We start from the raw sequence: 70726 nt of genomic DNA, 5'->3' as shown, positions 1-70726 counted from the left end.
TTCCTTTGTTTGTTACACCTATATATGCTGATATGATTAGACATATATTTCAGGGTTCACGTGATAGTTCATTGATGTAATTACTCCTGTAGTTTTTTCATGCTAGTATAACTCTCTCCTCTATTACTAATATAATATAACTTTTCATAATGTAAAATGTTTGACTTTTTGGAATTAATGTTTGGCCATTCGTCTTATTAAAAAGTTAGTACAAATAAAAATGAGAAGTCGTGCTTAAAATTCTTTTGATAATAAAGTAAGTCACCAGCAAAATAAATAATATTTTCATATTTTTTTAATAAGACAAATGATGAAACGTTGCAACCAAAAAATTTAAATAGAAACGGAGGGAGTGTTTCATTATGTTGTTTAATTGCTTTTAAAATATGGAATTTAGTATTAATTAATAAGTATATATATATATATATATCCATACTTTTCTTAGTTTCACTTAAGCTTAAAATAGTAATAAAAACACTAAAGGTAAGGGTCAATAGTATTCCCAAGAAGAATCCGTAGTATCAATGAGCCAAAAGAATGCAGTGGTCCAAGGTCCAATTTTTGCTTCTTTTACTAGAGCATGGCCAATTTTTTGTTTTTAAATTAAGAGCATAGCCAGAGTCTCAATTTATATATTTTTAATCTCAAATATAGGTTTTACGTGATATGATATATACGTACGTATGTATTACATATTCGAACGGCTCTTTTAGATAATTGGAGACATTATCAAGCGAATGATAGGCAAATTAATTAGCACATCATATATGGCATATCTGGTAATCTGGGACCAACAGTTCTCTTTTTTCTCTCTGGTCATATCCCATGAGAGTGAAACAAAAGTTGTCCGTTGGCGAATCCAGTAAATTGAGAACAAAATTTGTCATTCTCCATTTCACTTTCGTGGGCCAGATTGCCCTGTGTGGTACACAACCATAATATCTTTGCATGTTTTCTTAGCTTAAGTTATTTAGGGGTCATCTTTTTGTTTTTTGAAGGAATAAAAATACCAACAGCAAATTTGTAAATGAAAAATAATTTAAGAATAAAACTTATACATGTTCTTAGAATAATATATGAATATCCAAAGCTAAAAAATGAACTAAGATGGAAAAAAACAAAATTAACTCTAACTTTAAAGTTAAAAATTCAAATTTTAGCTATAAGAATAAACAATAGCGAAAAGATGGGGTGTTAGTTTGGATTTTTAAACAACGCTCAAGTTTGACAATTTCCATTAATCCTTCTTTAGTTTAGTTTATTTCATATGTGATGTGACGACCGTACGTACAACACCATTTTATTTAAGATTATTTGCTTATTGCGACTTATTTAAGTGAAAAAAAAAATTTTCTCAATAATCTTTCTTCTACTGCGTTTGTTTAGACTTCCTTTTAAGTTATTTAAAAAAAAATTATTTATATATGGGGCAATTTTACCTTGTTTGAGAAAATAACTTTAGGTGTCAAAAAAATATTCTTAAAATTTTTTTGGTAGCTCAAGCTACATAGTATCTATCTAGAGATACCAATTATAAAAAAAAAATATGATACATCCCATTATTTTCCCAAAAATAGTAAAATAACTCTCAACGTGTGGATCTGCGTTCTATGAAACTTTCGTGCACATGTATCGTTAATCATCTCACAAGCTTTCCGACCTTCTCCAGTTCTCCGATCCCTGATCATAATTAATTAAATGTATTAAGTGGTTTTTCTTTTGACATTGGTGCATGCAGCCGAGAACCTTGGATTGGCGACATCGCCACCGTATCTGGCCATATCGTCAAGCAGCAATGCTAACTACGTCAATGGCGTCAACTTTGCTTCAGGTGGCGCCGGAGTTCTCAACTCTACGAACAAGGTGCGTACGTAGTCTCTCGATGATATCGATATCTACTGTTTCCTCCGTTCCATATTATAAATCTTTCTGGTCTTATATAGATTTATATGTGCGCTAATGAATCTAAACACATATACAAAGGGGCCGGTTCCGGTGCATTTTACTGGTAGTAGAAATTAATCCATGCTGTTGATCTATTTTTATCGGACGGTTGTGATTAAATTATACTACGAACAAAAGCATCTCCAATAGAGGGCTAAAAATTAAGTCCTATATTAGAGGCCTTCTAAAAATATTGGGCCTAAAAAATACCCACTACTCCAAAAAAAAAAAGTCATAAAAATAGTTAGTTGATCAAATCAACAAATGAGTTAAACACATGACATACGCAAACGAATAGCAGTATTGTCTAGAAAAGAAGATGGAGCGGTAGCAGTAGTACTCTAGAAAAGTAGTAGTAGTACGACGTAGGCCTGTTTGAGAAGCTTAAGATTCTGAGAAACAGCTCTTTGGTAGCCAGTTTCTGAGAATCTGGAAAAGCTCCTAAGCCCAGCTTCTGCAGCTTCTGGATTCTTAGTTCATTTTCCAGAATCTATAACTACAGATTCTCAGAAGTTATGGACCGGCGGTGTCGTTCTGCGGCGGATGGGGCGACGCTGGTGGCCTTGGGATGTGGCGGAGAGGTGGCGCCGACGGCGGCCTTCGGTACGGTGGAGCGGGCGGTGGAGGGGGCGGTATTCGGCGGAGCGGGCGGCGACAACCGCGGGCAGCGTCGGAGGGGACGGCTCTAGGGACGAACTTCGGCGATAGGGGTGGACCTGGCGGGGACAAACTTCGGCGGAGATGGCGCGAGGTCGGCGAAAAAAGGCGCCACGGAATGTTCACTTCCCGCTAAGTGAGATTGGGAGTGCATACTGCGTTCTCAAATTCACGCTACTTTTATATTTGGATTAGGAGCACGATTATTTTAGAAACGTTTTAGTGGGCTGTTGAACCTTTGTTTTTATACAAAACTAAAAAAGATTATTTTGGGGACACGTTTGGCCCATTATTGTAGTATAAATTGGAATGGATGATATCGTTCTTTTTATCGTGATCTTTATTGTTAAAAAACAAAATTATAAAATACTACTAATCAATTAATTAACAAAGTACCAAAATACATTTTTAAATCAACGAGTGAGATTAGTTCTACTGATAGTATAATACTACCAGTAAAATACATTGGAGAGATCTTAATATACAAAGCATATGAATTGATACATGAATAAATTTAAATAAACCTAAAAAGTCTAAAATATGAAATGGAGGAAGTAGTAATAATAACACAACTCGTAATCGCACAACAATCTTCTATCTGCACAGATTATCACGATCGACATGGTATATATAATTATATGATCGATGTCGATCAATCAGTGCACCAGGTTTAGTTTAATTTTTCTGGTGTTAAAATGCTGCAGGATCAGTGCATCAGCTTCGACAAGCAGATCGAGTACTACTCCAAGGTGTACGCGTCGCTGGTGCAGAGCCTCGGCGAGGCTCAGGCGGCGAACCACCTGGCGAAATCCCTCTTCGCCATCACCGTCGGCAGCAACGACATCATCGGCTACGCCAGGTCCAGCGCCGCCGCCGCCGCCGCCATGGCCAGCAGCGACCCTCAGCAGCAGTTTGTAGACACGCTCATCCAGTCCCTCACCGGCCAGCTACAGGTGATCGATCGATCCATCCATCCATCAGTTCTTGATGAAACCATGATGCTAATAATGTGCGTTCTTGGCGTTGGATTGGACTAATTTGTTTCAGAAGCTGTACGATCTGGGAGCGCGGAAGCTGCTGTTCCTGGGGACGGGGCCGGTGGGGTGCTGCCCGTCGCTGCGTGAGCTGAGCGCCGCCAAGGACTGCAGCGCCGTCGCCAACGACGCGTCGGCGCGGTACAACTCGGCGGCGGCGTCGCTGCTGCGCGGGATGGGCGAGCGCCACGCCGACCTCCGCTACGCGCTGTTCGACTCCTCCGCGGCGCTGCTCCGCTACATCCAGCAGCCGGCGGCGTACGGGTTCGCGGAGGCGAAGGCGGCGTGCTGCGGCCTGGGCGACATGAACGCCAAGATCGGCTGCACCCCGGTCAGCTTCTACTGCGCCAACCGGACGGGCTACGTCTTCTGGGACTTCTACCACCCCACCGAGGCCACCGCGCGGAAGCTCACCGCCGTCGCGTTCGACGGATCGCCGCCGCTCATCTCCCCGGTGAACGTCAGGCAGCTCAGTGCTATGTAGGAGCCGCCGCACCGCCGCATGCAATCCACGGTGTATACTCGAGCGAGGCTTGTTACAACATAGGAAAATGCAAACATACCAGTGTTGTATACCTACGATTGCTAGAGGAAAGAATGATAGGAATTAATGCATTACAATTGATTATTGAAGTAATTTGTCACGAATTTGCATGGAATTACATGTTCTTTCTAAAACTCGGACTACTCCATATATAAAGGCTTTTAAGCGGCCAAAACATATATTTACAAGTGGGAACGATAGAAGACGATCCCAATATATCTTTACATACGGGAACAGCAACAGGTGGCGGTAGATCGGAGCACCCTTCCACCGCCTGCAGAGACCATCTTCATAGGTGGCGTCACCCATCCACCGCCTACGAAAATATAGGCACGATTAAGCTTCACGACTGCTAAAAACTCTTTATAGACAGTGATTGTGGGACGCCGCCCATAAAAATACATATCCTACACTTTTACTATTGATCAAACGTTTGATTTTTTTTCTTCTGTCAAATACGTGTGCAATGCACGAGGGGCTGGGGAAGAGGGCATGTATAAGATTTTTGACTTAAGTGCATACCTTCCTTCAAATTATCATTCAATGGTAATGACTGGATTTGATTGATGGGATTAAAATTTTCAAATATTTGATCACTAGGCAGACCCCATATCCTAATATGCACAATAATACAATTAATTTTGTTTTTATATCAATCGCTGTAGATATAATTATTTTTTATATCAATCAATTGTCCATACGAGTTAGTATATATGTAATGTCAAATGATGTGAAATATTAAGAAGAGTGCGCGCGCAACAAGATACTAATTCAATTAGTTTTGGAAATATATACAAAGTTATTTACATGTATATATACACACACGAATAAAACACCTGCTGGATAAAGGAACGTACGAAGGCAGGACGGACTAGGAGGTGGAACCACATTGACTGGCGTGGCATAGGCATGCAGTGGCTTGTTGGAGGCGACGATGGCATGCCGTCTGCAAACGTCGTGGAGGTGGCGCAACAACTCGGGGCGAGGGCGATGACCTCGCGCCGACGCGGTCGGCGAGGAGACTAGCTAGGGTTTGGGCTCAACGTGCGGACTTGGAAAAATTAATCTTGGCTCAGTCCCACATGCCCGCTTATATAGACCCATGGTGTTTGCAGGTGGGCCATAGGGAAATTAATAAGCCACTTTGGCCACCTATATATTTCTCACTCAGTTCCGTTGCCTGTGACTACGGTTTTTGTAGAAAGAGTTTTACTCCTATTCTTTCTTCTTTTGAACCTCGAGGTCTCAAATTGTTTCTCATCATTGGATCTAGCTAAGTATGATGTATACTGTTGGATCTAACGATCAGAAACGATTTGGTACCGTGAGATACCGGTACCTCGAGATATAAAAGGAAAGAGGAGAGTAAAATTCTCGTAGGAAATAGCTTTTGCAGGCGGCCAGTTCAATTCGGTGCTCGGGTTATCCAAAAACTTTGCAGGCAACTCAAAAGTACGCCGTCTGCAACCTATTTTTCGTGCAGCAACATTATGTACCAAAACATCAGAGAAGCGAAACAGAGGAATCGTGTGCTTAGAACATCAGCAACATGGAAAGGGGGTTTTTAGTGCTAAAGAACGTTGCTAGTATGTCTATTATATATACGCCGGCTTTGCTATAAATAGATTATGTGATTTTCTTTCGCTAAAATCACGTGAATATAACTGTAGTATCATTATTATAATGTAATTACAATGTAACTAGTATATAATTAGAAAAGATTTGCTCCGGTCCAATAAAAAGTACCTTAAGGTACCGATATCTCGAGATACCAAATCATTTCTCATCATTGGATCTAGCTGAGTAGAAGGTGCGCTGTTAGATCTAACGATCAGAAATGATTTGGTACCGCGAGGTACCGGTATCTCGAGGTACTTTTTGTTACTTTTTGTTTGCACTGTAAAATTGCTCTAATTAAAATGCTACTAGCATATATGGATATATTTTTATTTCCGTGAGACTTGCACGCAATATGTGGCCCATCAAAATGCTACTATATACAATATAAGAATAAGACCACTTTAGGTCCACGTTCATGTCTAGTAGTTTGATGGAGATAATCTTCGTTGTTGAATTGGTTACTACTTTCTCGGATCAAATAATGCATCTGAGTCGTGCTATGTTCACGACGGATGAATAGGTCACTGACTTAGTCTGCTGGTTAGTCGTTTCTTCAGTTATTTCTTCGGTTATGTGGTAGTTGCAAATATGGTGCTAGCTCGACTGTGGAATGGCACGGTCAAATAGGATCGGTACATAATTTGCGGAAAGAAGAACCGAGAAAAGCTGCAGTAGTTAATTAACGCAACACAAACTCTGTGTTTCGTCAGGTTACTATAGCTGTGAAAATATTCAGTTTAGTTCAGAACTGCGTTTGTTTCACACAAAATTCAGTACTGAGTCTTGATAGATAGGATAGCTAAATCATAAGAGAAGAGATTTGCTCAGTCCAACGAAAAGTATCTCGAGGTACAGGTATCTCGTGGTACCAAATTATTTCTGATCATTAGATTTAACCGTGCATATCCTACTCAGCTAGATTCAACGGTGAAAAATGATTTAGTACATCGAGGTATCGGTACCTCGAGGTACTTTTTGTTGGACCAAAACAAATGTCAAAATATATGGTACCTTAAGAAATATTATACCTTGATTATATCTTGATATACCAAAAATTTATACTAAAATTTATAATACCTTGAAATACTTTTCGAGAATGATAAAAAAACACACATTTAGAGATAGTCAAATAATGTATAATTTATATATGGGTCTAAATTCATTAGCATCTGTATAAATCTAGTCAATACTAGAAAGTCTTACATTGTGAAATGAATGGAGTATTTAGCAACAAACTAGCTAGCTAGCTTCGACAAATGCATTTGGACAGAGAGAGACGACATAGACAGATTCAGGCTTCTCATGCCTTCCTACGACGACGATGGGCTCGTGTCAGCCATGGAGACGGGACAAGCTGGGAAGCGCCGCCATGGCGGCGACCTTGAAGAACAGGTCGACAAGCACGTATGCGCTGTCGTGGTGCTCATATACGAGCCAATCTTCGCAGGAGCCATGCCATCTTGCGGCAGCGGGCACGCAGCCAGGACGGTAGCGCGTCATTCGGGAACAAGCCAAGGGATCGAGTTGCCGTCTGTGAAGCAGAGACATAGCGACATCGGCGCCGGCGGCTTGAGGTGCTGCTCCCCAGCTTCTCTGCCCTCTCCGTCCTCGATGTGTGGAAGACGGTGCCAATGACAGTGGATAAGGAGAAGGCCCTAGACTGGCGGTGAGGCTCCTCGCCTCCACCGCCTAGTCTTGGGCCGCCACTCCCCCTTTGCCATCGGCGGAGAGACCGAAGAGAAAGAGAAAGAGAAGAGAAGGGAGAGAAGGAGTTTTCTTAAAATTTTTATTCTATTTAACTGACAAGTAGACACATAAATTTTTAAATTATTTTTGCTAACTAGGATGCCACTTAAGAAAATCACTGCTCAACTACTTCTACTAGACCGGATTAATGGGGGCCTGTTTGATAGGTGTCATGATTATGGTATTTGATTCTGATTCTCCATAGATCAGATTCAAGACATAATCAGAATCAATTTGATGAGCCGTTTGGCTAGAAACAATAATCTTTGATTCTGATATAAGTTTTCGAGATAATTTGTTAATACTACCTTGATATAGCAATAGAGTTGAATTTTTTTATAAATTTCTTCATGTAAAAATAAAATATGATGCAATAACCCTAAAATTAACTCTAATTTAAGTTTAAAAATTCAAATTTTGGTTTATAAGCATAAACATAAGCCAAAAGATGAGGGTCATGGTATCTATTCTTTTCCTAAGGAATCAAGAAGCTGTTGTAAACCCACTGTGATGATTAGTTCAATTAAGAAGATCTCTTCCTGGAAATATTTTTTAACAGTTGCAAGCCCATTTATCAAGTGACGATTTCACTTTTAATATGCTGCCAAAAAGATAATACATTGTTATTGTACACAGCCAAACAGAAAAATATTATTTCCAAGTAATGCTATATCCATTGTTCATAGGTTCAATACGCAATCAAACATAAAAATCTGTACAGAGCCGGTAACAAATCACGGGCAGGAGACACGTCGGTGGCCGGGAGAGACGGCGGTGGCTGCACCGCGCCGTTGATGTCAAAAATTGATCTACACACGTTAGTTTTGGAGCCTTCTAAATCGCTCCAGAGCAATACCTAAATTCTTAGAAAGTATGGACTGACAAGATAAAAAATAAAACATGTCGATCGGCTATTGAGCTGATAGGTTACTGAGAACCCGGCCGATAGGATATTAATGTGGTGGCATTTAGCCGATAGGGTCAATAATCAGCTAGTAAAAGTTTAGATCAGCTAGAAATCCACTATGGATATACTTGAATAATAATTAAATAAACAATGAGTCATGCGTTACGATCAGCCACAACCAATTTACACGAAATCCTCATAATTAAGCCAATGCAATATAAATAACTATTGATCTAAATAAATAAAACTGATTGGTGTGTAAGCAATGAAGTAAAGCAATCGGCTATTCTGTTGATATAAATATAACAAGTATGCAGGTTGGCAAAGATCACTGACCATAACCAAATGATAGTCAACTAAGATCTATAGAATATCTAGCCTAATTTACTAGGAATAATATTAGCTGAACTTGTTGTACCTCATCCCAGAGCAACAAGTACTCTGCCAGAGCTTCATTAGAAGGGGCTCCTATGATGTCCCTTACCCAGGCCTGATCATGCAAACCTTCTGCCACTGTTTTCCCAGGCTTCTCTACATAGCTGTAGAGTAGTGGTTTAGTGACCTCAATTCTGCCACTTGGCAACCAGTCGGAGCGCCAGAAATTTGTCTGCTTGCCACTACGAACTATGTGCCTGGTTCCTGAATATAATAGGTCGACCAGCTCCGTCTCGGGTTTGGCCGGGTGCAAGGCCCATGGCTGCTCCTGCTGCTCCGGCCAGAGAGCTAACCATTTCAGTCGCATTGCTTTACCAAGTAGTGCTAGATCCTTTATCCCAAGACCCCCGTTCATGACAGGCGTGCAAACTGTGTTCCAGGCGACAAGACAATGGCCCCCATTTACTTCTTCCTGCCCCTTCCATAAGAAACCCCGACATCTGCTCTCGATGCTTTTGCGCGCCCACAGCGGCAGCTCTAGGACCGCGAGAAAGTGCACGGGAAGAGCCATTAGAACTGATTTAATCAGCACTAACCGATCCCCAGTGGATAGGAACTTGGGTTTCCACCCAGCAAGCTTCTTGCTGAATCTATCCAACAAAGGTTGGATTTCTAGCTTTGTTGGCTTGTAGAGGGAGAGAGGTAACCCCAGGTAGGTTATCGGGAACGGCTGCAGTTTGCAACCTAGAATGGATTGAGCCAGCTCTGCTTCTTCTACGGAAGACCTGATCATTGTCACTGTGCTTTTGGATAGATTTACGGCCAGACCCGATGCAGCCCCAAAAACATCAAGGATTGCTTTCACGGCATACGCGTCGCTAGCTGTCGGCTTGAGGAAGATGACAGCATCGTCGGCGTACAGAGAGATGGAAGGTGATCGCCAGTTCCTCTGAACCCCCCCGAGCACTCCATCCGCCATGGCTTTCTCGATCAGCGACTGCAGAACGTCCATTACCAAGACAAAGAACAATGGCGAAAGAGGGTCCCCCTGGCGTAGGCCTCTGGAGGGACTTATTGTCTCGCACCGATCCCCATTCATCGTGACTGTTGTTGAAGATGTGAGGAGGAGAGAGCAAATCCATGAACACCACCTCGGCCCAAACCCCTTGTGCTGCAGGAGAGAAAGGAGGAAGGGCCAGGAAACTGAGTCAAAAGCTCGCGAGATGTCAAGCTTCATGAGGGCCATCGGCTTGCGTTTGACATGGCACCGCCTGGACAACCGTTGCACAAACAGGAAATTTTCATGCAGGGATCGGCCTTTGATGAATGCCGACTGGGTGAAGGGGATTAACTCCGGCATTCTGCGCGACAGTCTTGTTGCCATCATCCGGGCTACTAGCTTGGCAAAGCTATGTATCAAACTTATTGGCCGAAAGTCCTTTAACAACGTCGGGGATTCCTTTTTTGGCAAAAGCACAATTGTAGCACTATTCAGCCTTTCCAAGTTCTGTGAGTTTCCCGCCCCAAATTTCTGCACAGCCACCATTACCTCCGGCTTGATGGTCTCCCAGCAAGTCTGGTAGAATAGGCCGGTGTAGCCATCCGGCCCCGGTGCCTTGTCACCCGGCATTTCCTTCACCGCCGACCGGACCTCTTCCGCTGTGAACGGCACATCCAGTTCCCCAAGATATGCCGTCTGCACACCCAACTCCCCCAGGTTCAGGTTGACCCCCTCCCCATTAATCGGAGCCATCATCTCCTGGAAGTACACTCTAGCCATTTCTAGCATATCTTGTTGTGTGGACGCCCTCCTGCCCTCATGCTCTAGATAGTGAATCATCAGTTTCCTCTGCCTTGCTCTTGCTTTAAGTCTAAAAAAGGCAGCGCTTGCATCTCCATCCCTCAAGGCTGTGATTCTCGCTCGCTGCCGAGCCCTGATGCGCTCCAATGCCGCGAGAGCCAGGCATCTCCCCTTGAGGGCTGATCGCAGCCCTCGCTCAGACGCTGTCAGGTTCCTGCTCTCCTCTGCAACATCCAACCTGAGGATAACCTCGTGAGCCGTTTGAATTTGCAACCGGATTTGGCTAATTTTCCTTTGTCCCCACTTACTAAGCATCCTAGCCAGCCGAGCCATTTTGACATAAAGAATTACGTAGTCATCCTCGCTGTTAACCCGCCTTGCCCAGGTTTCTTGTACCACTTGTTGGAATCCATCTAGCTTCACCCAAAAATTCTCGAATTTGAATCGCCTTGGCTTGTTGGGCAGACCCCCACATGAAAGGAGGATAGGGCAATGATCCGAGGCCGAAGAGCTCAGAGCCTGGAGGTGTACCTCGGGGAAGGTTTCCTCCCATTCAGCCGAAACAAAAACTCTGTCGAGTTTCACCATCGTCGGTCTTTCCTGGCAATTGCTCCAGGTGAATCTCCTGCCAAATAGGTACACCTCCTTCAGTTCTAGCCGATTTAGCGTGTTCCTGAAAGCTGACATTAGCCTTCTATTCACTCTTGAGTTGCTTTTGTCAGTCACCGAGGTGATCATATTGAAATCACCCGCTATCGCTCAGTTCCCTGAACAGACCTGCTCGCCGATGATACCAAGTCTTTTCATGACCACAGCCTGCGCCTTTGAGATGGAGTGGCGCCTGAAGCCATTGCCTTGCTAGCTAATACGCGGGCTGCGGCGGGGCTTGAAATCTTGCAGCAGGGCTGGTTTCTTGAGGTTATAATTAGTTCACTTGCAGTGTAACTGCAGCTAATATACCTCTACACATTACTCCTATATTATATGCATTTCAGGCTTGTGACCAACCTGATTAAATTCAAAGGCATGATTTAGATTTCTTTTTATTGGAATACATAGAAGCACTTGCATGCCATTTAAATATAGTGATGATAGGAAAAGAACCCGGCTGCTACCAATATCCATCCGAGTAGCAATTACACTATTTTGTCACACTCAGGAACCAATCATGGAATTTCATTTTAGCAATCTTGATTGGACCAACCTAATTAGACCGATTTCTTTATTGGACCAAAATAATTAGATTGTGGTCTTGATTGGACTTGTACTCTTTGGATAGTTTCTGGTGTTCATGAATTATTAGCACGCTTCTTCGCCCTTGGTAGTACCATTTGTAGATTAAACCAAACTGCATGACTTATTTTCCTCTTATAATAACTGGACTGCAGTTCAGACCAAGAGCTAAGCAATCTCATAAATTCCTAGAAACAATAAGAGCACATAAGCATAACATATAGTTGTTTTTTCCACTGTAAAAAGGAAGTTGTTTAATTCACAGCACATGACCTTTGACAGGCAGCAAAAGTATCTAGCTACTATGGTTTGAGCTCATGTGTCTGAAGGACCTTAATTAGATGATTAATTATAGTTTTTTTGTATTTTTTATTATCAAACTAAGCTATTTAATAATCTACTCATCTTCACTACTGTCATTATTGCCATAGTGAGTTTCCTGATCTTCTGACTGCTCATGGTCTTGCTCATCATCCTCCTCCCCATTCTCATCTTCAGATAAAAGTCCAAACTCCTCTCTCTGCTCATCCTCACTTGCATCATTCAATTCATACAAAGCCTGTTGCTCTTCGTACCAAGCATCTTTAGATCCATCTAACTGAAATAAGGAACAATGGACAATAACAATGATCATAATACTTCAAGTGTATTAATAAAATTTAAGCATAAGTATTTCCATGTAGAGAGAGATATCTATACCTGACATTGCAGTCGTGAATTTTGGATTTCCAACCAGTGTGCTAGCAATGGGCACTTTGTGATGGTAAGTCGCTGAAGATGTGGTGACAGTGGCTTATCAGACGGGAGCTGCAGATATGGGCATCTATTTATGTTCAGGAATTTCAGAGAGCCAAGGTTGCTAAGGCCCATTATAGAGTGAAGACATGGGCAAACACTGATAACCAACACTTCGAGCAATGGATGATTCCGGCTGTCAAGTAAAATGTGCTCGATGCTCCGTGAGAGCAACACTTTCAATGATCTAAGGCACGGAAAGTGCAAATCATTCAGGAGTTGTTCATTTATCTTCCCCTTCAAGACCAAAGCAGTGAGGTTTGGAATAGCTGGTAGACTAGCAAGTTTGCTGCAATCCTTGATAACCAACTTTGTGAGGGAGGAAGAGAGTGTGTGTGGGAGGTACCTCAACTCATGGTTCTCCTTGATCTTTAGCAAGCGGAGTGAAGGAAAGTCATCCTGACCAATCTGAGACCACTCAACCCATTTCAATATTTCTTTAAACTCTAGCTCCTCAAGAGCTGGGAATGCCCTTGTGGTGATGCTTCCACGGAACTCCTGGCCCACATGCTCCACACCTGTCATGTACTCCATGGAGAGTATGCGTAGGCGTGGCAATTCACCAAGTGGAGGAAGGAACTTGCAGCTGTGCTGACATAGGATTATCTTTGCTAGGTCCATGAAGGTAGAAGCCCCGAACCAGCTAGGGTATCTGTATCCACTATAATTGATTACCTCCAATTCTTCGATGTTCTTGTGTGGCCGTAGGCTCTCAAAGATCTCTTCCTCTTGCTCCGGGGTAGCCACATCATTTGAGCTGCTAGGATGACTGCAATTGTTGGGGCAAACACCATCAGACCAGTCTAATCTCAGGATTTGCAAGTGATTCTTACTGACTAAATTAGCTGTCTGGGCATCATTAACATTGGTAACCCTTCGTAGTCCTGTAATACATAGCTCTCCATGGATATTCACCAGATGGTGTAGCTCAGTAACATTGCAATGCCAGCCTTCACTTCCAATGCTAAACCTTGGCAATGTTTGTAGCCCTTTTAGTGCACCAATCCCACGTGGCATGCAAAGTGGGGACCAAAGATCCAAGTTGAGATGCCGGAGGTTGACTAGCTTTTGTATGCCACGTGGAATCTCTCTTAGGCTGTCTGTTCTTGCATCCAAGACCCTGAGATTGTAGAGATCACTAATAGATTCTGGGATAGTGTTAATTCGTGTTTGGAAAAGGCTTAGATATCTGAGCAGTTTCAGTTCTCTGATTGAATCAGGTACTTGTGTAAGTGCACTGTGACTGAAATCCAACGCACGAAGCTGTTTAAGATTTTGCCATGTTTCAGTAGGAATTTTGATATTGATGCTGTGAGAAAACAATTTGCTGGAACAACTTCGATTATCTCGTGCATTGACAAACTTAAGGATTCTTATACCTCTACTTGGCATCCTCACTGAATTTAGTGCTACATCTGTATGATCAGAAGAACTGATAACCACTGACAAGTAGCGGAAGTTCCCATTGGTTTCATGCAAATATTGAGTATTTAATCTCAAGAAATCTCCTCCAGAAACAAAATTTGCCAAATCATGGATAAGGTCATGTGTCACAAAACATTCCGGTTTTTCACCAGATTCTGCTCGTTGAACCATTGTCCTCTGAATTAAATCATCAAAGTACATCGTGCCAATATTTTCATGGCGTCTAGTAGAGTATTGCTTGAGGAGTCCCAAACACATCCAGAGATTTATCAAATCCTCTTTCCAGAAATAGTACCCCTTAGGGAGCAATGAAAGGAAAACAAAGCAGCGCTTCAATTGTGTTGGCATTCGATCATAGCTCAGTTTCAGTGCTGGCAGCACTCTATCCTCACCCACAGGCAACTTCCATTGATCATCCTCTGAGACATCTTTCCATGTTTCTTCATTGGTCTCACCATGAAGAGAAGACCCTATTACCTTGATTGCCAATGGTAGGCCTCCACATTTTTCCACAATTTTCCTACCAAATCCTTCGAACTGTTGGCCCATATGTTGATCTGTACATCCGAAGGCCATCCGCTTGAACAACTGCCATGATTCTTCAGAAGATAGGAAGCTAAGATCATAGGAAGGCATTGTTCCTACCATAGTTGAAATAGTTTCATCGCGTGTTGTTACTAAGATCATTCCCGACTGTGCACCCACCATGAGGGCAAGCAAATCATCCCAGAGCTCCTTCTTCACATTCCACACGTTGTCAAGAACTAGAAAGAATTCCGTGTGCTGTACTTGCGCCATTATCATATCTTTGAGATTATCCATATCTTCTGTATCACATGGGTTCCTGGTGAATGACATGACAATTTTTCTTGCAATTTCCTTAACATCAAAATGATCCTCAGATACATCCACCCAGCCCTTTAGTTTAAAGTACTTACTGACTCTTTCATCATTGTACACCATTTGAGCTACCGTTGTCTTACCCAATCCCCCCATGCCAACAATAGAAAGAACAGACACATTTGCTTGACCAGCTTCATCAGAAAGTAATTGTTCGATGATGCTTTCCTTGTCTTCTTCTCTACCAACTATGTTAAAATCGCCTACATATGGGGCTGTAAGTATCTTAACGTCATAGTCATCTTCCCTTATTGGTGCATCACTCTCACTGAGTCGGAAATGATCCCATGCCTTTGTGATCTCATTGAATCTTTCTAAGATTTTCCTCACCCGTGCTGCTAAGTCATCTGGCACTGGAACTTTGATAGGGGATGGTTCAGGTTCCTGTATATGCACTAATATTGTTATAATCTACAGGCATGTAACATGAGTTAATCAAAAGTTTAGAACAAATATCTGCATGCTCCTTATGGATCTTTTTTTGTTCCTCTACAGTCCCAATTAATACTTTTATTTGGCTATTTCAATGGTTGCTTCTGCAAGAAGCTGGTGGTATGCAGATTGATCATGTATTATTAAGAGAAACAAATTGCTTGGAAGGTTTGTTTTTCGTTTTTTTTTTTGGCAAATCTACTGCAGATGAGGCCTCTGCAGTTTGAAAGCTTCATTTCAATCAGTCAAAGAAGAAAGAGATTTGTTTCGGTTCAACAAAAAGTACATTGAGGTACCAAATCATTTCCTACTATTGGATCTAGCTGAGTAGGATGTGCACTGTTAGATCCAATGATAAAAAACGATTTGGTACTGTGAGATACCAGTATCTCGAGATACTTTTTATTGGACTAGAGCAAATCTCAAGAAGAAATACTGTCAATTCTTTTTCCGAGGAACGAGATGAAGTACTGATTATAGCTATGATAAGGGGATAGTTACCTTCTTGTCGCCTTTGTGCTTGCGCTTGCGACTTCTGCTGCTCTGCCCTTGATTGGTTTGGTCCTCCATCCTCCGCCGGAGCAACTCGTACCTATATTCGTCGACAGCATCCTGAGCATCATATGCAAATTGCTGCAGCTCCCACAGGCGAAGCCTCTCGGCTTCATCTCTTATATTGTGTTCATCCATGGCATTCAGGGTCCGCTGAACCCTTGCCATCGTCCTCTGCAGCTCTCTTAGATCTCTGAACGAGGTACTCTGCTCGTCAGATGATGCAGAAACGACTGGAGGAGAAAGCAAGGAAGACAGTTTGTTTGCTGTCCACTTTATGATTCCAGATGCTACCAATCCAGCCATCTCTTTGTTCAGCTGCTCTTTCTGGTCGAAAGACACAAAGAGTTAGACCCAAGCTGAGAGATGCATAAGATTAACAAGGCAAGAGGAGCATATAAAAGTTCAGGGTGTTGACCTTGTGAACAAGTTCTATGCAAATTTTTATTGCACAGCGGTGGTTTCCAACCTTCTTACAACAAGAGAGGCATCTAGGGGTCTTCAGCCAAGTGCTGTTACTATAGTATCAAAATCGAGTAACTGCACACACAGTACATTGTCTGCTTTGACACATCATTTCAGAATATGAATGTAATGCTCAGAACTGTTCTTGTATGGTGACATGCATTTTCTGCGTCCCTTGTCTGATCTGATCTGTAAAGGGCCACTGAGTGCTCTCTGTAGAACCATGAACTGCTTTATAGTTTCCAAGCACTATTAACGACACCATAGTTCAATCTAGAGAGTCACTTAATTACAAGACCGCGCAAGGAATCCTACAGCTAGCGAGAAAAATAATTATTAGTCAAACTGTAGTTTGTTTAATCAAGTGAAATTGTTGACCCTTCATCTACCTGGTTACTCTAAGTATATTTTTGCTGTAAGTATCCCCTATTCAATTTTGCAAACATATACTTACCACTGCACAGTTTGCAAATACGAGGACCTGTCAAGTATACCTTGGCCGCGTTCGTTCGTCTATATAAGTTAACTTATCACTCTTGTTTTTCGCGCGCACGCTTCCTGAACTGCTAAACGATGTATTTTTTGTAAAAAAATTTTATAGGAAAGTTGTTTTAAAAATCATATTAATCTATTTTATATGTTTTTAATAATTAATAATTAATTATTCATGTATTAATCTAGTACTACATTTTCCACGCCGAGGTAAGTTAACTTACCTTCACCCAAATGAACACGGCCCTTGTCCTTCCCGGTTACTAGTTCAAAATATATTTTAGACTCGTCAATTTCATGTTAAATGTTGCTTCCAAGTTCCAACTCATACCATTATTGCAGAAAAGAAAAACCAAGTGAAATGTTGGTAACTGAAAAGGGAAAATTTCAGGAAATAGCATGCTTCCAAAAAGGTGATATGAAACATCAAATTTAATCTTAGATTTTATTTCTTTTATCAAGGATACGAGACGGTCTTACAGTGTGTGGATAGGATCAAAGTATTCTTATGCAAAAATAATAGTATCTTTAGTTATACTCTATTTGAAAAAGTAACGGAATATACCATATTCTCTAGTATAAAGTTTCATGTCTTTATATACTTTGTATCATGAGACATTAAAATTTTAAGAGTAAATTTTGATAAATAAAGATGCTTTTTAAGGATATTATTTTTCTTTCCCTGATCAGGACAATCTCCCATAGGGCAGACCGCCACTTCAGCCAAACATTATCCCAAATTACAAATTTATGTATGGAAAGGACAAACTTACTTGATACTATCAGAGGGCGGCAATTAATATATATGTGTATTTTTTTTACATGTAGGATAAAAAAAAATCAACTCATATCCTTCAAATAAGAATTGCCTCCCAACTTCAACTGTGCTCTGTGGTTACCTATGAGTAGTTCTCGTTTTAATTATTGCATCTTGTCTCTCAACAATCTCAAGTTGCAACCACATAAGGACAGGTTTGTAGTACACAAACACTAGATGCATACAAATGGTGCAACATCAATAAAATAAATAAATAAATCATCTTTGTTAGAGAAAGGTAATTACAAAGGCAGAATCTAGGAAAACCTGGGTAAGCTCTAGAAACATGTTGACCCTTATCTTTTTGCTTTTGCTTATGTTTAAATCCAAATTTTATTTTTTTACCTTAAATTTAAAAATAATTTTAAGGTTTTTCTATGATAGTTTATTTTTCAGTCTTGAGTTTTAGATCACTAATAACATGTATATAAAATTTATTCATAAATTACTTTTTATTTATAAATAAAACATTTGACTTTTTAACTGAAAAAACAAAACAACCACTCTCGTTATATGTGATGGTAGTCATGACATATTGTCAGAAGGGTTTCCTCTACTATTTAAGGGAGGGTTACCCCTACCATAAGTATCAGAGTTTCCATGATAACTCCATGGTTACTGCCCTTAACTTGGTGGTTTTGCCCTAAACGAGAACAATCAAATGGTTTGTTTCTTAAGAAGTACTAGTCCTGTTTTACTAGTAGTGGATCTGCATCTTATGATGATGCCAATAGTAGATGTGCAGTAACGAAGAGGAGGTGCAAAAGTACCAAGTTACACGAGAAAGTAGGCTCTTGTCACTGTGCCTACTATTCTTGCAATTGTACTTCAATTCACTCTGTTTTTCTATATTTGATAGACATGGATAATGCAACATAAGATTTATGTAAAATCCTTGTGTCATAAAGGTTGGCTGCTCCAAAATATTTTGATGGATGTTTCATGTAAGATAAATAAAAATACATATCATTTGTTGATGCCGTTATCGCAAACTGTTTGACGCAATTGTGCGTGGTACATTTTGATCTTTATGTATGTATTGCTACAAGCCTACAGCAGATTCAAATATCCGTTCTGCATGATGGTTTTCAACCGTTTGTACAAGAGCCTTGTACGGTAGTGCCAACTGACAAAATGCATGGCAAGCTCCCCCGTTTTTTTTTTTGTGAAATGGATAGTGTACGCTGTAGATTTCATTTTTAACAACTTATAGTTTGGTTATAGAGCATATTAAACTAGAGTAAACAATTTATTTTCTCCTTTAACTAACTTGGTGGGGCACTTAGCCCCTGTAGGTCAAATTTAATCCCTTTGTACGAGTCATATTTTAAATTTGAAATATTACGAGACGACGGGTAACTAAACCGTATGTCTCATGACCAGAGTAGATGGATTCCTCAAGAGGCTTGCAACCAAAATCATATGGCTTTCAAATATTAGCTTCGTTTTTATGCAAGCAGAACACTCAAGGCAGCCTATTGTTTTGAAGCCTTTGCACATGGAGACTCATCCAGCTGTTTACCATACTTGTCTTTTGTTTTATTGCACCATGTTTTCTGTTTAGACTTTAGATGATCGAAAGAGCTGTAGATCCGTGATGTTCATCACAGAATTTATTCGTCCTCTGCGATATTCAGCACAGAATTTTACTCCCTTTTATTTTACTGCCTCATTAGGCCATTCTCAATGCAATTTTTATGGACACGATTACTCAGAATGACATGTCATCTAAAAAATTTAAAACTAGGATAAAACACCCCTCTCAATATGCATAGTTTTATCTATTATTGTTTTCTAGGTTACATGCAAGACATAAACTGCTTAGGTAACAGTGCACAGAAGGTTTTATCTCCATAAAACTTATTTTATCTCTCTTTTCATTAATACTTTACCACATCACCAAAAATATCTACATGGCACCATATTTATTGTTCATGAAATTTCATTAAGATTAACCTTATTATCCTTACATGCCATGGTATGGAGTGTGGCTACATCTAAAAATCGCTACTCTCTCTCTCTCAAAATAGAATAATTTGTACATGTATATTATTTTTTTTAACCAATTACAAGCTTCCACCGCTAAAGGCTCCCTTGCACTACCAGATCGGGAGACTCTCCCTAGTGCCTTGCAAAGTTACGGAGTATTTGCTTTGACACACGGTAACTTACGGAGTGTAAAACAAAAACACTAGGTAACACTAGAAAATTACCGGGTGCCCTGTATTTGCACACTGTAACAGAATATTACCGGGTGTGCTTCATTTAGACTAGAAAACATCAAACGCCATCCATCCCTCTACAGCACATTAACCAGAGAATTAACGGTGAAAGAAATCTTACCTACTGTTATCCCCATAAAAACACCCGGGTACACAGCAAATAGAAAAATGCCCAATCAATGACCCACGTGTAATGACGTTGGAATGCTTTATTTAATTATAATTATAGTAAAGAACCTCTATTTTTTAATTACTAAAAGCATTTTATATTCATGACTTATAATTTTGCATATTTGCATAAAAATTTTAAATAAGATAAACAGTGAAACGTATATCTAAAAAGTTATCAACACCGTTTTTTTATTTAACACCGTTGACTTATAGGTCTACTTGTGACTATTCGTCTTACTAAACAAACTATATAATTATTAATTATTTTATTATAATTTTCTTTATTATTAAAGGAATTTCATGCATGACTTATAATTATATATATTCATCAATTTTTTTTGAATAGGGCAAAAGGTTAAACGTAGTTCCAACAGCGAACGACGTCAAATATAAAAGCCAGAGGAAGTATAATTTACTATTGTCATCCCAATTATTCTCCGTTAGTACAGTATAATTACCCTTCGGACCATGACTTCCAAAAGTTGGCCAAAAATTCTAAAGATTTAGATTGTAACCAAAATTTGGCTGAACATTTATTGTTTGATATTTCAGATTTTAGTCCAAATTGTGGAAGTTTTTAACTAAGGGTATTTTGGTTGTTAGAATATGTACAGTACAAACAACTAACTAGACGACAATGGTAAATCATAAAAGTTAAGCAAAAGTTAATGACATATTATAAAATTGAACAAAGCTATTGGCAAATCATGGAATTTGGCCAAAGTCAGTGGTACAAAACATAATTTTATCTTTTTTTATGTATAAACTAAGGATAGATTATCCACTACTAATACCAATTGTCACACCATGGTGGTATTCTAATGATATTAAACTTGTAAAAGTTTGAAAAATTTCCAATTCATGTACATTCATTCACATACACAACCATCAATATATTTAACACAACCACATTTATATAACATCTATTTTGATCACATATTTCACTAGCAAAACCGAGTTAATTGGATCAAATATATATTTACCAAGTATTGTCATGAGAAGGATGTGAATCAGACTTCTAGGAAAAAATGAATTTTGAATTGAAATTTATGATACTAAATGAACTCATATGAAAAGACTGTCAATCATGTCAGTGTCGGAGCTCTCGGGTGACCAATGCCTAGATGCCTGACTATGGCTGTGGTATTCGCGATCTTGATGGCAGTCGTCCCGACGAGCTCACGTTGGCATTCAATCTTGCGGCGGAGGTAAGAGGAGTCCTCTTGGTGGAGGCGCCTCTTCTCTGCCTTGAGATCTTGGCATTACCGGTCCAGTCGGCGAATCTCGTCGTCGATGCGACGTTACCTGTTGGTGACGTCTCTCCTTTGTGCCGAGGCGGGAGACCCACGACGTGACCTATTTTCGTTAGGTTGCCACGACCTAGTCAGCTGCTTGGAGACGTTCAGCCAAGATCGAGGCGATCTGGATGACTAAGCCTCCGAACGAGCCACCGGTGTTCCCGAAGTGCGTTGAAGAGAATGCTGGATCGCAGCAGTAGTTACCATGGCCTTGATCCTGTTAATGGTGTCAACCACCGGCAGACCTTGCTAGGGAAGTTGCTGGATCATGTCGCCGAGTAGGTCTGCAGCTACTCGGACGCAGGGCTATTAATTTCAGTTTGCAATTTTCTACTGGGGGACCGAAATTGTCGAAAACCGGAAATTTCGGAAATTTTTCGGAAATTTCAAGCGGAAGTTTTCAAATTCAAATTTGAAATTTAGTCAAAATTTCTGAAAAAAATCAAGAAAGTGCAGAGAAGAAGGAGAGGGCGAGGGCAAACCTACACTGGAGCAGTCGCCGTCGCCCCATGGGGATGGGGAGTGGGTTTAGATAGGGTATTAGGGTTTGGTTTAGACAATTTTTCCAAAAACCAAAATATTTAACCGATAGACACTGCCTACCGGACCCACCGGCAAATCCAAAAATTTCTGAAATTTTGGGAATTTCAAACCAAAATTGCAATCCCTGCTTGGACGTTCTGCTGAGATGTCTTAAAGACATCGTGCCCCTCCACTTAAGTTTGGAGTAGATTTCGCTGCATCTTCCGAGATTGGTTCCGCAGCTCGACATGCGATTGTGTCGCACGCCGATCCCTCTCTTCACATTCCTGGCGCTCGCGCTCGTCCTCGAGCCGGCGTTCTTCGCGCCGCCTCTTTCTCTTGGTGCCGGTTCTTGGTGTTATCCGAGGTCGGCTTGACAGTGGCGAAGGTCTCCCTTAGCGGCACAAAAGTTCCCGTGCTGCTGCAAGTGTCAGAGGCGCCAACCGGGGTAGCCGTCACCAACTCGGAGTTGATCTCCACCTCCATTGGGATGACGTCATGATCAGCCTGTAGGTCAGCCGACTTTGGAAGTGGCATCTCAGTATCGTGCGACCCAGATTGAATCTGGGTCTAATCTGGCACCTCCTTGTTGGGCTCGAACCGGCAAACCTCTTCTTCAGATTCGGAGGTGCACGAGTCAGTGTAGGAGAGCGCACCGAACTAGTCAGTTTGGAGTCGAATGCCGCCGAACTTGAAGGTTGAACCCGACGGGAACTTCCTCTTCATGACATCAGAGTTGAAGTCTATTGCGATTCGCTGAAAAGAAACTTAAAGAAAAAAAATAGCGCACCTACTACCTGGTGCTCCAACTGTCGATGATTGATGTCAGCAATAAACTTATAGGGTGGCTATTAGGCTCGGAACTCGATGGTTTGGATGACGAAAGAGACGATTTACCCAGTTTCAGGCTCTTGGCTTGGGGAGATAATACCCTAATCATGTTTGGCGATTATATTGTATATGACCATATTCCCCAAGGGGTGCCCCGTATCCCCTTATATAGTGGGGGTAGGGCCTATAGATATGGTAGAGTCCTAATCTGATTAGATTAAGATCTATCCTAATTCGGTTACAACTCGGAGTGATACGTGCGGCATACAATCTGACAATTACCAAATTCCTGTTGATACCATACAGATATAATCTACTTCCTATTCAGCACCCCTACGACTGTATGTATTCATATAGTCTACGGATATCCCTAGTATAGGTATCCCACAGGTATGTTAGCAAAATTGTTATTTTCATCTACTGCAACTCAATTAATATATAAACTAACCCTACATTTATTTTTAAAAGGCCTACAAAACCCTAGCCCCCTATACCTAGTCGGCTTGGCAATTTTGCAGACGCCCCCTTGCTGCCCAGTTAGTGGGTGTTTTGGAACCTGGCAAGGGGACTGCTTGCAAAATTATAGGCCAGCGTCCCCCAACGGCCGTCTGCTGGGGCCAAATGGATGTTAGACATGTCAGCAATCGCGCCTAACTAGTGCGTGTTTTTTATATCGCGCCCACTGGTTGGGCTTTGCGCGGTTAGTTTTAAAAATTATATTTCTATAAATATTTTTTAAAATAAAATTAGTAATAAAAAATTTCCATGCAGCACACTACAAACTCTAAATTTTTCATAGGATGCATCGCTGGTCTTGTCAATTGCACTTGTCACTGCGTGGTTTCATCAGGAGAGAACACCATTCCGTATTATCCGCGATCGATAGCAGCAACCAACCCACATAAGCAGCAGTAAGATTGACTGATTCTGTGAGGCTTTGAGCTGAGCTCTCGGCCGGCCGTCGTCATGGACACAGCTCGCCGACGAGCGCCGGCCGCACGCGGCACGGGCTCCTGGGCCGCGTCACCGGAATCTTCTCCTCGCCGTCACCCAGCCACCATCAGCATTTCGACGAGGTACAGTACACATCGTATGACACCCCGATCGAGTTCGTACGTCGACCCGATCGATGATCGAAAAGATGATCTCTGTATAGCTTGCGATTGTTTTTGATCGTCGTGTGTTGCAATGGCAAGGCGGTGGTGGCGAATTAAGCTGAAGGAGGAGCTCGAGAAGCAGCACGATCTCAAGGAGACGTACAAGGCTCGGCTCGAGAGCACGCAGGCGTATCTCAGGTTCTGCCTTGAGGTCGCCCACGAGCACGGCTTCTTGCACCTCGCGTCCAGCTCCAACGACGACGACGAGTCGAGCTCCCCTCCCCACGACGCCGGAGACGAGCCAGCAACGGCCGCCGCCGACGACGACAACGGAGACGAAGAAGATGGTGCAGAAGCACCGATCTGCGACCCGCACTTCGCCGCCACCAGAGACCTCGCCGTGCAGCACGTCTGGTCCGTCTCTCCGGACGAGGTGCGTGAAACATTGTTGATTTATTGCCCCTCACCACTGAGGTGCTCCACACACGAGCACAGGTCTTACGCCCGTGGTTCATTGATGACCCAACACAGAGGCATTTACGGGGCTCACATCCGTGGTTCATTGGGCTATGAGCTTACATCAGCTAAGTATGCACAGTATTAGACAGATTGTGGGTTTAGCTCTGATACTAGTTGCTGGCCTAGCTTTGATACCCGTCGTTGGCCCAATACCGGAGACGCGGGCCCAATTGGGAGAAATCTTTTTATACCCCAAGAGGTGAGAGACTCCCCTACTTTTAAGTTGTTTTAACTCCTCCAAAACTTTTAATGAAAGACTATTCCCAACTGAGAGAAGCTGACCTAACCGGGGGAAGCCTTTCTACATCTCAAAAGCTAGTCTAAGAGATGAGGGACTCCCCCACTTTTAAGTTGGCTCAATTTCTTCTAAACTTTTAATGTGAGATTATTCCCAACAACGTGGAGGGGCTCAACGTGGCGGTGAAGTGGATGTGCGCTTGAGTTCTTCCTCGCCGACCCGAGCCACGGCGAGGCGTTCTTCGCGCAGGAGCTCGATGCGCTGTCGCGACAGCGTGACCTACACGAGGAGACACCGATGGTTGTGCACCGCAACCTGAAGCCGAACAACGAGCTCCTGGATGGCGATTTGCGCGTGCGTGTCGCCAACTTCGGCCACGCCAGGTTCTTGCCGGATGGTGGCACGAAGGTGCTCACTTGAGGTCCTAGGTTTGACTCCTTGTTGGAGCGATTTTTTTAGGATTCTAACGGCTTTGTGCTTTCAATGGTAGGCGACGTATTCGTCGACAGCGAGACGCCTATGATGACTTCGTCAATCTCTCCAGGATATGCCGACCAGGCTTCGGAGGAGCTCATAAGGGTAGGGTTTGCGTGTCGACAACGAGACGCCTACGGTGACTTCGTCAATCTCTCTAGGATATGCTGACCAGGCTTTGGAGGAGCTCATAAGGGTAGGGTTTGCGTGTCGACAGCGAGACGCCTACGGTGACTTCGTCAATCTCTCCAGGATATGCTGACCAGGCTTCGGAGGAGCTCATAGAGATAGGGTTTGCGTACGTACGTTCTTAGGGGAGAGCGTGGTTGTGAGCGCATGCGTGGTACTGTGTTTAAAAAAACCAGTCTTATTCCATATATGTTCGTTGTACTTAACATCAACTAGAACAAATTGAGATAATTTGACATCAATATCGTTAACTTATATGGTCCCACGTGTCATTCTCACAAGTATCAATATAAATAATTTAACAACAGAGAAAGTGTCAACTTAATTTATAAAAGAATTGTAGCCAGTGAATTAATCACTTTGATCTAAAATTTGAGTGCTGATCAATCTTAACATTTGTAAGGACTTATGTGTATAATATGGCTCCCGAAATCATACTGAACGAACAAGTATTTCTGTATGGGCTTTTTTGTCATTCTTGAAAAGTACTTCAAAGTATCAAAAATTTTAATACAAATTTTTTAATAATCTATGATTACACTTTTTACATAAAAAATGATACCTTAGAGTATTTTTTTTAAGACAGTAGAAAAGCTCTTTCTATATGGGCCATGGGCCGCAGGGAAGTCCCCTTGGCCTTACATGCCTTCTTCCTCCTCCTCAGCTCCCCCGTCCTGACTCCACCAACCTCACCACGTTCGCCAGCCGCCGCTTCCCCGGAGAAAGCGAGAGAGAGAGCGCGCGCGCACCCGCACCCGCACCGGCGCACGTGATGGCGATGGTCCTGCGGCGCCTCGGGGGCGCGTCCTCCGGTGGCTCTCCGTCGCCGGCGGCGGCCGCGGCCGCGCTGCTGCTCCGCCCGGCGCTGACTCGCCCGATCTCCACGGGCTTCCGCGAGGAGCGCGACACCTTCGGCCCCATCCGGGTCCCCGACGACAAGTGCGTGGTTTCTCTCTCCCCCCCCTCCTCTGGATTCCTGGTAGGAGGTCGTGTGGATTTTATTTTTTTGGGATGCCGTGGTTGATCTGGTGATGCTGTCGTGTCGTGATGTGTTCGCTAGGCTGTGGGGCGCGCAGACGCAGAGATCGCTGCAGAACTTCGACATCGGCGGTGAGCGCGAGCGGATGCCGGTGCCCATCATCCGCGCCTTTGGTGTGCTCAAAAAGTGCGCCGCTAAGGTATATAGAGCGACACTACCATTTTTAATGACTGCGTGTGGGGATGAATAGATGCATATATGTGAACGACAAGCTTGGAAAGCGATTTTTATGTGCTGTGGATAGTGGCTGTAAACAATGCTGAAATGCATGATGTGCACATATTTGATAAACAACGGAGTGTTTCTTTTTTGGATAGACTACCGTTCAGTTTCCCTGTTTCTCATGCTATTACTAACCAACTTACCATGCTGGAGATGATAATCGAATGTCACATGAATATGCCTTTTGATTTAGCCAAATTCCAGATTATGCTGTTGGTTAAAGAACATTGTTTTAAGTGGATTGTCCTTAAGTTTATGTGTCTGGAGGACTCATCACTTGGTCATCTGACTTTTAAAGGTGAATATGGAATATGGCCTTGATCCGAAAATTGGGAAGGCAATTATTCAGGCAGCTCAGGAGGTTGCTGAAGGACAGCTGGACGACCACTTTCCACTTGTTATCTGGCAAACTGGAAGTGGCACACAAAGCAACATGAATGCCAATGAGGTTTATTTCCCACTGATGTACTTATATTAATCGCATGTAATTCCTTTAATAATTTAATTGTGATATCTACCAATGTGTGTTAAAGTTTCAGTGACCGAATAACAGAGTAAACTTCATCTGTCTATGTTCTTTATTCCATTGTTCACACTGTTTTAAATCTTATGTTCAAGCCAAGTTTAGTTTCCGAATTGCAGGGATACGTCTCATTGTGTTCTTTATTCTGCCGGTCTGTTCAGCATGTTGAACTCTTGTGTGACTATTGCTGTGAGCTAAGTTTAATGTTATATATTCTAACACATCATTTATGATATGTTGTTCCAATTTAGGTGATTGCAAATAGGGCAGCTGAGATCCTTGGACATAAGCGTGGTGAGAAGATTGTACACCCTAATGATCATGTCAACAGATCACAGTCCTCAAATGACACATTTCCAACTGTAAGATTTAACTACTTTCTTCTCTTCATTTTTGTACACATTTACCGTTGCTAATGTTATGGTTTATGTTATTCACATTTCAGGTCATGCACATAGCAGCAGCCACAGAGATCAATTCAAAGTTTGTCCCAAGCTTGCAACAGTTGCATAAGTCACTTTATTCAAAGGTATTTTTTGTCTCTTGTTTCCTAATGCTAGCAATTGTTCTTGTTGCGGTGTTGCCTTTTATATTTTTGGACTTATGTTTCACCTATGAGCCTGATACCAATTTGCATCAATCTGCTTGTTGTCTTAGTTGTCTTTGATATTAACCATGCATTTGAATTGATTGCTAAGAGATTCAATTCAAGTTTATATATATCTATCCATTTTCTTTGCTACACTGGATCTTTCACATTTCTTGGTCGAATCTATTTTGGCCTCTATCCATAAAATTGCAACAGTAGCACATATATCTTGTTCTATTCCTTTTTGATGTTTCTACCATTTTTTATATTCTATTATTCTTTCCAGTTCTGCACCTTTTATTATCTATATTTTATCTATATATAAACTCCATGTTCATGTATGAATTGAACCTCTCCTTGTTCCCCATTGATTGGTAACAGAAATGTGGCTGGGCAGACCTTTTGTTGTGCTTGTTACCTCAAAATCCCAGCACTTAAGCACATCCTTCTTTAATTTGTCTTCATAATTAACAAATCAAGATAAATGATACTGTATGTTCATTCATGTAACATGTGTGCTGCTCTAATAAATCTCCTACGGTTATACCCTGGTGTAACAGTCTGTTGAATTTCAAGACATAATTAAAATTGGGCGTACTCATACACAAGATGCCACCCCATTAACTCTTGGCCAAGAGTTCAGTGGTTACGCTACACAGGTAGGAAATTTCAGCAGTATGTTATTTTTTACTATTGACATATATTTAGGCTTGTCAGTAATACATATAAGTTGTTTTAAACTTCATTTGTAGGTGAAATATGGAATTGATAGAATTGTTTGTACGTTGCCACGGATGTATCAGGTATTATACTAACGTTCGATCTTTTGTCAAATATTTAGAGTAAAATGGACAATTTATGATCATTTTCTGTGGTGAGCAGCTTGCTCAAGGTGGAACTGCTGTTGGAACAGGCTTGAACACTAAGAAAGGGTAATTTTTAATAATGACTTATATTGTACTTCCTGCAATCTGGCCTAAATTCAATTTGGGAATATTGATTTAAAGATTATTGTATCAGATTTGCCATGATTCATTATAATTATCTAACCATAACTATATGTTTGGTTCTCCCAAAACCATTCTATGTTCAGTGAATTTGACCAGAATCCTTGCATTTTCCACATTTATTGTTTATGCTATTTAATCATACTTGGTTGCATGTGTCTGCTATTTTAGATTTGATGTCAAAATAGCTGCTGCAGTGGCTGAGGAAACAGAACTACCTTTTGTGACAGCTGAGAACAAGTTTGAAGCGTTGGTTAGTGGTTATGCTTACACTTGAAATTGTTGATATGGATTGGTGGTTCTGTGAACATTTATTCATTTAATAGGACAGAACTCTGTAATTGCATTGTTGGACACAAATTGAGATTGCTGACAAAACATATTTGAAACATTTACTGATAAAATCCAAACAACTGTTGGTAAATAAGTGAAAATAGATTTGGTACATTTTTCAATGTAATTTTATTTGTTTACATCTTTTAAACCATGGTGTTATTCGCTTTGGAAATAGATGCTGTTTAGGCAGTAAGTAACCTAGGATACTTAGGAAATCACTTTGAAATGATTTTGTTGATTCTAGTTGTTGGGTTTTGTTCTTTCTAATACGAAGACAAGCTTTCTATTTCTTACTTGGATAGTGCTGCTATATTGTGGTTTTCGGTTGCATTATCTGTTCCCTAACCTTTTTCATTGTTGTTCATTTTGGTCTATCTTCGATTATTTCATCACTGTGGACTGATCTTTTTTTACTTGAGTAGGCAGCACATGATGCTTTTGTTGAGAGCAGTGGTGCTGTGAACACAATTTCTGCATCTCTTATGAAGATAGCAAATGACATACGCTTGTTGGGAAGGTTAGTGCTCCAACCATCTAGTCTTTCTAGATTGCAAATAATTTTCTCTATATTCTAGGGAGACACACTCAATATATCTAATATGATCACAGTGGCCCTCGATGTGGCCTTGGTGAGCTTATCCTACCAGAAAACGAGCCTGGGAGCAGCATTATGCCTGTAAGCAGTCTATTAGTATATTGTATTTGGTTGTTTCGAATTTTGATCCCTCGTGTATAACAGTGCTTTCAAAATATTGGTTTTAACTATTTCTTTTTTGCAGGGGAAAGTTAACCCTACCCAGTGTGAGGCTTTAACTATGGTTTGTGCTCAGGTGTGAATGTGTGATATACTTGATTTTACTCAACTCAAACTACCATATACTCTACTGTACTATCTGTACAGACAATTCTCTAATGTGTGCTGTTCTATTAAAATGCACCACATATTCCTTAGTGTTATGTTTTTATCTCATACCTTCATTACATCATTGCAGGTTATGGGTAATCATGTTGGTGTTACAATAGGTGGTTCAAATGGGCATTTTGAGCTGAATGTCTTTAAGCCAATGATTGCAGCTGGATTACTTCGAGTATGATTTCTACTATCCATACTTCAATATTGTTAATTAAGTAGAACTTTTTAGTAAATACCTACAGTAGGCCCTAATGCAATATACGTCCTTGCATATGAGTAGCTAACTTATTTGCTGTTGCTGCTCAAGTACAACCGACTGATGCTGTATACCTCTCATTTTACAGTCACTGAGATTGCTAGGGGATGCTTCTGTGTCCTTTGAGAAAAACTGTGTTAGTGGAATTCAAGCAAATCATAAGAGAATTTCACAATTGTTGCATGAGGTAACCATATGCGGCAGAACTGCAGAAAAAATTGCATCTACAGTTTTTCAATTTATGACTAATTTGAGTCCGTTTTGTTTTTCAGTCTTTGATGCTGGTGACATCTTTGAACCCTGTAAGTAAAATTCATCGGTTTTGATGCCTTACCTTTAATTTTTGTTTCACCTTCTTTTTGAATGCATGCTTTATTCTATCTAACAAATGCAGAAAATTGGCTACGACAATGCTGCTGCTGTTGCTAAGAAAGCGCACAAAGAAGGGACCACATTGAAGGTGATTATTTACTTTATTCTGTTGTTTTGATTCATAATTGACGTGCATATGGTTCATATTGCCTTAAGCTGATTTGCAAAACATGATTTCATGTTTTAGCTTGCTAGAACCATCAATTTTCTTAAGGCATAAATCCATGTTATTCAGACAAGGTTATGACATATAGGACTTTATGCCTATTTTGTCCTGCGTGCTGATCTCGTTGGTTTTAACACGTTCATATTATTATATCATAATAAATTGCAAAATGTTGATGTTCTGTGCTATTAACTTTTCGCGTGATAAAATTTACTGTCGTGGATCATATCCTTTTTTTATCTTTTCAGGAAGCTGCTCTAAGCCTCGGAGTCTTGACCGAAACAGAATTCCATGAACTTGTTGTTCCGGAGAAAATGATTGGTCCTTCTGACTGATAGCAGCTCTATTGAAGAGTTCATGTGCTTAGTATTTCCTAATTTTAGCTCATCCGTAAATAAAGGCCAGATATTACATCTTCAGTTCCCTATTGGAGAGTCATTTTTTGCACTGCAAACGGTGCCGGAGAGACCAAAATTCCATTCCTGTTATTGAAATGGTAAACAGTGTATTTTGGTTTATTGAAGCAGGTGCTTTTCATTTCTAGTGCTACAGTACGCCACCTTTTTGCCAAAATGGTGAATCTGCATATAATAAGTTCTGTAGCAACCATGTTCATGGTAGTGTCACATTTGACTTCAGAACAAATGATGATTGGATACTGGAGTTTTGGACTATATGTTACTATGCCTATCGTTTTAACTTGCTCTTTCCTTTTTACGTTTTATGTTACAGGGCATTTTGGCTATATTTAGATTTATCAATTGATCGATATACATTATATATATATAATGTCTAGATTTATTAACATCTATATAAATCTAGGCAAGATTAGAGAATCATATATTGTTATACTGTAGAACAGAAGTAGTATAAGATAAAGTTGATAGTCGTATTAGTCTACTTGCTCAGAAGCGACTCGTTATTTGCCTGCCTATCTATCCTTTTTCTTCCGTGTGTTCTTGAAATCTCTTTATGTTTTGGTCTTTGAAGTTTGAATAGTTAACCCAACTCCTTATTTGATGCTTTTGGAGCCTTTTGAGTTCTTTAATATCCTAGTTTATAGTGAAAACATTGCCCGTGCCCATGGCATTGTAAAAAAAATTGTAAAAAAAAATGAGTAAAGTACATGACCGGTCTTTAAATTTGTGGCGTGGTACCACTTAGGTCCATAAACTTAAAAAATGCATGTTTAGATCCATAAATTTGTTTTAATGTACTATCTAGGTCCATGAAAACTTGTTTTAAATGTACCATTTAGGTCTATGAACTCGTTTTAATGTATCATCCAAGTCCATGATTTTAGACATTAAAACGAGTTTATGGACTTAAACGTGTACTTTCTAAGTTTATGAACCTAAGTGGTATCACGTCACAAGTTTAAGGATCGTTCATGTACTTTACTTAAAAAAATCCTCAATAGGAGATACTCATCCGTCCAAAGAAAACTCATAGAGGAGCCGTGACGTTGTCAGTGTTGGAGGGGTTACATCCCCTCAGTGTTGGAGGGGTTACATCCCCTCCTAGAATGAATTTTGTGGGACGGATGGAGCATGGCTTAGTGTGATTTAAGTTACTTTATAAACTAGGTATAATTTTTATACATTACAAAATGCTTGAACTTATAATATTGTGGGCACATAACATTGTGCAGTATAAACTTCGACTTCATGAGTGAGTGTGGAGAGTAGCATGTTTTGTGTTGTGTCAATCTCAGGTTGTTCATATACATTATTGTGATGCACTTATTCTATAATATCAGTATTATTATTGTATTTTATAACTGTATTTTTGCCTTCGTATTACTGTACTTACTTTTTAGATAGATGAGACTGGATGGGATTGGACAAAGGTGGGGTGGGGTGGGGAAGAAGGCCCAAGGATGGGTTTGACCAGCGAAAAAGAGGTTTGACCACGCCAGGAGAGAGCTTTTAGGCTCTTGGAATGGCGTGGGAGGTGGGTTTGGGCCTTACGAGGGGAGAGGGACATAGAGTAGCTTATTCTAAGGGAGGTGCACATATTAGTTTTGCTATATATATATATGTGTGTGTTTTTATCAACACAAATGGTCAAATACAAATTCAAAAATCAATGGCGTCAAATAAAAAACTAAATGAATATAAATTTAATTATAACATATACATGCACTATCTTATATATATATACACAGAGAGATTGATAAATAGCTAATAGCGGGAGTGAATTTTGGATCTATGTTTTTCTGTTCATCAAAGTTGTTTTGCAAGTATACAGCGTTAAAAGTCGTATAGTCCTTATAGTAATAATAAATCAAATTCAGAAAGATATGCATAATTCCATTCACATGTTCGTATATGACTGATAGGGACAATAAGACTGGATATTAGCTAAATTTAACGTGTTCGTACAGGCTAACTCATATTTCTGAATCAATTTATACCGGCATGTGATGGACAGAGTTTATGTGATTAAAGCTAAACAATAGCAATTAAAAAGATCACATGCTACCCGCCGCTGCCGCTGCTCGATGATGGGTTGTTACTGTTCGATTTGAACGGCGAAGATCCAGCGTATGTCGCGCGTGTCCGAGTGGCTGCTGCCAGTCATCGGTCGTCCAGGCATCCACGTTTGATGAGCCTGCCGTGAACGCACAATTATCTTCTACATTAATGTTTCAATGTATACATGGATGCAAATTATTTTCCATGATTCAGTAGGTAAGAGGTAGGACATCAATTAATTGTAAATCTAGTATGTGCATAACTATTGGACTTATATCTTTCGAAAGTGTATATTTCATTTTTTTAGAAAGTCCACAATATTATATGGAAGGGTTTATCCTATGTATATAAACTTTCTTAATTAAAATTACAGAGACTTCAATGTATGCCTACGTGCATTGTATGTAGCTAATTACTGTAGGTTTTCTTTTGACATGTACAGCATAAGCCTCTAGTAGAAATAATAAATATTTTATATATCTAAACGCGAATGGTCAAAATTGGACTGAAAGACAACGTTAAATAAAAAATAGATCAGATACAAATTAAGTTATAAAATATTTACGTTTAGATTAACATGTATGTAATAGCGGGAGGTTTTTGCTAACACGAGAATACTTGTAATACTCCACCTAGTCTTTTTATGACATCGTTAAATTTTAGATTTATATTTTACCGTTGGTTTTGATGCATTAAATTTTTATATTGGGAAAATAGACGGAATGTGTGTGTAATTTGAGGAGCCGGTAAAGGGGAGGAGTATATTTGAATGCTAGATTTGATGTGGGGGGGGGGCCTAGATGAAATATGCGCGTCATTTGGGGAGCTGTTAAAGTGACGGAGGACAGATGGAACATGGACCGTCTGATTTGATGCAGATGATTTGATCCGTTAGATTTGTAAAACAAGTTTGTGCACCATATGGTACATACACTTTTCTCAGAGGTAGCGCATTAAATTGTATTAATCAATATAAGTTGGAGAACGGCATCTAAACAAAATTATTTGCACTTGATGTTCAGAAAGTTCCTCTAATACGTACTTCAGACATAATCGTCACTTTCATCATCGCCATTAATTGCTGTCCGGCTTGATTGCCCAACATCCAGCATTTCATCGTAGATATTGTCGTCTTCATCTTCGTCGAAAGGTTCAAAATCGTCCTCACTATCATCACTCAGTGCATGAAGAACCTCCGGATCATAGCTTACATTATCAAATTCCTGTAGCTAAGGACAAAACACACCAATTTAAGCTACGAAAACTAAAGAGGCACAAAAAAGCACATAAAGATCATATGCTGTTAATTTAGAAACATGTAGCTTCACCTTATCTTCCTTGTCTATTAGAGACTGTTGCCAATTAGCCCATTCCTGCAACTGAGGGCAGTTTGTGATTTCACATTGCTGAAGCTGTTGTGGAAGGGGCTGTAAAGGGCACTGCAGGTTTGGGCAATACTTAATGCTCAGAAGCTTGAGCGATTTAAGGCTGCATAATCCTTCCACAGAAAATAACCTCCTGCATCCACTTATAGCTAGTGCCTCAAGCATTGGTAGCTCCTTGCTGTTAAGTTCAATGCTCACAAGTTCTTGTGAAAAACACACTTTTAATACCTTGAGCACTGGAAAATCCAAACCGCTGTGTATTTCTTCGCTAAAATTACCCTTCAAGAGTAAGCTAGTGAGGTTAGCAACAGTTGGCAGTCTAGCCAGCCTTTCACATTTGTTGATGACCAAATTTTTCAAAGAGGGTGATAGCTTCTGTGGAAGGATTCTCAATTCATTGCAATCCTTGATTTTCAGCTGACGGAGTGAAGGGAAGTCAGCATCAGCAACTCCAGACCACTCCACCCATTTCGGCATTTTCTCAAACTCTAGCTCCTCCAATGCCGGGAACCGATTTGTGGAGTTCTTGCCATGAAACTCCTGTCCGATTCTCTCTACTTCCTCCATGCGTATAACTTCAAGTTTTCGCAGCCGGGGCAATTGGCCAAGTGTTGGAAGGAACTTGCAGCCTTGCTTCCACAAAGTCACCTTGGCCAGTTGTGAATAGGCAGAATCTCCAAACCAACTTGGGTATTTGTGCCCAACATACTCATCTACCTCTAACTCCTCCAAGTTTCTGTGTGGCTTTAAGCTCTCAAATACCTCCTCTGCTAGCTCTGGTGTTGCTTTTACATCAGCATGACTGGAATTGTGGTCACATTCACGAGAGTAGAATCCATCAGACCAATCTAGCCTTAGAATCTGCACATGTTCTTTGCTAATCAGGTTGGCTGTTTGAGCATCATCAACTTTGTCCACTCTACCTAATCCTGTAATTGTCAACTCACCTTGGATATTCACCAAATAATGTAGTTCAGAAATGTTGCAGTGCCAATTGCCACTTCCAACACTATACCTCGTTAAGGTTTGTAGTTTGGTCAAATTTCCCATGCCTGTTGGCATGCACAGGGGAGACCACAGGTCTAAACTGAGATGCTGGAGGTTGATCAGCTTCTGAATACCTTGTGGTAGCTCATCAAGAAAGTTTGTTCTCGCATCTAAGATCTTCAAATTGTAAAGGGTACAAATAGATTCTGGGAGCTTGGAAATTCTTGTTTGGAAAATACTGAGGTATCTGAGCAATTTCAGTTCTCCAATTGAATCTGGCAAAATTTTCATGGAGCTGCGGCTTAAATCTAAAGCTCTCAGATGTCGAAAACTGCTCCACAGATCATTAGGGAATGTAAGATCAATGTGATGTGAAAACAACTTGGAGAAGCGTCTTCTGTTATTTTTGAAGAAGGATGAAAAATATCGTCTGTTGTCATCCATAGAATTTACAACTTGAAATATCCTGATACCTCCAGAAACCGGTAATGTACGCAAATCCAAATTAGTATGGTCAGAAGAACTCACAACTAAAGAAAAATACCTAAGGCTTCCTGATGCTTCATTCAAAGAATGCATGTACTGAGTGTCTACTCTAAAAATATCTTCACATGAGACGAATAAAGCAAGATCATGCACAAGGTCATGCATGGAAAAGCAGCCATGTCCTCCATCAAAAATTATTTTCTCAACCATAGTCCTCTGAATCAAGTCATCGAAGCACCTTGCAACATTATCAAGGTTTCTCTGGCCGGTCCGCCTAAGGATACCCAGAGACATCCACAGGTATATCACATTTTCCTTCAAGAAAATGTGTCCCTTAGGGAATAAAGTGAAGAAAACGAAGCACCGTTTCAAGTGGATTGGCATTTGATCATAGCTTAATTTCAATGCTGGCATGACAGTATCCTCTGCTCTTGGCAACTCCCATTGTTCACTCTCCAATATATAGTTCCATTTCTCCTCATTCTCCTCAAAGCGAAGCGCGCTACCAATTGCCTTGACTGCTAAAGGCAGGCCAGCACATTTCTGAACAATTTTTCTGCCAATATCCTCAAAGTTTGTTTTCATACCCTCATCTTGGTGCAAAAATGCCATCTGCTTGAATAGTCTCCAAGATTCCTCAAAAGGTAGGCAGCTCATTGTGTAGGGATGCATTGTCTGGACCATGGTTGACACATTTGTATTGCGAGTAGTTACCAATATTATGCTTGATTGTGCAGGTGACATGGCTGACAACAGTGCATCCCAAAGATCCTTTCTCTCATTCCACACATCATCAAGAACCAGCAGCAACTTTCTACCAACAACTTGTTCCATTAGCATATACTGGAGCTGATCCATTTCTGTCGTCTGGCACGGTTTTTTCGTAAACGACATGATAATTTTGCTCATTATAATTTTGGGATCAAAATTCTCTGAGACATGAACCCAGCCCAACAGATCAAACCTGTTCAGAACCCTTCGGTCATTGTACACTAGTTGAACAAGGGCTGTCTTTCCTACTCCACCCATTCCAACAACGGGAAGAACTGACACATCTCCTCCATTGGCACAATCCACAGATAGAAGCATCTTAATTATCTTTTCCTTATCTTCATCTCTACCAAAGATTGTAGGCACATCTACATGTGGGGTAGTAGGCAGTGGGAGGATGCTATGTTCCTCATCTTGCATTACTGTATCTGTGTCATCCAGACGGAGATCATCCCATGCCTTTGTGATCTCCTTAAATCTTTCTAGGATTTTTCTTACTCGGACAGCCAACTCATCCGGCACTGAGACTTCCTCAGGTTCAGGTTCAGGTTCCTGGAAATGAAATACTTGGATAAAGATGGAGATAATATTCATTTCGCATAGACAATATACTCATCAAGTAAAGTGGCCTGTACCCTGTGGTAAGGATGGTTTTGCTAAAAAACAACCATTTTTTTTATGAGAGACTACCTGAACAACTTTTGACCGAAAATTTGTCTAGAGTCTTTCAAATGAAAATTTCCTTTCTATCTGCTTTAATTTCTTCATTAAAATATTGCACTGATTCAACCCTATCTGTTTTACATAGCTCAGTTATTTTGCTGCAGTTAAGACGGCAACAGCTGCAGACTAGCAGTAGTTTTATCGATGATTAATCTTGTGTTGGAGATAATTGAATATACTTCAAGAATCAGAACAATTCTACCTATGGTGACATAGAGATTTGTTTCAGTCCAACAAAATGTAAACAAAGGTATCACGAGATATCGGTACCTCGTGGTACCAAATCGTTTCTGATCGTTGAATCTAACAATGCACATCCTACTCAGCTAGATCCAATGATAGAAAATGATTTGGTATCTCGAGGTACTGCTTTTTGTTGGATGGGAACAAATCTCGGTAACATAAGTTCTTGAACCAACCATCTACATCCATGCAAAACTTTTCTGATGAATCAAATAGAGAAAGAAGAACAAAAAGAAAAAAAAATCACAAAGGCAGAAACTGCTGGTACCTTCTTGTCCCCTTTGTGCTTGCGTTTACGGCTACCGCTGCCATCTCCATGACTGTTCGGGTCATCCATCCTTCGCCGCAGGAGCTCAAACTTGTACTCGTCGATTGCATCTTGGGCATCGTAGGCGAACTGCTGGAGCTCCCAAAGGCGAAGCCTCTCGGATGCATCTCTGGTGTCGTGCTCATCGGTGGTAGCAAGTGTTCGTTGGATCCTCGTCATTGTCCTCTGCAGCGTCCTCACATCCCTGAGTGCAGAGCTCTGCTCATTGGATGGTGAAGCCCCAGATGGTGCAGGAACCAGTGAAGAAAGCTTGCTTGCCGTCCACTTGATGATCCCAGAAGAAATCAGGCCAGCCATCACCCTTCTTCCTCTTCCTCTTCCTCTTCTTCCTCTTCCTCTTCCTCTTCTTCTACCTGCAACCAAAATCACATGGCTACTTAAGAATTGAGAGGTTGACTCTGCTGTAGGAAAGCAGTAGACTATTCAAAGTCAGCCGATTGTTTTGAAGCTGCACATGTAGGAGATGCAGCTGTTGCCCATCATTTTCTTTTCTTACAGTGGGTTCTTGTATTGGACCACTTGTCCTTGCATGGTGGAGTATATTTGTGAGTACGTCCCAAAGCCTAGGTGGTGCAATGCTCCGAGACATGTCAGCGCGAAATATCTGGATGGATGGGGCCTCAAATTAAACCCAAATAATTACGGTAACCATCCAACCTCATCGCAGACCCCGACGTGTCTTGAAGAGGGCACTACAAAGGCTCTAAGACATCGGATATGAAATAGAAGACATAACCATTGGAATAGCCACGCCAGTCATCTACGTCATACGCCCATCAACCACTCGATGGTGGCAACCAAAAGCGTACCCTAGAGACTCGATCTCAACAAAGGCATATTCCCCGATTATCTCAACCATTTTAAACCCATCCTCATGTGGGACTAGTCGCCCAGGAATACAACATAGCCTCACATAAATCATCTCAAGCATGATATCTGAATCATAAGTGGTTCTAAGCATAACGCATAAATAGTCTTAATAAGTTCTAAGTAGTACTTAGCGACAAGCCATACATATTGGTTCATGCGGTAAGCGTGCTACCTAAAAGCCCATAGACAAACCGGCTAGGGTAAATCCCTAGTTAGAACCATCCTGGAAATCACAAGCTGCATCAAACTCCTCATCCAAACAGTCAATACCTGCAGCAGGGTCTGAACCAAAAACAAGTAAAAGAAAGTAAGAAATCAGTACATTAATCAAATTAATGTACTGGCAAGTCGGTGACAACCCTAGCATGCTACATGTTGGCCGTATTCAAGGATAAGCTGTGTATAGGTTAATTTGCATAAATGCCAGTTTTAGTTCACAACATTTTCTCAACGGAATTCTTTTTTAACAATAGTATAGAGTTAGTAAAACTTGTAATGTAAATGAATAAATAACACACATCTACCCCTCAAGGTAGATCATCACCACTTACCATCATATCATCACCATTCACCGAACTTTACCCAAGTTCACCAACAAAACATTCCAACCAATTTTCAAGTTCACAAAGAGTTTATCAAAATCACAAACTATACTCATGACACTTCACCATGCCGCTCATGACCGTGAGCACGGCTAATCGATTAGTTTTAGACTCTGCAGAGTTTGTACAACTTTTAAGCCCACATGATATGGTTCGCTCTAGTTTGTCCAATACCCGTCGGTATCACCACATTCTACACATTGAGTGTGATCTAGAGGTCATAACAAAACCGTTACATTGTTTATTGTCTAGCCTTGCACCAGCACGATGTGTGTTTTACCCACGCTACTAGCAAAGTAGCGCCACTAGGTAGCGGGCCCACGCTTTAACCTAGCGCCGTAAGAAACCCTACCCGGAATCCCTCACGAGGCACGACACCGTTGTATTGGACAGACTGCCCGCTCAAATCATCACATACCACATGTCATTAACCAATCTCAACAAATCACAAGCCATAGGAAGTTCCGATAAGTTACCAAAACCCGGTAACTCATACTCTTCGGCCTACCAAGATGCAAGGCTAAACTCTAAACAACTTAATAGGTTAAGGCCAGCTCATACTTAGCACATGTGGTTTGTACTGTTTTCATTGGTTGGTGACATAGAGTGAGGTCCTTAATCAACCCGGGTGAACGCTCCCCCTATCGGTGCACATCTACTACCATATGTACACCACTCGCCGCCCAAGTCTAAAAACAAGTTTTCTCCATTTTCTATTCACAATACTCACACATTAAAATTCTGTCCAGCAGCATCAAAATAACCTTTTTCACATATAACATTTATCAAAAAGAGTAATTTGTAAGGCGGTAACCGAATATATAAGCATATAGCGGCAATATAAGCATAGCATAATCCTAAATAACACAATAATTGTATCCAAGAGCACCCTATGATTACAACCAGCAAGGATTCAATATTTCAAGGTAGGTTATGCCGCAATTTGGTCATATCTACCATTCCCACATTTATATAATTTCTTTTACTAAAATTAATACTAGCTAACATATGCATGTTTGCAATAGAATCATTTAGCCCAATAAAACATAGGATCAAAGTGGTCAAAGGAGGGGCTGACTTGCCTTCGTCCGCAAACACCTGAACCTGGTCTTCAACAAACTCACCCTCTTCTTCTTCGACGTATTCTTCCTCTATTCAAAGTACGCGTATACGATAAATACAAAAATGCATGAAAACCAAAAATACATGAAAATGCATGAGACTTATGCAGTGAGTGTGTGCTGGTCTCAGGTGGCCTCTAGTGAAGAAATTTTTATTTTATCACTTTGTTTTACAGAGATATGCATTTAATAATTAAAAAGGTTTAAAAAGGGCTAAGTTTTATTAAGCAACTTTTTTTTACAGAAGTGAAGAAAATTACTTTTACAAAGTTACAGAGCATGATTTTAGAAAATTAACAGAAGTGGTTTCACAATTTTTAGAGCTATTTTCAATTTGTTATGGATTTAACAAGCTCTAGGAGACATTTAGGGCAAAGCAAAAATAAAGGAAAAGTTTGTACACAAAGTACCAAGTTTTATCTTTTTCTAAAATAGTTCACATCTCCACGGATCTAACAAAACTCGTTTCACAATTTTCGGAGTTAAAATGAATTTTCTACAAAATTTTGAAGTTCTGCTCATTCTCAGCTTAAAAAAAAAATAGAAATCAGTTTTCAAAATTTAATTTCAGCCGGGCCCACATGTCAGTGAATGGCGTTTTCTGAAGTGAGGGGCGTTTTGCAGAAAGGCCCTCGTAAGATAGGAAATCAACCCGCATTCCCTTGCTACAGTAATATGTGTCTAGGCAGTTTTCGGATAGGACCCTAGCTTTAGTCGAATTCTCCGAAGGAGGTCCCTGGTCGGCTCAAACAAGGGGCAGCCATGGGTGAGTTGGATTTTCAGCTCGCCGGCGACGATCGGTGGCCCGAATCAATTCGAGCGCAAAAGAGAAAATGTAGAGGGGGTCCTTGTGCATCCGTGAGTGGTGGTGGTGAGGGAAATGCTGGTCCGTAGCCCATGGAACACGAGCAACAGCGACGACATGTCTAGGTATGGCCATGCATGTGCTTGTAGTGGCTTGGTTAGTGCATGCAAGGGCTCGGTTAGTGCAAAATAGTTAGTGCCAGAGATGTCTCAAGGTACTAGGGTGCTCACCAAGCGAAGAAACGGACGAAACGATGTCCACGGGAGCGGTGAAGACGTTGGCCGGCGGCGAGGTCGGTGACGCCCACCACGTGTTCGATAGATTGCTTCTTGGGCAAAAGAGGCACGGATGAGCTCGGCGTGATGTTTCGTCTGAGCACAAGGGTAAAATGGGTTCACTGAGGGATGCTAAGAAGGATGACGCGGACGGTTTCTCGTGAGACTCACCTAGGAGAGATTAATGGCGACGTGGGCTCGCCGGCGCCGACATGGGCGCTCGCGTTCCGGCCATCCCAAGGGGTTTCCTTCCCGGAGTTCGCTTGGAACGTGAAGAGGCGAGGTAGGAGAGCCTGCTGGCGCGAGGGCTGGTTTAAAGGTGGAGTTTGGACGCGGTGCCCGTGAGCTCGATCCATGGCCTAAGCTCTGTCCCTGCGTTCTCGAGCCGTGCGACGATGGAACAGGGCGGCTGGGCGCGTCAGGACGTGTGCAGCGTGCCGTGGAAGAGTAGTGGTGGAGGAGATTTGGTCTAGGCGCGGTGATTCGGTCGGAACGGCCTCGTCTACCTTCAATGGAGTCGTACCCGGGTGGTGATTGGGGAGAATGGCGCGAGGTGGACGATGGGTATGGAGACACGGTGTCTAGACCCATCAGCAGCATCGGCTAACATCTTAGCTTCGTGGAGAAGGCCCGACATGGCATGGTGGGAAGCTAGGGATGCTGCTTTCTCCACTCCAAGGAAGACGCCCGCCAGGTGTTCGACGAAATGCTTACAAAGACTGAGAGAGGGAGAGAAGGTGGCTGGTGCTATGATGGGATTTCTTGGGCTTCCATTGGCCATGGGGGGCGGTGGAGGCTGTGAGGAGAGAGTGGGAGGCTGCCATGTGGGTCCTAGGGGTGTGGAGCCCACTTGTCATTGAAAGAAATTTGAAATCTGGCTTGGAGGCTAAGTCAAGTAGAGTTGACTGCAAAGGATTTTTGGAGGATGAGAAGAAATGGTTAGATAGCGATCCAGCGTGTGCCACTCCTCTTGTTGTTAGAAGAAAGTTAGTACAAGACTTTGGCTGAAACAAAACTTTTAAAAGAGGTTTTTAAATAAATTTTTCGAAGAGAGCAAGTTTGAATCTACTAACAGTTTTTCAGGTTTTTGGAGAGATTAAAATAAATCAAAGAGATAGCAAACCTTAATGAAAAATTTTGAAACTTTGAGGGTTGATTTCTGACATGTCAAGGTATTTTTCAGAATTTTTGTAGAATTTTTGGATGCACATAAATACCAAATTAATTATTTTTGTGAATCTAGGTCTATTATTGCATGTGATGATGAGATGATTAAGATCCAAAAACAATTAAAATCACTCCCAACCACATGATGCATTTAAGTTAAATTTAGTTCTCGGGTTTACGGGCTTGGGTATGTTACAATATTGCGCTCTCTCTCTCTCTGCTTTTTTATTCCGTTTGATATCGTTGAATTTTAGGCCTATATTTAACCATATGTCTAATTAAGAGTATTAGGGCAAGTACAACGGTAGCGCTGGAGACAACACTTTTATAAAAAAACACTCACCCTGCCCTGCAGCCAGCTATACCGTCTATTCATCAAGAGACGGCTACGGCTTGTGCTCCAAGAGAGAAGAGATATGTTCAACAATGTGTATAACTTGTAGACAATAAATTTTTAATAATTTATTTATAGTTGATCTTAACTACACAAAAACATTAAATATCTTATAGACAATAAAATAGATTTTAGGTTGTATGACCTGTCTTTTTAACTGTCTATATGATAGATTCGATGGGTTGAACATGCCCTTATATAATTATCACTAATTTTGTTATAATTTATTTTGTCATTAAAGAAACATGAAGTATGACATATTTTTGCATAGTTGAAAAATAAATAAGACCAATGGTCAAACGTCTGTCTAAAAGTTAATGCATTAAACACAAAAAACAAAGGGAGTACTATTTATGCTTTAGTACAACGCTACATCTCCAAATTAAGTAATGACCAGTTAAATACCCGTGCTTTGCTACCGATTTTATGATGTGTTAATTTTCTTATATGAAATAGTCACTTTATCAATCTATATTTAACTGGTTTTTAATATGAAGAAATTTGAGAACTAAATTATAAAACTATTGAGGGTATGTGGTGCCACCACCACTACTCCTTTTTTTATAGTTGTATAGATATAGATATATGCTTATCATTTATTGTGATAGCACGTAATAAAAAAACCATAGCAACAACTCATCATTAATTAGTAGTAATACCAATAAAACACCTTATTATGGAGTACCTCCTCCGTCACCGGGTAACAAAGATGTCTCACCGTAACATGGAGAAGGAGGCCTTGGTGGGCGGCTGTTCTCGTAGTCGTGTGTAAGCAAGAGGGTGTCAAGGGCAAATCCAATACCTAGTGACCAAGATACTGTAGTGGGCACGGTCAGTGTAGCATTGGTTGGAGCTAGGGATCAAATTAGATTGAGTTTTTTTACTTAGGATTATTAACTATATAAGGGTGTCATTGTATCTCTAATTGATCAAGCAAGGAATCAATATTAATATCTAATTTCCTTTCCTAGATGTTCCTCTCCCCACTCTAAATCACCTTGTCATTATCAACCGACTCTGCTCGGCTACCCTCTCGACGGTGGTTATCTCCATTATTTCACTATACTGTGGATTAATTCAACGTCCCACAGATTTGGTTACAACTAAGCACAGACAACTTACATTATCCCCCTTGGAACTGACACCGATACATTAGCTACAAGATGATTTCCCTCTAGAGTATTATAGTTTCACATGGATATTTACGTATCAGTTGACTCGATCAAAAATATTCTAAAGCAGCTGATGAAAACCAAATGCAAACTAATATACCAAGCAGATGCATATATATATGTTTGAGACAGTAGGTGCACCGTTGGAAGTTGGAACAACTGATGCCAGAAACATGTTTACCATGAAACTTCATACAAAATCTGATGTAAAAAAAGCAGCTACAACTTAGCGAGTACCCGTTGATGTCCAGGTGTAGTGTGGTCTGCTGAAGGTTGGATCGCTTCTTGCCAAATTTTCTGCCTCCTAATATATGTCTATATGAATTTGCTTAGTCCGCCGTTTTAGTTTGAATATTATCCTAGATGACAAAATCAATGCCTTCCAGCTGTCAGTAAGAAGATGGCAAAATTGTCTGAGCATTTCAATGGGGTTTAGTCAGTACAAACTGCATTTTTTTTGTCACTGCTATAGCATCACCAAGACCAATGATTAGAAGACCAATGATTAGAAGAAAGGTTTACTACTTTGATCTATTTGATCGAACGACTACGATTAAATTATACTACCAACAATATGTGATCTTTATTGTAAAAAGCAAAATTATAAAATATTACTAATCAAGTAATTAACAAAATATAAAAATATTTTTTTCTATTGGTAGTATAATACTACCAATAAAATACACTGGAGAGTTGCCCGGGAAGAAAACATTATTTTACTAAGCTTTGCTTCCTGGTTCTCTTTCACTAAGTCAGCAAAGGTTTACATGCCAACAAATTGAACTCTTTATTAGACTAATACTCCGTCTGGTCGTAGACACTTGACGTTTACATAAAATTTAGCTCAAGTTTTGAAAGTTTCATCATTAGTAACTTTTCATATGCATGGTATAAAATTACAAAGAAGGAATAAATAGATTTGCCTTGCAAAGGAACTATATATTATGATACCTGTCACGTCCGGAGTTTTATCCCAAGCCTAAATCGTAAAAAGAAATTCGTAAATAACAATTGGTTTAATTAACTCAGGAAAAATCCCTCTAAAAGGAATTAATTTAATTAAATCGTTGTTCCAAATCAATTAACTGGATTTAAACTCAAATTGCAGAAGTATAAAATTTGGCCAAACAAATTAATTTAAAATTCGGCAAAAGTGGGGTTTTCCTTTTTCCCTCCTTTTTCCTTTCTTTTTCCCTTCCTTCTCAAATTGGGCCGAAGTCCAATTTTACTCCCTTCCTTTTCTTTTTCCTTTTTCTTTTTCTTTTCCTTCCTTCCCGGGCCGGCCCAGCCGAGCCCGCCCATTTCCCCTCGGCCGGCCCAGCCGACCAGCCGCTCTTCCTCCGCCCGCGCGCGCCCCGCCTGGGCCGCTGCCTCGGCCCAGCTCGCTCGCTCGCTCGCGCCGCGAAGTCCGTCGCCGCTCCCTCCTCCCTCGCGCCACTGACAGGTGGGGCCCACCTATCAGCGACCGCCTCCCCGCCTCCGCGCCGAGTCCGAGTCCGCGCCGCCGCCACAACCGCCGCCGCCGCAACGGCCGCCGCCGAGACCGCATCGCGCCCGACTCGATCTCCAACCTCCGCCCCGCCCTAGCCGGCGCCGCCACCCTATAAATCCCGAGCCGCCGCGCGCCGTCGTCCACTTTCCGTCTCCGCCCGAGCCGCCGTCGCTGTTCGCCGCCGCCGTTCAATCTCGCTGCCGGACGCCTTTGCCGCTGTCTCGCCGCGTCACCGCCTCCGCGCCGCCGTCACCGACCGGTTGCCGCCCTCATCTTCGCCGGTGAACATCCCCAGCGCCGCGCATTCCTTCGTCGCCCGGTCGCCGCCGCGCCGGTCTCCTCACCGTCGCCAATCGATCTCCGTCGCCACCGCTGATCTTCCGCTCCTACCCGCGTCGCCACCTCCACCTCGATCTCGCCGACTCCCCCGCTTCGTCGCCGCCGCCGGTGAGCGTCTCCATCCTCCTCCCCTCTCTCTCCCCCTTCCCGGCCGACCGCCGCCGAGCCGCACGCCGTCGCCGGACGCGTGCGGAGCTCCTCCTCGCCGTCGCCGCTGCGGTCGTCGTCGCCCTCCCGAGGCCGTCGTCAAGCCGCCGCCGCCCGCGCCCGTCCGCACTCACGCTTGTCGCCCGGTTGTCGCCGCCGAGCTCTCCCCCGTGCCATCGTCGCCGTGCGCCGCGCTTGGTCCTGCGCCACGCGCTGCCGCTGGTCGTTGTCGTCGCCGTCGCCGTGCGCCGCCGCCGCCGCGCCGCCCGCAGCTCCCGCCGCCGGCCGCGCTCTCCCCTCCTCTCTGTTCCAGCCTCGCTGACGAGCGGGCCCCACTTGTCAGTCACACCGCACCCTCCCTTCCTCTCTCTCCTCCCCGGGCCCGCATGTCAGTCTCTCCTTCCCCCTCTCTCTCACCGACAGGTGGTCCCCACCTGTCAGCCGTCAGCCTCCTCTCTCCTCGCTGACGTCAGCAGCCCCATTAATTGCGTAATAATTGATTTAGGACTTTTCTGATTAGCTAAAAAACCCAGAAAACTTCTAAAATTCATAAGTAATTCATCTAGTCTCCGTTTAGGTCCATTCAAATTTCATTAAATCCATAAAAATGCCAAGAATCCATTAAAAATAGTTTCTTTCTCTGTTTCAGTAGTTTTATAGCCTGTTTTTCTTGTTTTGCCTTGTTTGTCGTAGGTTTTGACCCCGTCGCAGCGCCGTTCGTTCTCGAAGTCGTCGCCGAAGTTCCTCGTGGGTCTAAGCAAGGCAAGTGGCACCCTTCTTTGATCATATTGAACCTATGATTATAAAATCCCCCGCTTTTACATTCAAACATGCATTGTATTCAAATGTGTTTACTTTATTTATCTATTGGACATTTACCTTTATATCCGTTGATTCCCATTCATTATCATTGTCATCCCAGGGTTAATTTGACTAGAATTAGGGTTAGTCAATGCTTAGCCATGCTTAGTTCAACTAGCTCACCAATTCTTATTTGATTATTGGTTAAACTTTGATAGACCTTTAATGGTTGTAATCATTATTATTTTCCCGTTGTGGATTAATACAACTAAAATATCGCTTATGGTGGGCTGTGGGTGCATGGTTTTGAGAGTCGTGCCCATGGCAATTAAGGACCGGTTCTCAGGAAACCCTGAAGGTCTTACACGTACTAACCACAAGCCAGAATGGGCAACGGTGAGACTCGTAATCTAACTTGTCCCTATTCGACGTACCGAGGCAAGGGTAGGCGTGATGGAGTATGGACGGACAATCATGGTGTAACGAAAGCCTCTGCTGCTTCCGGATCTACCAAGGCACAAGAGCGGACTGCCCGACTTGGTGTAAAGGAGGGGGTGAAACCTGAAGTGTGGTGCGATTGTCTAGGGAGGGTTAGGTGAAAGGTCTTATCATGGTTTCTGTACTGAGGTATCGTGGTGATACGTTGGGGCATGGTAACATGCTTGGCAGCCATGTCTTATGGGTAAAGTTGTACACCTCTGCAGAGTAAAACTATTCGAATAGCCGTGCCCGCGGTTATTGGACGAACTGACAGACTCACTGGGATTAGTTGAACCCCTTTAATAATTTTATTAATCTTGGAATTGGTTTGACCTTGCGCAATGTGGTGTAACGTTGGCAGAGGTTTGGGTCTGTCGCAACGTGGTTTAACGTTGGGCAGAGGGTTGACCCTGTCGCTACGTGGTGTAACGTTCGACAGTGGTTTGGGCCTGTTGCAACGTGGTGTAACGTTGGACAGTGGATGATTATTTTAAATGTTACTTTACTTTTATTTCAGTTTATTTTTATCTACTGTTTTGCTAAATTACTGCAGCTTTGTGCAATTTAACCTTAGCCTATCCTTGTTACCCTATTGCATTCATTATTTTCCTCTCTTGGGTGTTACTTGTTGAGTACGGTGGTTTGTACTCAGCCTTGCTTAATTTTTCCCCCACCAGAGCAAGTGCCAGAGCCTCTGTCAGAAGAAGGTTGTTCCGAAGGTTGAAGTAAGGTTCAGTCCGCCGTCAAGAATGCCTGTGGTGTGGAGCCGTCTTCGCCAGCTGAAGCTGAAGATTAGATGGTCTAGTCTTGTTTTTCTTTTCCGCTGCATTTCGATAGATAATTGTTTTTATTTGTTTTTAAGACGTGGAACTGTGTATTAATTTGTCATAGTGTGTACTCGGGCTGATGCCTGGACCGAGATTTAATACATGCTATTGTTCAGAAATTTGGTGTAAGTCTCTGGGCGTGACAATACCACAAAATTATTCTAACATAAAATTGATGAAAACTTTGACTGAAATTTATCCTAAACATCAAATATTGATGACTGGACTTAATAGCAAGTTGGGAACTAGTATAGCAATAAATTGTTCATATTTTTCCAAAACCAAATAAAACCTAGCAAGTCAACTACGCAATCAAAAGAAAAAAAGCTTACAGAAAAACTATTTGTGTCCTAACATACCAACACAATTCCCCAAGTTATTGTTGATATACTGATTATATTGGTTGCAAACAAGCAATAGTATGATGAAGATACTTGATGTGAGGAGGGTGGTCTGATCTTTTGGTGAGTGGAAGATAACTATAATTTAGGAGAAACATTGATGACGCGGCTACAACCATATGAGACATTGTTGCATTGTCCTTTAGTGATCAACATACCTCTTCATGGGTGGTTGATCTTGCTAGAGCAAACCAACCTTATTCTTGAAGACAAATTTAAAAAAATGCCAAACAATCTGAATTGCATGTTGATAGCCTTAGATAAGGTGAGGTTCTGTAGACAAGTAACTAGGCGGTCCAGCTGACATGCACAAATATAAGGTAAAGTAGGCACAGCTAAATCTTAAACTAAAGAAAACCCAATAGACTCTAAAGGGTTGCATGAACCAAAGATTTCTTGGATCGTGCTCCACCAGGTTAGAGCGCACCTCACTTGGGCCCCTCTGAAGTTGGAGTCTCAACCAAACTCCACGCCCATAGGTCCATTATAGATGGCGCAACACGTTGTTTCTTATATTGTACTCGATTGGTATGGAATTTTGATATCACTCTACGTAACATCCCGAGCTTTTTCCTAAGCCAAGAAATCAAAATTCTAAAAGAAATTATATTATTTAGTCAAGAGTTAATTAAGTAAAAGAAATTATTCAATTAATTTGACCCAAAGGTGGTGAATGTGCTTTTTTCCTGTTCGTCATGTCAAAATCATTTAACTGGATGTATAATTGAAATCTCAGAAAAATCGACGTAAAGTTTCAACAAGTAAAAGTCATTCTAAGTTATTTTAAAGTCGGCGACCCATTTTTCCCATTTTTCTTTTTAGCCATAGTTTTTCTCTTCGTGGGATGGATGTGTTGCTTCGTGGGCCTTGAACCCAGCCCAGGTCAGCCGCATCCAGCCCCTTCCCTTGTTCGGTTGCCCCTGTGTCCTCCCTCCCCACGGACGCACTCAACCTCTCCCTCTCTCATATGATTCCCAGTCTCATACGACTCTATCTCTTTATTCTTTTGTCTTTGTCCTTTCCTTTTTATAGGGATGAGATTTCAAAAGTTGTTAGGATTATATATCCCCCCTCCTATAAATAGAGGAGTCAGCCCCCCTCCTAGCTGTGCCGCTGTTCGCTGTCGTACCCCTGCCGCCAGTTGCCTCTGCCTTGCCGCAGTTGTGCGCCTCCCTGCTACCTGCGCGACTGAGTAGTCATTTCACTAGTCCTAGTCATTTTCACACTAGTCGTTTAATGAGTTTAGTGAGTTTGCCAAGTCACCACTAGGTTCACTGCGAGTCGTTAATGGGTCGTCAATCTACAGTGCGGATACTTAATCTCGTACGCATAAGTTGGTTATTCGTTAAGCTATTTTAGTGAGTCGTTAAATTATGTTTATAGCAGGTCGTTAAATTTTCTTGAACGGGTCGCTAAATTCTATTTTTAGCGACTTGTTAATTCTGTCGCTAATCATGTTGTGTTTTTCGCCATTTGGTTCACAACTGATGTTTCAGTGTAGTTCCGTCATGCGAATCTGCAATTCGTGCATGTTCTGTCCTATCGTGCGAAGTTGGGTTTTATTCGGGTTTCTAGTCTAGCCATTAACGGGTTTGGCGAGCAAATATATGGGTTCGTATGGGAGTCATTAATGAGTCATCTATTCCGGTAAGGTTTTGTTCTGGTTGTTGTTAAAAAGTTATTAACTCATGTTTCATGTTTAGCGAAGAAACAACATAACTTCTAAAATTCAAAACTAATTTATCTAAAGTTCGTTTAAGACCATTCAAATTGTAGTTGATCAATAATTTTACCAATAATCCGATAAAATAATTTCTTTTCCTTTTTTAGTGGCCCTTTGTACTATTTTGAGTGTTTTTAATTATATGCTTTAGATTTCGGTGAAATCTAAGGTCTAGTCTACTACAAGGTGGCAACCCAAGTCGTTTCAGAGTCGCAAGGTAAGTTGCATTGTTAGCGAATCACATTGCTCACACTTGAGCATGTTGATCCTAGTTTTTAAAATTATTTTTGAATTGCTAATTTACAGACATGCATGTTTTCGCAATTATATGCTTGTGGGAATTACCTATGCTTCGCTATTAAGCTGTTATGTTGTATCTATCCTTTTTACCTTGTGACCTAGGCTTTTATCTTCTGTTTAAGCTGATGTGCTTAGCCATGTTTAGTTCTTTACCTCACTTAATTTGGGTTGGGACATTATATTCATTCTCATTAATAAGTCGGGACTTTGTCTCGCAATGAAAGTAGTTGTGTTCAAGGGATTTTCACTAAACAACTGAAACATGACTAATATTGGTTGTGAGTGTATGGAATTGATGTAAGTGTTCATGACAATTTAGGATCGGTTCCCGGGAAACACTTAGGACATTTATTCGTACTTACCGCAAGCTAGCGTTGTCAATGGTTGGGCTTGACGCATAACTTTCTCCTCTTCTAGGCACCCAGGTGAGGATAGACATGAAGGAGTTGGGTCAGTCCGAAGATCGATTGATTGGTTGCTCGATCTACCATGCCATGTAGGGGTAATCTGCCCAACCTAGGTGAGGGTGTGGGGATACAACCTTAGTGTGGTGTGAATGGTCCTATCAAAGCTTTTTTGCATGATGTTGTGGTGACATGCCAGTGTACAGATACAGGAGGTGTCTTGTGGGTAAAGTTGTACACATCTAATCAAAGTAAAATTATTTGAATAGTCGTGCCCGGAGCTTTCGGCGATCGAATGAGATTCCCCTTTATTAGTTTCACTGTTTTCAAAATTAAATGAATTTGGCAAAATTTGTTAAGATAAATTGGTTAAGCTAGGACTGTGTGGTTTAGCATGGTATAAATGGCACTAGTGTTGTGTGGAGTGTTAGTTGGGCCCAATGCGGTGTGGTTTAGCATTGATCAGTGAATGGTTTAATACTACTACTTAATGGTTCAATTGATTTTGCTCTTACTAAAGTAATTTCTTTGTAAATGTGATTGGTGGTGGAAAATTCAGAACTCTTCGTGAGCGCACCCCCTACCTGGCGCGCTAGTTGTCGAAGAGTGAATCCCCTCTAGCGGAAGCCGTGATGCCCCCCTTTTGTTGGTTCGGACGAGTGAGCGAGCGACAACGAGTATGCCACCGAGATGAGAGGGGTCAGGCCCCTCGGGACGCGTGTGAACATGACGATGTATACATGTTCGGGGCATCGAGAGGCGTAATACCTTACTCCTGTGACTGGTTGCTTGAGGTGTAAGGGATAGCACCTAGGCTGGGCTCGGTGGCTAATCGCGTTGAGTCTGTGCGTTTTTTGCTGTCTGGGGGAGTCTTATTCTTCTAAGGCAAGGGCCTGTTTTTATACGTCAAGGGGCTCTCACACACGCCTAGACTCGAGATCTCCAAGTCTAGGAAATACACATAATTCAGGGCATTTAATGCATGTCTTAATCCAATGCGGCTAGTGACAGCGCATCCCTTTTCGAGTGCGGGCCACGTCCCATCGTGACGTGGATCATGACGTGAGTGGAGTGGCCAACGTCATCCTCACATTTAATGCTAAATCGCCTAGTCCCTTCGTATCCAAGGCATGGCGAGGACAATGATGGGCAGCCTCGAGGACGATGCGCCCCTCTGTCCCATGGGGTGGGGAGCCGAAGAATCGCTTTCATTAATAGCTAATGCGATGGGGTTGACATGAGTCCTATCCCCTACTGGGGCAGGCACATGCTCTTGACATGCTATCGCTCCATCATCACATCCGTAATTCAGTGGCGACTTACTGTGCCCTCCCACATGCCTCTTTAAATGTGGCACCATGCATGCGACATGGCAAGGCGTCGGGAGAACACACTGTACTAGGTCCATCAGCTAGCACGTCTTAGGCACATGAAACAAGGGCCCGAGGGGTCAGGGAGGCTTGACCCCTTCCTTCATGGGGATGGCCGCCTCTCTGTCACGGGCCCAAGACCCCTTGGGGCAGGACAGATGGATCTAGGGCAGTCTCCTTGGTGAAGGTCGTAGGTCGGAGATAGTGCCTGCGATGACCTTGATCTTTTCATCGAAAAGACACATGGTAATGTGTTGGATGACATGGTCTCTTTGTGCAACATACCCCCGGGCCCATTTCATCGACAGAGACATTTTCAGGTAATACAATTATTCAGAGGAATAACAAATGCCCAAATTGGACATAAGGAAATAAAACTTTTTTGAAAAGATGAATGGAATGGATTAACATTGTAGGATGATTTTCTAGAATCATTCCCATTTTCCATGAGAGGATATATCTGTTAAACCATTCTTTGGCATAAAAATATAATATGAGATACTCGTACATGGGTTATCCGTAACCTGTACATATTCGTATAGAGAAGGGGTACCGTACAAGGAAGGCATCATTATCTTGTACTGGGTTGGTTAGAGTTTGGTTATATCTAAGATTATATACCGAGATTGCTGGACTCTGTCGTATCTGGGTCAGACATGTCTTGATCTTATCAGGTTAGGTCTCTATATGTAACATTGTCCCTCATTATATAGGGGGACAGGGGCTCCCCTGAGGGGAACGTCATATTCAGATCGGTTGTTTCATTGTTGATTTGATCACATTTGAATACAATCGCTAAATAGAAGTAGGGTATTAATCTCGCATATCAAGAGCCTGAACCTGGGTAACCTCTTGTCTACCTCTTACCATCGATCTTTGTGTCTCGTTAGCCACCCTATAGTAATACTACCAATCCAGATCGGCAACATATATAATAATATTTTTTTTTGCCAAAAATCAATTGAAGTCGCACAACAGTGAAAGACCCACAGCAATTTATAGGATAATACAGAGGATCAATTAGCATGATGCATGGAGCTTCCATGGAGCACAGATGTGTGTGTCAATCCGAAAAAGTTTACTCCATGTTCTTCTCTTACTTCAACCCATACCTACTGCTTGAGTTGATTTGGAATAGTACGTGTACAATGAAATTAGAAGATTTTGTTTGGTTACTTTGGATGGATCATTGAAATCAGACCTATCACTTACAACAAAAAATGATGAATATACAAGATGGACCAAATTATGTTGTGTGTCCTAATGCAATATTGATTTTTGGCAATATACGAGACTATTGTTGATGCATGGATATACAAGACTATTGTTGATGCATGATTGGCTACCTACATGGATATGATTGGATGACTGAACATTACGATTTGACGAGCTTAGTTTTACTTGCTTACTATTATACATTTCTCATTTTCTTGTTGCTATATTAATCAATCGATTATATTTATTTGCTTATTACCTTTAATTAAATGTTGGAAATCCTCAATATGCTCGTGGAGATGTATCAATTAAGATGTTTTTTGATTGATATGGTTATATCGGGTATGTGTATGAGTTTAGTTTTACATCTAAAAAAATTTACGGAGATAGATCTAGCTTACACCCACGGGTTTTATGACGGTGGATTCTTACCAAAACCGGTCCCACTGGCGTCGCTAGCTGTCACGCCCAGAAATTTACACCAAATTTCTGAACAATAGCATGTATTAAATCTCGGTCCAGGCATCAGCCCGAGTACACACTATGACAAATCAATACACAGTTCCGCGACTTAAAAACAAATAAAAACAATTATCTATCGAAATGCAGCGGAAAAGGAAAACAAACTAAACCATCTAATCTTCAGCTTTAGCTGGCGATGACGGCTCCACACCACAGGCACTCTTGATGGCGGACTGAACCTTACTTCAACCTTCGGAACAACCTTCTTCTGACACAGGCTCTGGCACTTGCTCTGGTGGGGGAAAAAATTAAGCAAGGCTGAGTACAAACCACCGTACTCAACAAGTAACACCCAAGAGGGGGAGAATAATGAATGCAACAGGGTAACAAGGATAGGCTAAGGTTAAATTGCACAAAGCTACAGTAATTTAGCAAAACAGTAGATAGAATAGACTGAAATAAAAGTAAAGTAAACAATTAAAATAATCATCCACTGTCCAACGTTACACCACATTGCAACAGGCCCAAACCACTGTCGAACGTTACACCACGTAGCGACAGGGTCAACCCTCTGCCCAACGTTAAACCACGTTGCGACAGACCCAAACCACTGCCAACGTTACACCACGTTGCGCAGGGTCAAACCAGTTCCAAGATTAATCAGGTTATTAATGGTTCAACTAATCCCAGTGAGTCTGTCAGTTCGCCCAATAACCGCGGGCACGGCTATTCGAATAGTTTTACTCTGCAGAGGTGTACAACTTTACCCACAAGACATGGCTGCCAAGCATGTTACCATGCCCCAACGTATCACCACGATACCTCAGTATGGAAACCATGATAAGACCTTTCACCCAACCCTCCCTAGATAATCGCACCACACTTCAGGTTTCACCCCCTCCTTTACACCAAGTCGGGCAGTCCCCTCTTGTGCCTTGGTAGATCCGGAAGCAGGAGAAGCTTTCGTTACACCACGATTGCCCGTCCATACTCCATCACGCCTACCCTTGCCTGGGTACGTCGAATAGGGACAAGCTAGATTACGATTCTCACCGTTGCCCATTCTGGCTTGTGGTTAGTACGTGTAAGACCTTCAGGGTTTCCTGAGAACCGGTCCTTAATTGCCATGGGCACGACTCTCAAAACCATGCACCCACAGCCCACCATAAGCAATATTTTAGTTGTATTAATCCACCTCGGGAAATGAATAATGGTAGCAACCATTAAAGGTCTATCAAAGTGTAACAGTAATTAAGTAATAATTGGTGAGCTAGTTGAACTAAGCATGGCTAAGCATTGACTAACCCTAATTCTAGTCAAATTAACCCTGGGATGACAATAATAAATGGGAATCAATGGATATATAGGTAAATGCCCAATAGATAAATAAAGTAAATACATTTGAATACAATGCATATTTGAATGTAAAAGCGGGGGATTTTATAGGTTCAATATGATCAAAGGAGGGTGCCACTTGCCTTGCTTAGACCCACGAGGAACTTCGGCGACGACTTCGAGAACGAACGGCGCTTCGACGGGGTCAAAACCTACGACAAACAAGGCAAAACAAGAAAAACAGGCTATAAAACTACTGAAACAGAGAAAGAAACTATTTTTAATGGATTCTTGGTATTTTTCTGGATTTAATGAAACTTGACTAGACCTAAACGGAGACTAGATGAATTACTTATGAATTTTAGAAGTTTTCTGGGTTTTTTAGCTAAACAGAAAAGTCCTAAATCAATTATTGCGCAATTAATGGGGCTGCTGACGTCAGCGAGGAGAGAGGAAGGGAGAGCTGACATCTGGGTCCCACTGGACAGTGAGACCAAAGGAGGAGAGGGGCTGACAAGGGGGCCCAGGGGGAGAGAGAAAGGGAGAGATGGAGGGAGCTGGTGGAGCGGGCCCCACCTGGCGGAGAGAGGTGGTGGCTGGTTAGTGGGCCCTGCCAGCCAGAGGGGAGGCAGAGCAGAGGAGAGGGGTGGAGAGCTCGGCCGACGGTGCGGGGAGTGGGCGGCGGTGGGCGGCAGCCGGCGGAGGACGGCGTCCGGCGACGAGCGGCGCGAACCGGCGGGCGGCGGCGAATGGCGACGGCAGCAGGGAAGCGAGAACGTCGGCGGCGCGAGCAGCGGCGGAGGGCGGCGTCTGGGGACGACGCGGAGAGCGGCGACCGGCGGGTGACGCGGACCGGCGAGGGGCGGCACGGAGAGCGGCGGCGCCGAAGGGAGAACAACAGTGGCTCGGGGAGGACGACGACGACGGCGTGACGGGAGGGTGACGGCGGAGAAGGCGGCCGCACCAAGAGGAGGGCAACGGAGGACGGCGCCGGCACGGGGAAGAGGCGGCGACAACGCGCCAGGCTCGGTGGCGCTCCAGCGGCGGCGGAGCCACCACGGCGACGACAAGGCGACGAAGACGGCAGGTGGAGGAGCGACGAGCCATGCAAGGCGACGGGCGGCATCGCACGGTCCGGGGCGATGGCGATGGCGCCGGGAGGTGGAGGCGGCAGCGGGCGCCGGCAGCGATGGATTGGCGACCGCGGGGTGACGGCGTCGCCGGGCGGAGATGCGGCAGCGACGCGGCGGTAGCGCATGGCGCCTGGCAACGGCGCGGTGGCGAGGGGACCCAGCGATGGTGGAAGAAAGAGAGGGAGGGGGAGGGCTCACCGATGGCGACGAAGGACGGCAGCAAGTCGGCGAGGATGAGGCGGAAGTGGAGACGCGGACGAGCGACGGCTTGCGACGTTCGGTGGCGAGGCCGGCCAACGGCGTCGAGACGACGGGGCACGGCGGCGGGAGGGCGAAAGGGTGGCGACGAAGCTCGGCGACCACCGGTGGCGACGAAGGCCGGAGCGGAAGGCCGGCTCGGCTGGGCCGGCCGGGCGGGGAAGGTGGGCCGGCTCGGCTGGGCCGGGCCGGGAAGGAGGAGAGGAAAAAGAAAAAGGAAAAAGAAAAGGAAGGGAGGAAAATTGGACTTCGGCCCAATTTGGGAAGGAAGGGAAAAAGAAAGGAAAAAGGAGGGAAAAAGGAAAACCCCACTTTTGCCGAATTTTAAATTAATTTGTTTGATCAAATTTTATTGTTCTGCAATTTGAATTTAAATCTAGTTAATCGATTTGCGAGCCTCGATTTAATTGAATTAATTCCTTTTAGAGGGATTTTTCTTGAGTTAATTAAGCCAATTGTTGTTTACGAATTTCTTTTTACGATTTTAGGCTTGGGATAAAACTCCGAGCGTGATACTAGCTGAGGAGAAAGTCTTTGAGCCGTTCTCCACTTCTCTTTAATGCCTAGAAAAGGAAGGAGAAAGCGAAGGCGGTCAGCAGCCGTGCAGCGTCACCCGCTTATCATCCACACAAACACACCCTCACCGGCAGCACAAACTCCCCAAACCCCGAGAGAAGAATGCCAGATTATCCACACCTCCTCCCACCATGCTCACCACCCACCTCTCCCCCACCCTCAAGCCGCCTCCACCCCTCCTCCACCCCCACCCCCACCTCCCCCTCCTCCGCCGCCACCGCGGGCCCGTCTCCGCCGCCGCCGTAGCCCCGTCGGACCTCCTGGCCAGCGTCGAGTCGGTCGCCTCCGCGGCCTCCGTCCTCGCCGCCATCGTGCTCGTCCACGAGTCGGGCCACTTCCTCGCGGCCACCTCCCGCGGCATCCACGTCTCCCAGTTCTCCGTCGGCTTCGGCCCGGCCCTCGCGCGCTTCCGCCTCGGCCCCGTCGAGTACGCGCTCCGCGCCATCCCGCTCGGCGGCTACGTCGGGTTCCCCGACGACGACCCGGAGTCCGGCTTCGCGCCCGACGACCCCGACCTCCTGCGCAACCGCCCCGCCCCCGACCGCCTCCTCGTCGTCTCCGCGGGCGTCGCCGCCAACCTCGTCTTCGCCTTCCTCATCGTCTACGCCCAGGCGCTCACCGTCGGGGTCCCCGTCCAGGCGCAGCTCCCGGGCGTCCTCGTCCCCGAGGTCCTCCCCGGCTCCGCCGCCGCGCGCGCCGGCCTCCTCCCGGGCGATGTCATCCTCTCCGTCCCCAGCCTCGCGCCGGACCCCTCCGTTCCTGTACTCGTCGACCTCATCAAGGCCAGCCCCAACAAGAATGTCTCCGTCACGGTCTCAAGAACCGGCCCAGGAGCCGGCGACAGGCGGTCCATTGACCTCACCGTCGTGCCGGACACCAGCGTCGATGGGACCGGTCGCATTGGTGTGCAGCTCTCGCCCAATTTCCGTGTGACTCGCGTCCACCCGAATAACCTGGCCGAGGCGACCGTCCTCGCCTTGCGTGAGTTCACTGCACTGAGCGGTACGGTGCTCGATGGGCTCAGGCAGACGTTTCTCAACTTCTCGCAGACAGCGGAGAAGGTGTCTGGTCCGGTTGCAATCATAGCCGTGGGTGCAGAGGTGGCCAGGTCAAGCGCCGAGGGCTTGTTTCAGTTTGCAGCAGTGATCAACCTCAATCTTGCCGCGATAAACTTGTTGCCGTTGCCAGCATTAGACGGTGGGACGTTGGCGTTGATCCTTCTTGAGGCGGCCCGTGGTGGGCGGAAGATACCCCGTGAAATTGAACAAAGGATCATGTCGTCCGGTATATTGGTGGTACTTATGGTTGGCATGTTTCTGATTGTCCGTGACACGCTCAATCTCGACTTCATCAAGGACATTTTGTGATACTTGGGGTAAAAACTGGATCGCAGTTAGTGAAGTCAGAAGTTTCGGATATTGGTTGCCTCGGAAAAGGTTAGTAGTTGTGCAATTGGGATCCATTTTACACTTTGTTGTGATTGCTCTAGCATTCTAGCTTCTTATACTGCTCATAGGCCCTTGTATTGTTATCTGAATGAAGCTCCGAAATTGCACTTAGTAGCATTTCTAGAGAAACGAGAATGCTGAATTGTTGATATGTAAATTACTCTTTCTGTGAAGCAAAAATAGTTGCTCTGTACTCAGGTTTATTGGATTGTCATTCATAAATCTATTTAATCAAATCAGAATAAACTAATTATTTGAGTAATGTAAATGTTAGTCATGGTCTCCTATCTTGCATGATTTTACGAACAATAAGTTTGTAAACTTGGTCACGCGGCTATTAAATGTTCAATTTTGTTTTACTCCCCATATAGGTGCAAGATAGCATAGTGGCACTCTGGCAATGAACATTTATACTTTTAATTAGCAATGCATACAGAATATTACAATAAGAAAGAATGTGGAATAACGTTTATAAGCAGGAGCTCAGAAACCAGATTCCGTCCAATGTTTCTTGTCTGACGTGTGATTGAGCCATATCATTTCCAGACATAAACTGTCAATAAGAAACTTCATGTTTAGATATCATCCTTAATCATGATTTTGTAACTTTTGGTACTTCAAATATTCAGGAAAAATCCGTGTTGAGTACAAGGCCAATTGGATAGTTTTCCTCTGATGAAAATATTTGCAGTTTTCAATTGTTTCTGTATCAGCTTCTACCATCCCATTTCTATGTATGATTCCAGCACACATTTAAATATAGATAGCTGAAGCAACAAACTCTAAACATAATCTTGCATCTCTATATCCGAATTGAATAGGCTGTTCGTGTCAATGGCTTTTATTTAATGTACTTCAAATGCAATGATTTCTCTTTTTAAGTCTTATCACTGTTATGAATTATGAAACAGATCTCCTATGATAAATGTTTACTACTTTGCTGCCATAATATACATTAATAATGTTGCCGCGCAATTAATCAAGTTGTGTTGTTTAAAGGAAAGGTCATGTCTTGGTATTGCTATTTGTTTATACATGATTAAGATGTTAATGGCCTGGTTATCATGATGGAGCCTAAAAGGGCCTGGTTATCATGATTGGCCAACAAAAAGGAATGAGAGGAGAGTTAATCAAGCATTTCATATCGAATAGACATAACATTGTGATTTCTATTGTTTGTCACTTCGTTTCAGATCATTTGTATTCTAGCAAATTTCATTCCAAAATAAGTCATTCCAAAATAAGCAGGTGTCAATGCATTCTCAACCCAATGACTAGGATGATGTCCATAGCATTAAATAAGTTGTTACATAGGATAAAAAATGATGTGACAAGTGAATAAATGAGGAAGAGAATGAAACCATGTCTTGTATGAGACATGGTTTCTACACAACATCCAAGATATCATGTGAGATAGGTAGCATTAAATTTAAGTGTGGAATAGTGGTGTTTGTATTGGAAGAGTAGTAGTGTCTAGTACTAGTTTCTTGATGATGAGAAGTTTATAGAAACCATATCTAGTGTTATGGGTTGGGATTACCCTTTTTAAGTACGACCCAATTGTTTTCCCAAAGCAATTGTTAACTCTGATTAGTAGCTATGGCTGCATCAATTGATGAAGGGTGGGGAGGAAAGGTCACCTCCAAAAATGTTAAGGAATGTGAGAATGACAAGTATTTTGATGAAAAATAGAATGCTAGAATGACAGATAATTTGAAATTGAGGGAGTCTTATGGTACTGGGCAGTGAAAGTATGACAATGTTTCGTTGTTTAGATCTAGCAAATTCAATTTTTGCTGGCCTCCAATTCTCTACTTATTTAGGATTAATTTTCTGCTCACTACATCTGGACACAACAATTGACCACACATACTTCGTCGTCACAATTAATATGAAGGAAAATATCCAGTTTATGACCCCCCCCCCCCCCCCCACACACACCACACACACGCTTTTGCAGAACAGAATCAACCTTAAACTTTAAAATCGAACACACTCTAAACAACCGTCATTTTTCAACCTTGCGTCGAACTTAACGTGTCCCTAGCGATATGTCTTTTGTTGCATAAGGGAAAATGCTTTTGAACTTTAAAAGTTAGTAAACGAATTTAAAATTTTCTTCAGCAATTATCATTTCATCCATGGTGTAAACAAAATTTTCAACTTCGCAATTCGTATACACGCTTTTGTAACATGAATTTCATATACAACAGTACATTACTGCCGAGTCCAGCCTTTTCCACAACCATTGAAATTGCAATAGACACCGTTTTCCAAGGGCCATTTCGTGGCCCATCCTCTGGGAGGGGCCATGTTAGTACTGAACTCTCCATTTAAATTTATTTCATATTGAGAGAATTGATGCTAAATACTGCTACATCTGTATTTTAATATATGATGCTGTTAAATTTTTTTTTGCATATTTTGGCTACTTGTCTTATTCATAAAATTTATACAAATACGTGAAAACGTAAGTTGTAAAATATATAAGTAATAAATCAAATTATAACAAGATATGATAATTATATAAACTTTTAATAAAACCACGGTCAAAAAGTTTGACGGTCATCTTTTGGCTTTCTAAAAATAAAAGCTAAACAATATATTTGTAAATAAAAAATAATTTATGAATAAATATTTTTTATACGTGTTCATAGCGATCTAAAAGTCTAGACTAGAAAATAAACTGTAATAAAAAATCTTAAAATCAACTCCAAATTTAAGATTAAAAATTTAAATTTTGACTTATAAGCATAAGCAAAAGCCAAAAAATGATAACCTTGTTTTTGCTCATCTCACATATACTGATAAAGTCAAAAAAAACTAAGGGTTGTTGCCCTGACCTGGAGCCCATCACTCATGTCGGTCGATCCAGGCGCAAGTGACTGAAATCGAACGCTTAAGAACGACGCCTGAGCCAGACGCGGTTTTGAGGACAGCAAGCAAACACACCCTAAAATGTCATCCACTTTAACAAACTCATAAGCATTTGTCACATACTTTTAACAAACCCCAATGTATATAGAACTTTTAAAAACTTCAATGCATTTGATTGTCTTCAAGATGATGTCTTTATGGGATAATGAATTGGGTAAAAGATATTTCATCCGTTTCAGGTTATAAGACTTTCTATCTTTACTTAGATTCATCTATATCCCAATATATAGGTTTTGTATATATGTCTAAGTTTATTAGCATATATATAAATCTAAGCAATGACAAACGGTCTTATGACCTGAAACGGATAGAATATTATTTTAGAACGTGGGAGTATTGACTAGCGGGAGTATATATTTTTCCGGTATGTCCCTGGAGATGACTAGAATTTGATCTTGGCAAACAAAAGCATTAGTAACATGCTAGTGACCAGATTTCCCTTGATAGTGGTTACCATAGTGACCAGGCTTACTATTGCGGTGTGGTAACATTATCTACTCGGTATATCAACTAAGTTAAAATAACTACTTCATCATTTTATATAAGGGATTCTATATTGTTATGTAGAAATTAAGGATAGAGAAGCAAAAACCATGACATTCCCCATTAATATAAGGGGTGAAGAGTGGTAAGAGGTAAAACCGAGAAAATTTGAATGAGATGTGATGATAGGATAACTTGCATAATCTCTTCTTTCCTCTGTTCCAGGATATAAGATTTTCTGACTTTACCAAGATCCATCCGTGTCTTAATGTATATGTGTTTTGTATATGTATCTATATTTATTAGCATACATATGAATCTAGACAAGACCAGAAAGTCTTATAACCTGAAACGGAGGGAATATATTGTTAGAGAACTTGTCAACCCTAAATCTCTTGGGATAGTCTTAATAGTGTATTAATTATGGTTTCTATCCTCATTAAATAGCTTGCCGTATAAGCAAAATGATAACATGACAACGTAATTAATGAAGAAAGAGAGTAAAAACTTAGAAATGGTTTCCGCATGAGAGCAAGTATAATAGCAGGCTATAAGTTGGTTATATGCTTACGTGGAGGAGAGAAGGGATGAGAGAGGGTAAGCAGGCGGTTAGCTTGTAGCCAGCTTGGCACAGGAACCAAGAAACTCTATGAGAGTGACACGTGGGTCCTGCATTAATGATAAAGAGCTAACTAGTATATCGGTAGGCTAAGAGAAGGCTATAAGAAATCTTATAGTCAGCTTATTGGCTATATTATTAGCCTTGCTCTGAAGAAATCAAGTCTTCTCTTCACCCAATGCATTGAGAAACTATGACTTCATTATTGGGAGAAACATCTGGTTTCTAGTCGGCATGTGCCACCGTTGGTGGAAGAATATCGAGTTAAGAGAGAAAGAGGAAACAATTATTACTTGAAGACACTTTCATTATAAAAAAATGGTTTCTATAGATGATTTCTTATAGTCTATCGTATTGAGACTGTCTTATGTCGCTAAATTTGTTCGGTATCATACGGTTACAGCTACTACCTCCCGGGGCCACGGTAATTTCCCAACCCATAACATTAGATATAGTTTCCATAAACTCTCTATCATCAAGAAACTAGTACTAGACACTACTCTTTCAATGCAAACATCACTATTCCATACTTCAATTTAATACTACTTATCTCACATGATATCTTGAATGTTGTATAGAAACCATGTCTCATGCAAGATATGGTTTCATTCTCTTTCTTCATTTACTCACTTGCCACGTTATTTTTTATCTTAAATGGTAATTTATTTAATGCTATAGATATCATCATAGTCATTGGGTTAGGAATGGTCTCGGCTACTCTATCTGAGCTGTCGCTGCCGCTGCCGCTATTGGCCATTTAACATGCGTGCCTCGATCGCCACAAAGAAGCTTCAGGAAATTCGCCGCCGCATCGCAATGGAATTTGGCTTCCTCTCCTCCTGTCAGACAAGCCATTTAAAGAGGATCGAGCAGCGGCAGCACCACCAGCAGCCGCCAGCGGCGCTGTCTATGGCATCCATGGCGCGCGGAGGCAGTGGAACGCGCGTGTTGCAGTTATTACTATTGCCCGCGGGCCGCGGCCGATGTCACCGTTGCCAGCGGCGCTGCGGCGGCTGGTGGACCGACGCGTACGTGCTGCACTGCTGCACCGTGTGTGCGCTTGCTGCTATCACGTACGTACGCCGGCGTTTAGGAGATCACATAGCTTGTCCGTCTCTTTTCGCTTTCGCTTTAATTTGTTTATAAGCTAAAATTTAAATTTTTAACATTAAATTTAGAGTTAATTAGATTTATTTTTTTTATCGTAGGTTACTTTTTACCTTTGGATTTTTAGATTGCTAAGAGCACATGCATGAAAGTTTTTTTAAAAATTATTTTTCATTTATAAATATATCGTTAGACTGTTCCCTCGTCAAGCTAAACAATCGCCCCAGATCTCTGGATGGTTGGGATTTTCGTAAGCAATGGCCCTTTTCGTTGAGGCTTGCATGATGCATGAATACCCCATCGTAACTGATCAAACGGGAGCAGTTGCATCATCATCCACCCTTGTCGCGGTGGTGTAACCCGTCTAAAAGCTGTGTCAGTGCTAACCATTTGGCACATAGGCTGTGAGGCAAGTTGAGACAGGCTACCGTTTGTCCATCTCTACCAATTCTGTTTTTTTTTTAAAAAAAATAGCTGAACGTTTTTCTTCGAGGTTCAAAAAAAGAAATCAGAATATTGTTGCTAGGGGTGAAAATGAGCCGAGCCGAGCTTCGCAAGCTCGAGCCATGCCCGAGCTTTTTGTCCACCCCCAATTGTTGCTCGATATTTGGTGATGTGTTATACATGGCAATATGTTAGTCACATGATCTATTTTACATTGGGATGGAATGGCTACTGTTCTATCCTCTTCATTTATACATATGGGGTCACTGTTTGACTTTTCCACTGTAATATATTTGTAAATAAAAAATAATTTATGAATAAAACTTATATATATATACATATATATATATATATTGATTTAGAAGAAAATGCTGAAAAATAAAATAAGATAAAAAATCTCCATATTTAAAATTAAAAATTTAAATTTTAACTTATAAATGTAAGTAAAAGAAATAAATAGAGACTACGGCCAGAGAGGGAGAAGTGTCTCCCTAATGTGATCGAACAGAGCGGCCTGACATCTCCCCTATACTCGATTGTCAAAAGGGTAGGCAGGGAAGAGGGTGGAGCTTACCCGTATATTTTTCCTTTTTGAAAATAGCTTACCCATGTTGGATAGATGCGATTATCAATTTTTGCTTTTGATATGGGAGGGTAACATTCATTTTGTTCGCATTATCCCGTACTCATTACTAATGGATCAGGACTCGTTGGTCATTCATAACTTTACTTAGCTCTTATATACTCTTAGCTCAAAAATTCATAAAATTTTAGCACACCATTTTTAACCAACCGTTAAATATTGTAGGCTAAAAACATGTGCCATTATCACCCCTACCACACCAGTATGTGTAAATTAAGCGCTGGACCAAAATTTTAAAACAACGATTACATTATAAAATTATGTCATATTTGGTTAAATTTGTAAGGATGTTTTATTTGAATACTTGTTTATTCAATTCATTAGCAAAGATTTAGAACAAGATACATGGATATTAACCATAAGTAAAGCATATCTCACTGGGATGCATCCAGTTTTGCAAATGAGTCCTTTTGTAATAAAAGAATTGCACCTTTGAACAAAATTTTTTATAGAAAAGAACTTAAAAAGACTATTGAAGAATGATCGAGTTCTTTTCCCGTAGTGGACGGCAAAGTCGCGGAGCTCAGCTCCAACAGGCAACAGAGCCTGAATCAAGTCGAGCTGCAAAGAAAAGCCTTCGCACAAACCCAAAAGAGACCTCTTATATGTGGAGGCTTGTGGGTTGGCTCACGATGCAAAATTCCAGCCACACCATAAAGGATTTCTGTCCGAGTTCTTACGCATATTCGGCGCAGCCGCAGCAAATCCTCATGAATCAGCCAGATTTATCCCCGTTTCACCGACGAAGAAAACATGTAAAATAGGGTGGACTACAAAGGAAATATATAGGGATGGAAAATGGGATGGAAATTACCCATCGTACTGCCCAAAGCTATTAGTTTCTACCAATTGTTTATAACGGTATTGGAAACAGAAACGGTAATGTGCATCTTAAACAAGAGAGTTTTTCCTGATCGTTTTGTCGGTATCTGTTTTGGTATGGTAATTTACTAGAAATTTCCAAACCCTTTCAGCTCAATCATCCCATCAAGCACCAACCATTAGGTATCTAGTATGATATATAGTGAATTAACAATGTGTTGGCACCAAAAGGCTGATGACGTGTTACACACGTAGGCTTGAGAGTCTTCTAGATTGCTCCAGTGCAGGACCTAAATTCTTAGAAAGTACGGGCGTGCCAGTCAGTTTGATCTTTCAACTGACAAGATAAATAATAAAACAAGTCAATCAGCTATCGAGCCCATAGTTACTAAGAACTCAGCCGATCGGATGCTGATATAGCAGCGTGCGTTTAGCCGATAGGCTGAACAATCGGCTATTGAAAGTTTGGATCGGCTGTGATTCCGATACGGGTATACTCGAATAATAACTAAATAAACAATGAACCATGTGTTATGATTGGCTAAAACCAATTAGTATATAATACTCATAAGCCAATGTAACCTAAATAACTACTGATATAAATAAAGAAAACCGATTGGTGTAAAAGTAATGCATTAAGGCAATCAGCTACTCTATTGCTATAAACACAATGAATATGCAGACCATCAAGGAATCATCGGCTATAACCAACTGATAACCGACTAAAATTTATAAAATAATCTAGCCTAAATTACTAGGAATAATCATAGAAAATTAGACCAAATCTAATAGATCGGACTAAACCGAGACAATATTAAACTGAATATGTCAAATAGCTAGCAAATATCAAATTAACGTAAATCACCCAAAGTTGTCGACCAGATCAACCCAAGATACAGGAGTAACCTAAGTTGAAACTGATACGGTAACTAACAATCGTATAACCAAATCAAAAGATCGAACCAAACCGAGACAGTTCTAATCCAGTCGGTATGACTATCGGGGCTGGCAGAACATATTACTTACCCCTCTGCCGGAGATTGAAGCGATGTAGCCTCGTGTCAGGTGCCAAGTTTCGCCGGTGATGAAACCTCGGTGAGAAGGGTGACGATGTGCCGAGAATAATTTTATTGATCTATGTCAATGTTTACAATGACCCTTGGTGCTCCATTTTCCCAATGAGGACGAACCTCAACCTGTGCTCGAAAGATAGCTCTCCATACACTGATAAGGGATGTATGGATTCTCGAGAAGAGAGAAGTCGTGGTGCATATTGTTGAATAGAGCACCTACCCTGCATAGATTAAGCATACAGGCTTTCCAACCCACTTTAGTAGAGAAGCATACACCTATGGGTGGATAGTTCATATGGGACACGCCACACGTTTCCTAATAGATAAAAAGAAATAACGAGTCTTATTTGGACTCTATATTTAATCCTAAAATCAAAAGGAAACAATGTCCTAATCCGACACGAGATTTTCCTAGAGATAAAACAAAATTCCTAAACTAAATCTAATTAATAGATAAAATTAAACCGTCATGTCTTGGTCTCCATGATTCTTTCTTGAACTTGGACTCTTCTGGATAAGATTTTCCATCGATTGATTGTGTCTTTATTTAACTGAATCCACTAAGGAATGGTTTTAGGACATGTATCATAGCAACCTGAAACTATATCCAAGAAGAATAATTTGCATAATGTTAGGCTTTCTAGTTTGGTAATATTAGTTATGGTGTAATTTTATCATGATCATGCACATGCTTGTGGACTATTGTAGTGTTCTGGATTTGTGGTGGTGGACTCCTGGATTGCCAAACATCTAATACATGATCTATCATCAAGTATTATTTCCATATCATGCGACCAGATTATAGTGGCACTATGATGTGTTCTTTACTCTGGTTTTTTCTTAGATTTTTTCTCGGATTTTGCGTGCATCCTTCCCGAACTACTAAACGGTGCTTTTTTAATAAAATATTTCTATATAGAAGTTCAGCATCTTACCATTCTAAGATAGATTTTTTAAGTTTGTGGTAACTAATTCCATCATTTACACTAACTAAAAATATCAAATAACTAGTTAATAACTAAAAATATCATTTACACTAGTAAATAACTGAAAATATGACATGAATAGGTGATGACAATATGACATGATGCAAGCATGAAATTATATTATATAGTTATGCATAGATACATATGTGGTGTTCTATTGTTTCCGACATGAATTTTGGGCTATCGACCGATGCTGGTATATTTCTTGTGTCAGTTCTGTTTTTGATATATATTCTAGTAGTCCCGATATTGTTCTTGTTCCTGGATTTACCATTCCAATTTTGTTTGCAGGAAAAAATATGGCTAATGGAATGGAAGAGGCAGTTTTCTGACCATTTCTAGTTGTTTTCATCTCTAGAAACCGAGGTCCATACTCGACTAGGGTTAGGTTTCCATGGTGAATATTGGCAACTTTAGACACCCTTTGAGGAATTCTCATTGGAGGTGTAGAGGAAGGCCAACTCCTTCATTTGACAAAGCCAGAGAAATTAAAGTATTCATTGCTATATTTTCTTATGCAAACTTGATAGTATCCCAGACAATTGGTTGGAGAGATAATCTAGTGACACCTTAGAGCTTCTTCGGATCACAAGAATTTTACAGGAATTTCAGAGGAAACGGTTCAATTCCTCTATTTTTTCTCTAAAAATACTTCAAACCGAAGAGACCCTTATTTCACCGGATGGCATAAACCTAACGTCGAATACCATGACAACATGACAAGAGTAGTCGGCACGGACGACTACCTTGTGGACGAAAAGTGCAAAAACTACACGAATAATCGAAGATAATGGAAAGACATGAGTGGATATACTACTAGTAGAGGAGTGGCTAAGACTGACCCGTCCCCCGCCATCCATCAGTGATGAGCCGCCATTGCAAGGAGGAAATGGGGCTGAAAAAATAGGAGATTAAGTAGGGTTCCAGAGAGAGCAGGTTGTCACCTCAGGTTTGATGGATGATCAAGTCAACTGAACCAGTTAATTATAGGGATGATTTATCCTATTTACATATTAGTATTGTCCATTTTGTTTTGGTATCTATACCCTCCCAAGGACAGGGCAATGGGTTTATGAGGAGGCCAGGAAACAGGTAGGCAGTGAGCAATATTCACTATTATGTACTAGCAGCGTAGTCGTATCAAGGTTGTGACTCGGGTAGGCCCAGAAACATTCAAAAAAGTCCTAATCTAAAGCAAAGAAAGAAAGAAAAATAAATTCTACAAAGAGAAAAACAACGATAAATCTCCCTTAATAATATGTCTTTTCGATCAATTTTAGTTGCATTCTTTTTAACATAGTATAATTACGATATTTGAACATTATATAAATTAAACCATCCAAACATACATAGGATCCTATATATACCATCGTGTAATGCAGTGGCATCAGGAAGACTCAAGAAAGAGTGAAAACATTGGGAATATCAACATATCTGAAAATTAAATGTGGGGGCGAATTGCTAACACGGTAGTGCTTCGGGCGTTTTTCGGGCCATCTGCTTGCTCCCGCGTGTATCCTGATGGTTTACAAGGAGGCTAGGCGAGAGGTTACACTGACCAACGTTCACTGTTACGTAATGGACCATCAGACAGTGTGAGGGTAGGGGTGGATAACAAACCAGCTCGGCTCGGTTCGGTCTAGCTCGTTAAGATAACGAGCTGGCTTGGCTCGGCTCGTTATCGTAACGAGCTAAAAACCTAGCCTAGCTTGGCTCGTTATCAAGCTCGAGCTGGCTCGTTAGGCTCGTGAGCCATGGATGAGGAGTGAATCTAAATAATTTTTTAATAAATTATACAAGCAAATTTTTAGTTTAAACATACAAATCATATGCAATTGTATTTAAATATTAAAGTTTGAACCAACAAATCATATGGTGAACCTCTAAAGTACTGAACACATGCATTCTGGGGTGGAATCAATGAATGCCGGTAAATCGCGTGTATTTGGTCTAACTCGTTAGGCTCGCGAGCAGCTCACGAGCTAGCTCGAGCTGGCTCGTAATATCTAACGAGCTAAAATGTTAGCTCGGCTCGTTAGAAAAAAGTGAAACGAGTCGAGCCGAGTACATTTGTCACGAGTCAAGCGAGCTAACGAACCACGAGCTTTCTATCCACCCCTATATGAGTATGTGACATAGTGGCATGAGGGAAGCCCTTGAGAAAAGAGCGAAAACTGTGGGAATGGCAACGTATGCTATGAACTATATATAGGGATGTGATGCGTGTGTGAGGAGCGAGGATGGACACATGGCTAAGGTTGCGTTTGTTTGGGCATGTTGGGAACTTCTCCCCTCTCGACGCGTAACTGGAGCAATTCATTAACGTATGATTAATTAAGTAATAGCTATTTTTTAAAATAAATTAATATAAA

At 41.8% G+C, this 70726-nt stretch overlaps 7 protein-coding genes across 7 annotated transcripts in view; 4 read left to right on the top strand and 3 right to left on the bottom strand.

Moving 5' to 3' along the window:
* Positions 1-4343, top strand: part of LOC102702182 (GDSL esterase/lipase At5g55050-like) — a 5344-nt gene extending 1001 nt beyond the window's left edge. Inside the window, exons 2-4 of the mRNA XM_040522406.1 lie at positions 1739-1863; positions 3306-3554; positions 3649-4343. Of these exons, the coding sequence (XP_040378340.1) occupies positions 1739-1863; positions 3306-3554; positions 3649-4119 (845 nt within the window). The 3' untranslated portion in view covers positions 4120-4343. The remainder of the gene's footprint in view (positions 1-1738; positions 1864-3305; positions 3555-3648) is intronic.
* A 7755-nt stretch (positions 4344-12098) lies between these two features.
* On the bottom strand, positions 12099-14079 carry LOC102720030 (putative disease resistance RPP13-like protein 1). The gene is made up of 2 exons (XM_015835186.2): positions 12561-14079; positions 12099-12459 (listed from the first exon to the last, which is right to left on the bottom strand). The coding sequence occupies exons 1-2, from the start codon at positions 14046-14048 to the stop codon at positions 12259-12261; spliced, it is 1689 nt and encodes a 562-aa protein (XP_015690672.2). The 5' UTR covers positions 14049-14079; the 3' UTR covers positions 12099-12258.
* LOC121053820 (putative disease resistance protein RGA3) lies at positions 14066-16271 on the bottom strand. The gene is made up of 3 exons (XM_040521774.1): positions 15915-16271; positions 14184-15365; positions 14066-14071 (listed from the first exon to the last, which is right to left on the bottom strand). Exons 1-3 carry the CDS (start codon positions 16269-16271, stop codon positions 14066-14068), a joined length of 1545 nt encoding a protein of 514 aa, XP_040377708.1.
* A 7700-nt stretch (positions 16272-23971) lies between these two features.
* On the top strand, positions 23972-25057 carry LOC102701625. Its single transcript, XM_006651504.1, has 2 exons — positions 23972-24468; positions 24826-25057. The coding sequence occupies exons 1-2, from the start codon at positions 23972-23974 to the stop codon at positions 25055-25057; spliced, it is 729 nt and encodes a 242-aa protein (XP_006651567.1).
* A 927-nt stretch (positions 25058-25984) lies between these two features.
* Positions 25985-31399, top strand: LOC102701346 (fumarate hydratase 1, mitochondrial-like). Its single transcript, XM_006651503.3, has 17 exons — positions 25985-26239; positions 26361-26478; positions 26860-27009; positions 27336-27446; positions 27530-27613; positions 28234-28332; positions 28426-28476; positions 28556-28605; positions 28852-28933; positions 29439-29533; positions 29626-29692; positions 29796-29846; positions 30009-30104; positions 30274-30372; positions 30458-30487; positions 30580-30645; positions 30972-31399. The coding sequence occupies exons 1-17, from the start codon at positions 26073-26075 to the stop codon at positions 31056-31058; spliced, it is 1503 nt and encodes a 500-aa protein (XP_006651566.2). The 5' UTR covers positions 25985-26072; the 3' UTR covers positions 31059-31399.
* Positions 31400-34243: 2844 nt separating this feature from the next.
* On the bottom strand, positions 34244-38420 carry LOC121053819 (putative disease resistance RPP13-like protein 1). Its single transcript, XM_040521773.1, has 3 exons — positions 38064-38420; positions 34529-37381; positions 34244-34429 (listed from the first exon to the last, which is right to left on the bottom strand). The coding sequence occupies exons 1-3, from the start codon at positions 38418-38420 to the stop codon at positions 34244-34246; spliced, it is 3396 nt and encodes a 1131-aa protein (XP_040377707.1).
* Positions 38421-57860: 19440 nt separating this feature from the next.
* Positions 57861-59428, top strand: LOC102719751 (probable membrane metalloprotease ARASP2, chloroplastic). Its single transcript, XM_015834471.2, has one exon. It carries the CDS (start codon positions 57924-57926, stop codon positions 59157-59159), a length of 1236 nt encoding a protein of 411 aa, XP_015689957.2. The 5' UTR covers positions 57861-57923; the 3' UTR covers positions 59160-59428.
* The last annotated feature ends 11298 nt before the right edge of the window (positions 59429-70726 follow it).

This window comes from Oryza brachyantha, chromosome 3, assembly GCF_000231095.2.
Source record: "Oryza brachyantha chromosome 3, ObraRS2, whole genome shotgun sequence".
Lineage (NCBI taxonomy): Eukaryota > Viridiplantae > Streptophyta > Magnoliopsida > Poales > Poaceae > Oryza > Oryza brachyantha.
Note: the sequence above shows the minus strand (reverse complement) of the source record. Positions and strands in the feature narration are given on the sequence as shown.

What these genes read in the sequence shown, in the direction of transcription:
- LOC121053820 (XM_040521774.1), bottom strand. Translation starts at nt 16,271, where the DNA reads ATGGCTGGATTGGTAGCATCTGGAATCATAAAGTGGACAGCAAACAAA. An exon ending in AGCACAAAGGCGACAAGAAG is followed by an intron (nt 15,366 to 15,914) that starts GTAACTATCCCC and finishes GTGCATATACAG; the next exon opens with GAACCTGAACCATCCCCTAT.
- LOC102719751 (XM_015834471.2), top strand. Translation starts at nt 57,924, where the DNA reads ATGCTCACCACCCACCTCTCCCCCACCCTCAAGCCGCCTCCACCCCTC.
- LOC121053819 (XM_040521773.1), bottom strand. Translation starts at nt 38,420, where the DNA reads ATGGCTGGCCTGATTTCTTCTGGGATCATCAAGTGGACGGCAAGCAAG. An exon ending in AGCACAAAGGGGACAAGAAG is followed by an intron (nt 37,382 to 38,063) that starts GTACCAGCAGTT and finishes TTTCATTTCCAG; the next exon opens with GAACCTGAACCTGAACCTGA. An exon ending in TAATAGACAAGGAAGATAAG is followed by an intron (nt 34,430 to 34,528) that starts GTGAAGCTACAT and finishes TTTTGTCCTTAG; the next exon opens with CTACAGGAATTTGATAATGT.
- LOC102701625 (XM_006651504.1), top strand. Translation starts at nt 23,972, where the DNA reads ATGGCAAGGCGGTGGTGGCGAATTAAGCTGAAGGAGGAGCTCGAGAAG. An exon ending in TATGAGCTTACATCAGCTAA is followed by an intron (nt 24,469 to 24,825) that starts GTATGCACAGTA and finishes GTGGCGGTGAAG; the next exon opens with TGGATGTGCGCTTGAGTTCT.
- LOC102701346 (XM_006651503.3), top strand. Translation starts at nt 26,073, where the DNA reads ATGGCGATGGTCCTGCGGCGCCTCGGGGGCGCGTCCTCCGGTGGCTCT. An exon ending in TAACTATGGTTTGTGCTCAG is followed by an intron (nt 29,847 to 30,008) that starts GTGTGAATGTGT and finishes ACATCATTGCAG; the next exon opens with GTTATGGGTAATCATGTTGG. An exon ending in TGGTGACATCTTTGAACCCT is followed by an intron (nt 30,488 to 30,579) that starts GTAAGTAAAATT and finishes TAACAAATGCAG; the next exon opens with AAAATTGGCTACGACAATGC.
- LOC102720030 (XM_015835186.2), bottom strand. Translation starts at nt 14,048, where the DNA reads ATGCCAAGTAGAGGTATAAGAATCCTTAAGTTTGTCAATGCACGAGAT. An exon ending in ATTCACGACTGCAATGTCAG is followed by an intron (nt 12,460 to 12,560) that starts GTATAGATATCT and finishes TCCTTATTTCAG; the next exon opens with TTAGATGGATCTAAAGATGC.